This window comes from Rattus rattus, chromosome 3, assembly GCF_011064425.1.
Source record: "Rattus rattus isolate New Zealand chromosome 3, Rrattus_CSIRO_v1, whole genome shotgun sequence".
NCBI classification, from domain to species: Eukaryota; Metazoa; Chordata; class Mammalia; order Rodentia; family Muridae; genus Rattus; species Rattus rattus.
The window spans coordinates 191,925,246-191,997,334 of record NC_046156.1 but is presented as its reverse complement, the minus strand read 5'-3'; positions in this window follow the sequence as shown (position 1 = coordinate 191,997,334).

The window sequence follows — 72,089 nt, the reverse complement described above, 5'->3', positions numbered from 1 at the left end:
TGGAGAGGTTGAAACTTTTATCGAATAATTTGCTGGCAATAAATTAAAAAGACTAATGAACAATGATATATGTATCCTCCAGACGTATTACTAAGCCTGTGCACACGAGGTGGGAGAAAGTCCCACAAGATTCAGGCAGGTTTTATCTATGAGTTTTAGGAGCACAATGCATGGACTCATGAGACATTTCCTCCAAAGCCAAAGCTTTAATGATGTGACTTGTATTTTACTCTATAAAAAGAACCAAAAATGCTTAGTAATGCTCTCTGAAGTAGAACTTCAGAATAGTGCTATGACCATTAATTCTGTGATGACCAATGATATCACAGAACAAGGACCAGTGCTCATTTTGAGTTACATCCAGGGCAAGAAAAAACTGTGGAAATGGTCAGTGTACAGTACAAGTTTTTCTTTTTGGGTTACATGGACTGTGGTATTAGAGATATCCACCATAGTAAAGATATCACTAGACAAGTCTAATAGAAAAGTGTCAGAGAAAAGCCCTAGAATTCTGACACAAGGTTATTCAGCTTCCTTCAAAGAACTATATTCAATTCATAGATGACTCTTCAAATGCCCCCAGGATTAAGGCAGTATTGTAAAGTCTGCAGTAGCTAGCAACAATCCATTATAAGTAGATTATAAAAGCCATTAAAAGATGGAAGTTTGCCCTTGAGAATCTTGAGTCTACAAGGATAATCAAGCAGAATCAAGAGGTTGTCCACACCCCTGTGATCCATACCCCTGTTAACTCGGGTGGCAGTTGCTTACTTCTCAGCTCACATCTATGGCTTATGGTAGTGGTCCCTAAGGCACATAAATGAAGTGGAAACTTGGGTTTCTTTGGAGAGTCAATTGTGTTGGGTGGTGTTTTGCTGGGGCAAACACATGAAGGAACATTTTGATGAAGTGGACATAGGTGAAAGTATGCTTTGCTAAAGCAGACACATGAAAGAACTCTGACAAAGGATTCTTTGCTAACAACACACTTGTATTGGTTTGCCTTGCACTATGTTGCTGAATTCCATAGAGTGAGACACATCAAAAAACAAACAAACAAAAACAAAACAAAACAAAACAAAACTTCTGGTGGCGTTCTGTGGCTTCTTGCTATTTCAGCAGATTCCGGGCCATTGGCAGAGTGATACCAGTTGATACAGACTCATGTGGGGTTTTGGTGAGACAGACTCATGTGCTGAGGCAAGACACGTGGTGAATCAAGACACATGGAGGATAGTATGTTTGGAAGGAGTATAAATAGGATTAGTGAACAATGACAGAGGCTTGCATAGCTAGCTTTACAATGCTTCTTGGTCTCTTGTCTTTCCTGATCTTCACTTTGTTGAGAGAGGCATGGCAAAGAGCTTATCCTGGTGTAATTGCTCCTTCTAACTCATATCAATTTGGCTGAGGCCTGGCTGTTTCTGCTAGGTCGTGCCACCACTGCTGATTTGTGTTTCCTATCCCAACACTACTGAAATGGACTGCAGGTGAATCCATGAAGGGTTTGTGAATGAGTTGTTGCTGGTGACTCCTGTGAACTGTACTTCTAACAATGCAGATGAGATTTGCTCCAAGGACCAATTTCTAAGGTTATTCTAATAACCTTTATTTTCCACTACCTCTGGTGGGCTAGAAGGGAAGATAAAACATTCAAGAACCTATATTAAAAGTAGGCTTTGAAAATTTTAAGACAACATATAGACTGAAGAGGAAATATATAAAATCAGTTTGGTTCATGGATTACATGCAGTAGAATGTACAAAATAGTAAACCACTAAGCTGGTTGGCCAGGGAAACCAAATTAGCTACAAACCAAACCAACTAACCAAGCAACCAAACAAAACAAAGAGAATTCCATGTGAGTGTAGGCATAATACAATAAGGTTTTTATATGCATACCATTAAAGTCTACATAAGTAAGTTTTCAAAAATGAGTCTCTTTTTCTAGTAAAGTAGAGGGAATATACCTGATGTATCTAAGGTATTTGGGTAGTATAATTTTGTGTTAGTATGGTAATGATATAAAGGTTTAGATACAGTAATAAGATATATAGACAACAAAAAGAATATTAGCCTCAGGTTGGGGATTTAGCTCAGTGGTAGAGCTCTTGCCTAGCAAGCGCAAGGCCCTGGGTTTGGTCCCCAGCTCTGAAAAAAAGAAAAAAAAAGAATATTAGCCTCAAATGAAACTAAGAACAAAGTAATGTGAGTTTTGTTGTTTTCTGTACTGTTTGGGGGTATGACTGGAAACTTTTGTAACTTTTCTTGGCTTGCCAACAAAAGATCTTAAGATTTATGAAGTTTTCTAGTTGTCAAGTCCATAGAATTCTTTTTAGTAATGTGTATATAATGTGTGTGTATGTATGCATGTGTGGAGGGGACATATGTCCATATATTTGTGAGGGTGTGCGCATGTGCATGAAATTTCATGTGTATATATGTTCTGATGCCAGAGGCTGACAGTGGTCATCTTCCTTGATCGACGGCCTTCTTATCTTTTGAGATAATTCTCACGGCACCCACAACTCGGTCATTGGCAAAACTGGTGCCTGATGAGCTTCACGATCTTGTCTTTGTTCCACCGCAACTCCCGTGCTGCAATTATATACGCATTGTCATGCTCAGCTTTTATGTGGGTTCTGTGGACCTGAACTTAGGTCCTCATGCTTGTGTGGCCAGCACTTTACCAACTGAGCCAGCTCCTCTGTCACTCACAATATATTTAAATGATACATAATATTTCTTTGTAGTTGAAAGAATGCTTTCCACGATATTTAAAACTCTGTTCATCATGTATTACCCTGAACGATGAAGCTGCTTTTATGCAATGTTGTAGGTAGAGGAATGGCTCATCTGCAAATGTCGATGCCCTCATCATACCAACATATGTCCATGTTGCCTTACATAGTTAAGGAACTATAGAGATGTAGTTAGGGCCAAAGCATTTGAGATGAGCAGAGGCATCCCGATAACACTGGTCTGTAAAAGTAGATAGATTGTCCTGAACTGTGGTTAGAGAGATTAAACAGCAGAGGAGGGATACAAAGTACAAAAGGAGTAAGCCACTGTTACAGGCTTTTAAGATGGAAGAAGGCATCTATGAGCCCAGGAACGTCACTAGCCTCAAGGAGCCAGAAATGACTTGTGACCTACAGAGAGAACACGAGAATCTCCATTTTCTAAGTATCTGAGTTCTGTTGACACTATTGGTATGACAAGGAAATGGAGTTTGCACTTTACCTTAATCCAGAAAGGAACACAAAACTATTAGGAGCTTAATTTTAGCTTGACAACACTGTGTTGGACTTGTGACATGTAATAAATAAATATATTTGGACAGGTGTAATAAATAAATATATGTGGCTTTGACCTCCAACCTGTGGTGATTTGGTATTGAGCCTCACAGATGATGACCACGTGGTGCTTTTTTGGCCTAAGATGAGATGAGCAACTACTGAGAGATCCTGGAAAACAACAGGACATTATTAGGTTTAGTCTCAGAGGTGGTCTTGATATAATTAGCTAATTAAAACTCATTTCCAATGCTTAGAAATGCAGTCAAGTAATGAAAACAAATTATTTCAAATTCTGTTTTAGTACATAGACATTTGACAATATTCAGGCCTAATGAGGCCACGAGAGTAAACACAGAAAGCCCTGCTAATAAAGTTTATATACTTGTCACATCAAGATTAGACTACAGAACATCTGAACTGTTATTTTAATATTACATCTTGGTCTAACAATAAGAAAAGTTAATTAACAAGTGTTACTCAAGAACAAAATACCTGACCCATTGAGGTTTAGTTTGCTCAGTTTGACTTGATTATGCTGATTCACAAGCACTGGTAGCATCTTGGTGTTGTCAATTCTTTGGCCCCAATTTCCAGCTCAGTGGAACAATGCAAAATAGTTACTTCTGTGAGAGGTCAATTATGCTGAATCACTTCTTTGCAAAAGATCGCAGAGTTTATTTAGTTCGGTAGGCCCTAGTCTTGCTTGTACGTAATCGATAATAAAAGATATTAAAAAATTCCAATTTGTTCTCAAGTTTCTTTCATAAGGACAAAGAGAATTAAATGGTTAAGCATCTTAAGGGGATATTTAGGGCAAGGATGCTATTAGACTTATTTCCATTGAGGGGAGATTAATTTTAAGGATTTGACAGCCTCAAGGGCAAAGCCCCTGATCTAAGAAAGCTGGTGACATTAAGGATTGCAATATGAGAGATCAAGACTTTCTCATTCACTTTTTGATGGAAGTTTTTATTTTATCTTGTTTCTAAATGCTTATTTGCCTCCTGCTTTTCATCACAGAAAATCTGTTTGTCATCATGCAAACAATTAAAAATGACTACTTCAAGCCTCCCCCACCGCCCCACCCCCTTTCCCCTTCCACATTAGTATGCCATGTTTTGGGAGTTATACTGATGCGATATTACAGGTTTAGCTTCTGATATTTCTAGCAGACACTATCTCACAGCTACTCTTTGTTCCTCTGGCTTTCACGTTCTTCCTACCTCCTCTTCTGTAATGGTGCCTGAGCCCTTAGGGGCAGGAATTGTGTTATAGATCCACCGTTGGAACTGGGCACCACATATTTGCAATTTGAGTTATTGTAGTTTTCTGGAATGATCTATCTGCTACAGAGGAAGTTTACCTGATGAAAGGATAAAAACTACACTAACCTGTGTGTATAAGATAATATTTAAAATGTAGTTAAAAGGATTATGGTGTTTTAGAAGAGTGGTGATTGTAGGTTCTCCTCCAAGATCCAAGACTTCACTAGCCATGGATAACTGAATAGGTTTCCAGTACCAGGCATGCCTTTTCCCTTAGTTCAAATCTTCATTTCCCCAAAATGTATCTTTTCTAACTTTTAACATTTTCACCAATTTATGAAAATGCTTGTTATCCCAAATCATTGGCAGTAATTATTTTGGTCAGCCCTTCAAAATTCAATCAGTCTAAAAACCATATAGTGGTGTTGAATTTTATTTTAATTTGTATTTCCATTATAAATAGTGAAACTTAATTATTTCTTGTACTTTTGAGTTTATCATATAATTACATCATTTCCACATTTCCTTTCCCCTTAAAACCCTCCGATATACACATCCAGCTCTCTTCCAAACTCATGTGTTCTTTTCATTGTTGTGTGCATACATGTTTATACATATTTTAATTTTTTACTGATTATTAACATTCTTGCACTGAGAAACAATTGTTGCTATAAATTCCCTTCCTAACCACTAAAGAAAGTGTTAACTGTGGAGGCCCAAAGATCAAGAGAGACTCTTAGATAGCTGTATGCTTGACCAAGGATTAATATGGAGAAGATATGAAAAAAGACAAAGAGCAAATAAAACAAATGACCCATTCAAAAATGGGGCTTGGGATCTGCACAGAGAGTCCTCAAATAAATAAAAATGGTTAAGAAATGCTCATCATTATCCCTAGAAACCAGAAATGAAAGTCAAGACAACTTGGAGATTTTATCTTACTCAGAATGGCAAAGGTCAACAAAACAGATATCAAAAATTCTATAAGGGATATAGGGAAAAAGGGACTATCATTCGCTGCCACTCTGGAAAAAAAGCATGGGTAATTCTCATAATACTGGAGTTAGATCTACCATATGATTTACTCCTATCACTCTTAGCATATACCCAAAAGACTTGACATTCCATTCCACAGATAGTTGCTCAGACATGTGTACTAATGCTTGACTCAAAAAGCTAGGCATTGAAGCAATACCAATGTCTTTCAACTAATAAACAGATAATGAAAACACAGTATGCATATATTATGACATGCTATTCAACTGTAAAGAAAATTGTCATTATAAACTTTGCAGATAAATGGATGAATCTAGAGAAGTTCGTAATGAGTGAGGTGATAGAGACCCTGAAAGTCAGAAAGTATGAAAACATACTATTAACTATTTATTTTAAAATACTTTATCTATTTATGTATATTGAATAATTGAATATATACATATGTATATATTGAATTAAATATTCTTATATGGGCTGACAAGGCTTTCCCCAGGAGTCATCTAGTAACAAAAATCTGGTACCACATATGGGAAACCGTTCTTTGACTTTGGTCAAGGTTGTCTGAGAGAGTCCTATAACATTATAGGCTATTGATTTTGCCCTCCGTTGCTCCACAGACATGGAAAGTAAGTCTATATTGCTAAAGTGACCATGGGTTTTGGACACAAGCCCCAGAGCACCAACGTTGAATCTGATCTGAAAGCCTGTTTCTTGGAGACTCACTCCGACAGTGCTAGAAGGCACCAAGCAAGCTTCCCAAAGTGGGAAGTAACCAACAATGACCAACATGGTCAATAACCTTAAGAGCACAATATTCCCTTATTTTGGGAAGGATGGCAGAGCTTGCTTAACTAGGTGGGTTGGTGTGTTCCTTTCTTGGCTTCGAGGCTAATCACCTCTAGAAGATAAATAGAATTCAGGCTTGTTTGTTCTCAGTAACTTGGTAGTGCCTGTCAGCTCTCTAATTGGACTTAACACCAAATTGGACAAAATCCACACCAGCTTCATTCCTGGCACTTCAAACTAGAAGCAGCACAGATACCCATCAATAAGAAAAATAAATTATAGTATATTCATACATCTTGTGTATTTATATTATGCTAGTATGCAGGGCATTCTGACATAGGCCGTATGCAATATGGATGGATCTTAATCCTTTTCACAAAGGAATCCATGTAAGAAAGAATACATACACATTGTATCATCCACCTTATGGTACCTCCCAACAGAACAGAGTTCCATGACAGGAAGGCAAGCAGTACTTTCTCTGAAGACTTAGGAAATGGAAGTTCTCTAGGAAGAGCACAGGGAGCTATTCTGTTTCATGTGCTCCTCTTTCCAAATAGGTTTTCTCTGTAAGGACATTATACACAAATCTTTAAAAAGAAAACAACAAAACTTCCGATAACAGTAACTATTTTGTGTGACTGTCAAGGACATTAAATAGGCTAACATACCTAAAACGCTCACAATAATGACTGAAACATACCGGCTAATGCCAAAACCTGCAAGTTACCATTAAGATAAAGAAAAAATGCCACAGACATACAGTAGGAAACCACTCATGTGTAAGAAAAATGAAACCCCATCACTTAGAACAACATGAGTGGGATCTGGAAGCCATTGTGGTGAACCAGGCACAGAAAGGTAAATACTGCATGATCTTAACGTGTGGAGTCTTAACACAAACAAACAAACATCAAACCAACGAAACAAAACAAGAAGATCTCAGGAAAGTTGAAAGAGAATAGAATAGTGGTTCTTAGAAGCTTCAGAGAGCTGGAGAACTAGAAGCACAGGGAAGGTTGTCAATGGATATGGAATTAGAGCTGGGAGACAGAAGTCCTAGTGTTCTGTCTCATAGGAAAATGGCCTAGATTATGGCAATGCACTGTATATTTCAGACAGAAAGAGGAAAATACCTTGCTGGGCCTGGCACCATACGCCTTTCATCCCAGCACCCAGGAGACAGAGGCAGGCATCTCTCTTATTAGTTCAAGGACAGCCTAGGCTACACAGCAAATCCTCTCTCAGAGAAGGAGTGGGGAGGAGAAGGAAGGGAGGGGAGGGCTGAGGAGACATACATTTTGTCTGCTTTCATCTTATATCCCTGAGCTTGGCAGTACTATAGTGCGTATGTTAATGTTTTTATGGAATAGTCAAACTAGCTTCGATGACAGAGAGATAACTGCTTACAAGCCACGTTGTCCTTTCCAACTCTCTGCTCTTTAATGGACAAGTGTGCTTCCGCACAAGTCTTAAACCACGTGATGTACTTCAGAGCGCAGAAATAATTCTTTACAGCACAGAATGAGACTTTTCTGGTCTCAGCTCTGCTGTTTTTGGTACTGTGGTTGCTTCTGTGCAGGGAACCTCTTGGTACTTCCCACGCTCTCACCTGCAGCTTTCCCAAGAGCTGGCTGCTACAGGACTGCAAGCTCTCTTTTCCATTCAATTATCTAGAATTTTAAATACAGCTAATTAGTCCTTTGATCAAATGGTATAGAATTAGACTTCTCTGATTGTTCCTTCCTGAAAAGGGGCCTTTCAGTTTCCACAGAATATAATATTTACGGCCCTTTTAGAAAGAACGTACGTTGGTTGAGAAAATGATTTTGCGCTAATATCCTCCAAAGCTGTAGCCTCAAGCCTCACTTGATTGAAATCAAACAAACATTATCTTTTATCTGAATCCCGTGGAGAATCGCTTCCTTCACATAATGCGCGAGTGGCCACATTTTAGCTAGATGGCAAAGTGAACTACCAGAGAAGAGTCTCTTTCAACTGATAGTCAGCAGAGTTAGTGCGATGGTGCTGCTGCTGCTGAATACCCGAGATGTTGAAAGGAATTTTGATTGCTAGCCCTTTGAATGGTCAAGAATGCTTTCTGACAGACGACGGAGAGTACGAAGTTGATGGTAAGTCAGCAGAACTGTAGATAACATTTTTCTGACCTACCTTTGAATAAGTCTGTCTCACACTGCCATCCTTTGGGGGAGGGATCTTAAATGCTCATATAAGGATTTCTAAAGCTGAATGCCCCTCACACACTCTTAAAGTGCAGATACAGTTTTGGGGGTAGTTCTTGAAAGCGAGAAGAGCTGTTCAGAAAAAGCCCACAGAAGACCAAAATAATCTACCAAAGGGGCAAAAGGAAAGGCACGTTTTAGCTCTAAATCACTTTGGTACAATTTCACCTTCTTTGAAATTTCCATGTAATAAAACATCTAGCAGTTGGTTGGCAGGAGCCTCATTATCGCAACTCCACATAATTGCTGTGTTTGACCAAGCAGAGCAGAAGAGCAGCTGGCCTGGAGATTGCTCTGCGCTCCCATTTTAGAAGTTTGCAGGGTACATAGGCAATGTTTAATCCCTACTTCATTGAGCACAGGCATTCTATACTCTGTGGTAATATGCAGAACAGAATCATGGCAGAATACTATTCGGTCATAAGGTAAACAAACTCCTTCATGTAGAACACTATGGATGGAAACGGTGGCTGTTTGGTTAAGTGAAATGAAGTCGGGCATCATATCAGATAGGACACTCTGTGAAAAATGTCTGAGTGTGTAAGCTTAGCAAGACTGTTCGGCACCCCTGACTGTTCAGCACGCAGGAGTATTTATCATAAAAAGAAATTCAGTCAAAACCCTGTTATTACTATCTACTATCCATTCTCCTAGTTTCTCTGGGACTACTTTCTGGGTCCAGACTATTAGTAAGAAGGCATGGAAAATTCACTATCAAGAAAACTGGGTTTACCAATTCCAAACAGATAATTACTCTGTTCTGAAAATGAAGAGGGATTCTCAAAAGAAAAAATTAGTCTCTAAAGAAATCTATCTATCTATCTATCTATCTATCTATCTATCTATCTATCTATCTATCTATCTATCTATCTATCTATCTATCATGGAGAGTTCCTACAACTCTCTCTGTGGCCAAAGATGGCTTGATGCTCCTGACACTGTGTCCCAAGTGCTGGGGTTCTAAGCATATATAACCAAGTCTGATGCACATTTTCATAGTAACTAAAATATATTTCATTTTGGACAGTGGCAGGTATATTTTTCCGAGAGCATTTGCTAGAACGTCTCTGTGTATGCTTTGTAGGATTTAAAGCTATTTTAGGCAATGATTTTGTAGAGCTTTTCGTCATTCAATTACAGCAGCTTTAGAAAAATTCCCCTCAAAATGCTACCCCAAATTATCTTATCCAAATATCCCAGTAATCTGAGAGAAGGATTTCAAGGAAAGAAAAATACCCAACCTCCCACCCCTGATCATTCTTCTACTGAACCAGCCAACAAACCGATGTGTATAAATTACAGATCAGCCTTTGCAAATTTTATGAAGCCAGGTATGCTGAAAGCTAAATTGTATAAGAACCCCTAGGTACTGTGACAAACAAACAAATCCCTCTTAAATAGTTCCAAACAGTTTTCTTCCTATCGCTACTTCCAAAATTTGGGTCTAAGTAGGAAGATTGTTTTTTGTTGTTGTTGCTGTTTTGTTTCATTTTTTGTTCTTTTGTTTTTGATTTATAACAAAGTTTTACACAAAAATCTCATATGAATAAAGCCTCTCAGGTCTGAGAACATATCTTCAGTGGTTTACCTATTGTTATAGAAAATCCAGTTTTTTTTTTTTTTTTTTTTTAGGAAGAATTTTTTTTTTTAACTTGGGTATTTCTTATTTACATTTCGAGTGTATATAACCTTTCCTGGTTTCCGGGCAAACATCCCTTCCCTCCCCCCTTCCTTATGGGTGTTCCCTCCCCACCTCCCCCATTGCCGCCCTCCCCCGACAGTCTAGTTCACTGGGGGTTCAGTCTTAGCAGGACCCAGGGCTTCCTTCCACTGGTGCTCTTACTAGGATATTCATTGCTACCTACGAGGTCAGAGTCCAGGGTCAGTCCATGTATAGTCTTTAGGTAGTGGCTTAGTCCCTGGAAGCTCTGGTTGCTTGGCATTGTTGTACATATGGGGTCTCAAGCCCCTTCAAGCTCTTCCAGTTCATTCTCTGATTCCTTCAACGGGGGTCCTGCTTCTCAGTTCAGTGGTTTGCTGCTGGCATTCGCCTCTGTATTTGCTGTATTCTGGCTGTGTCTCTCAGGATCGATCTACATCCGCTCCTGTCGGTCTGCACTTCTTGCTTCATCCATCTTGTCTAATTGGGTGGCTGTATATGTATGGGCCACATGTGGGGCAGGCTCTGAATGGGTGTTCCTTCAGTCTCTGTTTTAATCTTTGCCTCTCTCTTCCCTGCCAAGGGTATTCTTGTTCCCCTTTTAAAGAAGGAGTAAAGCCTTCACATTTTGATCATCCGTCTTGAGTTTCATTTGTTCTAGGCAACTAGGGTAATTCAAGCATTTGGGCTAATAGCCACTTATCAGTGAGTGCATACCATGTATGTCTTTCTGTGATTGGGTTAGCTCACTCAGGATGATATTTTCCAGGTCCAACCATTTGCCTACGAATTTCATAAAGTCGTTGTTTTTGATAGCTGAGTAATATTCCATTGTGTAGATGTACCACATTTTCTGTATCCATTCCTCTGTTGAAGGGCATCTGGGTTCTTTCCAGCTTCTGGCTATTATAAATAAGGCTGCGATGAACATAGTGTAGCACGTGACTTTTTTATATGTTGGGGCATCTTTTGGGTATATGCCCAAGAGAGGTATAGCTGGATCCTCAGGCAGTTCAATGTCCAATTTTCTGAGAAACCTCCTGACTGATTTCCAGAATGGTTGTACCAGTCTGCAACCCCACCAACAATGGAGGAGTGTTCCTCTTTCTCCATCCTCGCCAGCATTTGCTGTCACCTGAGTTTTGATCTTAGCCATTCTCACTGGTGTGAGGTGAAATCTCAGGGTTGTTTTGATTTGCATTTCCTGATGACTAAAGATGTTGAACATTTCTTTAGGTGTTTCTCAGCCATTCGGCATTCCTCAGCTGTGAATTCTTTGTTTAGCTCTGAACCCCATTTTTTAATAGGGTTATTTGTCTCCCTGCAGTCTAACTTTTGAGTTCTTTGTATATTTTGGATATAAGGCCTCTATCTGTTGTAGGATTGGTAAAGATCTTTTCCCAATCTGTTGGTTGCCGTTTGTCCTGACCACAGTGTCCTTTGCCTTACAGAAGCTTTGTAGTTTTATGAGATCCCATTTGTCGATTCTTGATCTTAGAGCATAAGCCATTGGTGTTTTGTTCAGGAAATTTTTTCCAGTGCCCATGTGTTCCAGATGCTTCCCTAGTTTTTCTTCTATTAGTTTGAGTGTGTCTGGTTTGATGTGGAGGTCCTTGATCCACTTGGACTTAAGCTTTGTACAGGGTGATAAGCATGGATCGATCTGCATTCTTCTACATGTTGACCTCCAGTTGAACCAGCACCATTTGCTGAAAATGCTATCTTTTTTTCCATTGGATGGTTTGGGCTCCTTTGTCAAAAATCAAGTGACCATAGGTGTGTGGGTTCATTTCTGGGTCTTCAATTCTATTCCATTGGTCTATCTGTCTGTCTCTGTACCAATACCATGCAGTTTTTATCACTATTGCTCTGTAATACTGCTTGAGTTCAGGGATAGCGATTCCCCCTGAAGTCCTTTTATTGTTGAGGATAGTTTTAGCTATCCTGGGTTTTTTGTTATTCCAGATGAATTTGCAAATTGTTCTAACTCTTTGAAGAATTGGATTGGTATTTTGATGGGGATTGCATTGAATCTGTAGATCGCTTTTGGTAAAATGGCCATTTTTACTATATTAATCCTGCCAATCCATGAGCATGGGAGATCTTTCCATCTTCTGAGGTCTTCTTCAATTTCTTTCTTCAGAGTCTTGAAGTTCTTGTTGTACAAATCTTTTACTTGCTTGGTTAAAGTCACACCGAGGTATTTTATATTATTTGGGTCTATTATGAAGGGTGTCGTTTCCCTAATTTCTTTCTCGGCTTGTTTCTCTTTTGTGTAGAGGAAGGCTACTGATTTATTTGAGTTAATTTTATACCCAGCCACTTTGCTGAAGTTGTTTATCAGCTTTAGTAGTTCTCTGGTGGAACTTTTGGGATCACTTAAATATACTATCATATCATCTGCAAATAGTGATATTTTGACTTCTTCTTTTCCGATCTGTATCCCTTGACCTCCTTTTTTTGTTGTCTGATTGCTCTGGCTAAAACTTCAAGAACTATATTGAATAAGTAGGGAGAGAGTGGGCAGCCTTGTCTAGTCCCTGATTTTAGTGGGATTGCTTCAAGTTTCTCTCCATTTACTTTAATGTTAGCCACTGGTTTGCTGTATATGGCTTTTACTATGTTTAGGTATGGGCCTTGAATTCCTATTCTTTCCAGGACTTTTATCATGAAGGGGTGTTGAATTTTGTCAAATGCTTTCTCAGCATCTAATGAAATGATCATGTGGTTTTGTTCTTTCCGTTTGTTTATATAATGGATCACGTTGATGGTTTTCTCAGATATTAAACCATCCCTGCATGCCTGGGATGAAGCCTACTTGATCATGGTGGATGATTGTTTTGATGTGCTCTTGGATTCGGTTTGCCAGAATTTTGTTGAGTATTTTTAAGGCGATGTTCATAAGGAAATTGGTCTGAAGTTCTCTTTCTTTGTTGGGTCTTTGTGTGGTTTAGGTATAAGAGTAATTGTGGCTTCATAGAAGGAGTTCGGTAGTGCCCATCTGTTTCAATTTTGTGGAATAGTTTGAATAATATTGGTATGAGGTCTTCTATGAAGGTCTGATAGAATTCTGCACTAAACCCGTCTGGACCTGGGCTCTTTTTGGTTGGGAGACCTTTAATGACTGCTTCTATTTCCTTAGGAGTTATGGGGTTGTTTAACTGGTTTGTCTGTTCCTGATTTAACTTCGGTACCTGGTATCTGTCTAGGAAATTGTCCATTTCCTGCAGATTTTCAAGTTTTGTTGAGTATAGGCTTTTATAGTAAGATCTGATGATTTTTTGAATTTCCTCTGAATCTGTAGTTATGTCTCCCTTTTCATTTCTGATTTTGTTAATTTGGACACGCTCTCTGTGTCCTCTCGTTAGTCTGGCTAAGGGTTTATCTATCTTGTTGATTTTCTCAAAGAACCAACTTTTGGTTCTGTTGATTCTTTCTATGGTCCTTTTTGTTTCTACTTGGTTGATTTCAGCTCTGAGTTTGATTATTTCCTGCCTTCTCCTCCTCCTGGGTGTATTTGCTTCTTTTTGTTCTAGAGCTTTTAGGTGTGCTGTCAAGCTGCTGACATATGCTCTTTCCTGTTTCTTTCTGCAGGCACTCAGCGCTATGAGTTTTCCTCTTAGCACAGCTTTCATCGTGTCCCATAAGTTTGGGTATGTTGTACCTTCATTTTCATTAAATTCTAAAAAGTTTTTAATTTCTTTCTTTATTTCTTCCTTGACCAGGTTATCATTGAGTAGAGCATTGTTCAATTTTCCCGTATATGTGGGCATTCTTCCTTATTGTTATTGAAGACCAGCTTTTAGGCCGTGGTGGTCCGATAGCACGATGGGATTATTTCTATCTTTCTGTACCTGTTGAGGCCCGTTTTTTGACCAATTATATGGTCAATTTTGGAGAAAGTACCATGAGGAGCTGAGAAGAAGGTATATCCTTTTGCTTTAGGGTAGAACGTTCTATAAATATCCGTTAAGTCCATTTGGCTCATGACTTCTCTTAGTCTGTCTACGTCTCTGTTTAATTTCTGTTTCCATGATCTGTCCATTGATGAGAGTGGGGTGTTGAAGTCTCCTACTATTATTGTGTGAGGTGCAATATGTGTTTTGAGCTTTAGTAAGGTTTCTTTTACGTATGTAGGTGCCCTTGTATTTGGGGCATAGATATTTAGGATTGAGAGTTCATCTTGGTGGATTTTTCCTTTGATAAATATAAAGTGTCCTTCCTTATCTTTTTTGATGACTTTTAGTTGAAAATTGACTTTATTTGATATTAGAATGGCTACTCCAGCTTGCTTCTTCCGACCATTTGCCTGGAAAGTTGTTTTCCAGCCTTTCACTCTGAGGTAGTGTCTGTCTTTGTCTCTGAGGTGTGTTTCCTGTAGGCAGCAGAATGCAGGGTCCTCGTTGCGTATCCAGTTTGTTAATCTATGTCTTTTTATTGGGGAGTTGAGGCCATTGATGTTGAGAGATATTAAGGAATAGTGATTATTGCTTCCTGTTATATTCATACTTGGATGTGTTATGTTTGTGTGCTTTTCTTCTCTTTGTTTTGTTGCCAAGACGATTAGTTTCTTGCCTCTTCTTGGGTATAGCTTGCCTCCTTATGTTGGGCTTTACCATTTATTATCCTTTGTAGCGCTGGATTTGTAGAAAGATATTGTGTAAATTTGGTTTTGTTATGGAATATCTTGGTTTCTCCATCTATGTTAATTGAGAGTTTTGCAGGATACAGTAGCCTGGGCTGGCATTTGTGTTCTCTTAGGGTCTGAATGACATCAGTCCAGGATCTTCTGGCCTTCATAGTTTCTGGCGAAAAGTCTGGTGTGATTCTGATTGGTCTGCCTTTATATGTTACTTGACCTTTTTCCCTTACTGCTTTTAATATTCTTTCTTTATTTTGTGCGTTTGGTGTTTTGACTATTATGTGACGGGAGGTGTTTCTTTTCTGGTCCAATCTATTTGGAGTTCTGTAGGCTTCTTGTATGCATATGGGTATCTCTTTTTTTAGGTTAGGGAAGTTTTCTTCTATGATTTTGTTGAAGATATGTACTGGTCCTTTGAGCTGGGAGTCTTCACTCTCTTCTATACCTATTATCCTTAGGTTTGATCTTCTCATTGAGTCCTGGATTTCCTGTATGTTTTGGACCAGTAGCTTTTTCCGCTTTACATTATCTTTGACAGTTGAGTCAATGATTTCTATGGAATCTTCTGCTCCTGAGATTCTCTCTTCCATCTCTTGTATTCTGTTGGTAAAGCTTGTATGTACAGCTCCTTGTCTATTCTTTTGGTTTTCTATATCCAGGGTTGTTTCCCTATGTTCTTTCTTGATTGCTTCTATTTCCATTTTTAATTCCTTCCACTGTTTGATTGTGTTTTCCTGGAATTCTTTCAGGGATTTTTGTGTCTCCTCTCTATGGGCTTCTACTTGTTTATTTATGTTTTCCTGGAATTCTTTCAGGCATTTTTGCGATTCCTCTCTGTAGGCTTCTATTTGTTCTCTAAGGTAGTTCATCATGTCTTTCTTGAAGTTCTCCAGCATCATGGTCAAATATGATTTTGAATCTAGATCTTGCTTTTCTGGTGTGTTTGGATATTCCATGTTTGTTTTGATGGGAGAATTGGGTTCCGATGGTGCCATGTAGTCTTGGTTTCTGTTGCTTGGGTTCCTGCGCTTGCCTCTCGCCATCAAATTATCTCTAGTGTTACTTTGTTCTGCTATTTCTGACAGTGGCTAAACTGTCCTATAGGCCTGTGTGTCAGGAGTGCTGTAGACCTGTTTTCCTCTCTTTCAGTCAGTTATGGGGACAGAGTGTTCTGCTTTCATGCCTGTAGTTTTTCCTTTCTACAGGTTTTCAGCTGTTCTTTTGGACCTGTGCCTTGAGTTCACCAGGCAGGTCACTTGCAGCAGATAAGTTAGCCTTACCTGTGGTCCCGAGGCTCAAGTTCGGCTCGCTGGGTTCTGCCCCTGGCTCTCCGTGGCAGCAACCAGGAAGATCTGCGCCGCCTCTTCCGGGGCCTCCGGCACCAGGGTTCCAGATGGCCTCCGTGTTTTCCTCTGAATCAGTAATGTGTGCAGAGAGCAGTCTCTTCTGGTTTCTGCAGGCGTGTCTGCCTCTCTGAAGGTTTAGCTCTCCCTCCCACGGGATTTGGGTGCAGAGAACTGTTTATCCGGTCTGTTTCCTTCAGGTTCCGGCGGTGTCTCAGGCAGGGCTCCTGCTGCTCCTGGGCCCTCCCCCACAGGAACCCAGAGGCCTTGTACAGTTTCCTCTTGGGTCAGGGATGTGGGCAGGGGTGGGCAGTGTTGGTGGTCTCTTCCGCTCTGCAGCCTCAGGAGTGCCCACCTGACCAGGTGGTAAGGTATCTCTCCCACGGGTTCTGGGAGCAGAGAGCTGCTGCGGGCCGGGATCCGCGGGTGTGGGACTTCCGGTAAACACAGGACGTGCCTGGTCCTAGAGGGATTCTGCCTCTGTTGTCCCGATTCCACCAGGCAAGTCACTTGCAGCAGATAAGTTAGTCTTACCTGTGGTCCCAAGGCTCAAGTTCGCTCGCGGGGTTCTGCCCACGGGCTCTCCGCGGTGGCAGCAACCAGGAAGATCTGCGCCGCCTCTTCCGGGGGCCTCAGTGCACCCGAAAACCCAGTTTTTATTGTCAACAAAAACTAGTATATTAAACAAATTTATACATTTGATGTATCTGGGGCTTAGCCCGTAGCTCTGTTTGTAGAGTGCTTGCCTAGCATGCATGAAACCCTGGGAGTCATCCTCAGGCAAGTTTTAAATCATCTTGGGTTCCATAAGACCTTATATTAAATAAAAAAAAGGTATGCCAATATTCCTGTGGGAAAAAATCTGATTCCACAGATTAGAAATGCCAGTGTGATCAGGGTTTTCTCTAAAATGAGTTTAAATTTAAATTGAAAAATTAAATTAGCTCTTCCCCAGAAGTGCACTGTGTTGTGTGAGAGGTAGAAAGGGTCTTTCATTGCATTTCTATGTTTTTTATGTATTTATTATTAATTATAAAAACTATTTCATAAGTTATTTTAAGGATTCTCTCTCTCTCTCTCTCTCTCTCTCTCTCTCTCTCTCTCTCTCACACACACACACACACACACACACACACACACACACAGTTGATCAGTTTAGTTCAGTAAGTGTCACCTGCATCTCCTGAATGGGCGGTGTGGTAACTGTCTTGTGTGCTCACATCATTCCTGCAGATGAGAACAAGCCACATTCTGTCCCTCATCTTTTGTGACATTATCCCCACCTGCTGGCACTTCAGGGGATTGACCCTCTCAAAGCTGCTGATAGCAGGAAGTGCCATGAAGTTTTTGGGGTTCTGTGACACACTCACAGCAGACATTAATGACTCTTCTACTCTTGTCACTGGCTAACATCTTGTGCCTTCTTGTTTATCGCAGAAGACGAAGTGTCTTGCTATAGTGTGCAAACTGGCCCAGAATTCCACCCGGACTCAAGCCGCCCTCCTGTCTCGGCCTTCAGAACAGCTAGGACAGTAGGCGCCAAAGAGCAGGCCTGCATTTTATTTTTCAAAAGAAATTCTTGGGTCTGCCTCTCTTTCACTGTTTCTCCCACTGCAGTCTGATTCTCTTCCTACCATTTCTCTTTCCAAAAGACTAACTGACCAACTTCTTGTTTACGAATCCATCATCATTCAAACCTTATTTCACGTGACTTCCTGGAAATACTCTAGGTGGAAACACCTCGTCGCTGGATTTCATAGAATACCAGTCTCTTGATTTTCCTTTTAGCTCCTAGGCACTGTTTGTGTCTGTCGTGTGTGTGTGTGTGTGTGTGTGTGTGTGTGTGTGTGTGTGTGTGTGTGTTTGTGTGTGTGCGCGTGCTTCTGTGTGGAGCCAGATGAGGCACATTCGAATCTTACTCTCTCCGAGTCTCCTACAGGACATGAAGCTCAGAGTTTCAGCTAGGCTGTCAGGCTAGAGCAATCAGTCTCCACTCTCCCACACTGGGGTTACTGCTACCAGTCATTCCTGGCTTTTGGGTGGTACTGGATAGTTGAGTGCTCAAGTCTTTCACCAGCAGATTTCCCTTGCATTAGTTTCCCAGGCCTCTCACCTCATGTCCAAAGCTAGCACTTTCTGATTCTGTGGAAATTGTACTTCCGTTCATTTATGTGGAGACGGTCTCCAGAGCTGAGGCTCTGACTTAGCTTTCCTTCTCAAACAACAGGTATTTTGACTCACATAGCTCATAGGCAAATCAAATCCTTCACACCCCAAATAGACCATCTCATCGCCTCTGAGATCGGCCTCTGCCCTGCACATCTAAGGAAGCTGTTGTCCTCTCTACCCTGACACCCAGGTCCTAACTCTCAGCGTCATTAGATTCTTCTCACAGTCTCCATTCAGTGAGTGATTAAGTCAGTTCTATTTTCTATCCCTACCTTTATCCACCCAGCATTTGCAGTTCTCAGTTCCACTTGCTTTGTCCAACACTACTGGCTCAGGTTTCTGGTCTCGGGCTCATTCCCTTCTATTTTTCTCCAAAGGAAGATATGTGACTGCTGCTGCCGCGTTGAGATTCTTGGAAGTATTATATCCCCTTAACTCTTTAGCACAGTGTACAATATTCTGCTAGCTTTCCACCATCCACTCACCGTTTCTTCCAGCACTATGCATAGACTGCATGGACAGCAGCGTTGTGACAGACAGGGGTCTCCTGGGATCCTACCAGTAACTGCATGCGGTCATCACAGCAACAGAATATACCTTGTTTCCAGGCATCCCCAACCTACTCACTTCCCTCTTGGATGCTACATTTTGTTATTATTGTTGCTATTTTTAATCTTTTGTGATAAATTCTTTACTACACATCTTAAGCTAGCTTGGAATTGTGATCTTTCTGCCTCCTCCTCCAAAGGGCTGATGTTACTGTTCTGTATTGTCACCATGCCTAGCTCTCCCTTGAGTCTTAGGTCTTTTCTCTGTCTGTCTGTCTGTCTGTCTGTCTTGTCTGTTTTCTTCCCTCCCTCCTTCCCTTTCTTCCTTCTTCCTTCCTCTTCCTCTTCCTCTTCCTCTTCCTTTCCTCCTTCCTCCTCCTCCTCCTCCTCCTCCTCCTCCTCCTCCTCCTCCTCCTCCCTCCTCCTCCTCCTCCTCCTCCTCCTCCTCCTCCTCCTCCTCCTCCTCCTCCTCCTCCTCCTCCTCCTCCTCCTCCTCCTCCTCCTCCTCCTCCTCCTCCTCCTCCTCCTTCTTCTTCTTCTTCTTCTTCTTCTTCTTCTTTTTTTTTTTGAGACTGGGTCTCTACTCCAGGTTGCTATCAAACATCCTACACAGAGTGGAATGACCTTGAACTCTGATCTTTCTGCCTTCACTCCGTGAGCGCTACACCTGTTCTTTGCAGTGCTGGGATGGAACCCAGGGCTTGGTGACTGTCAAGAAAGCACTCTATCAAGTGAGCTTTCATTTCAAGGAGAAAGTGTTCTTGAAAACCTTAACTCCAGCTGTGTCTTTTTCCTCTTCACACAGTCACACGCACTTGACAAACAAACGGGAATTATTCATCCCTGAGAAATGCATCCCTGGGGCACTTTCTCCCCAATGCAGACAATATAAAGGCACTTACAGAAACCTGGAATCTGTGGTTCATACTGCTCAGAGGCTTCAACCCCTCACCCCGTGTTCCTGTACTGGACACTACAGGCCTCTGGAAAGTTATGTAACCTATTTGTAACAAATTGTAGCACCCATGGTATCTGTGTATGTAACAGATACAAACACAGAGTAAGTTTAGGGAAAATACCAGTTAATATGAATAGTTCAATTTCACTTTAATTTATCCTTCATTGATGGAAACTTTGTATACTTAGCTCTGGAGTAGCCATTTTTGTTCTTCACTAAACTCTAAGCTCCATAGGGACAAAAATCCATCTTGCCCAGTGTCCTATCTTAAGCTTCAAGCACAGTGCTGGGTATAGTGAGGTATTAAATAGCAGCCTTCAGTTAGCTATTAAAATTGTCAAGACAATTTTAAATAACGTTTATGATGCTGAAAATATACATCTCACTCAGGAACATGGTGAATTTCAACCTAAGGCACCCTTGCACGTTTCTGCATATTCCATAGGTAGCCTTCCTGTCTACTGATTTTGTCCTGTGTTGGCACAGGCATTTTAGTTTGATGTGGTGCTATTCTTTTCTTGCCTGGGCTTCTGATGGGCACTAAACAAACAAATAATTTCTCAAATCACTTTCATGAATGTCTACTTTCATAAGAATTTTATACATTTATATTTTATGTCCCTAACCTATTTTGAGTTGATTTCTCTAGGTGGAATGAGACAGAGGATAGTTTCATTCTTCCATTTGTGGACACTAGTTTTCTAACGACCATTTCTGCAAAGGTCAATTGATGGTCTATGTGTGAGGTCTATTCTATTGCAAGGGTAAGTTTGTCTGTATACCAGTGGCGTATTGTTCTAAAGGCTGTAGTGTTATAACATATTTGAAAATTAGGATGTGAGACACTTTCAGCTCTATCCTTTCTCAAGACTGTTATGGGGGAAAGTGTTTTGTGATTCTATATGAATTTCACTTCTTTCTTATTTTTTTCTTCTTTTCTTTTTATTTTTTTTAATATTTGTGTTAAAAATTGCTGTTGGGGTTTTGGTAGAGATTATTTCTATAGATTCCTTTGGCTAATTTGGCCTTTTTTTCTGATACACAAAAATAAATACTGTGTTTTGTTTGCATTATTATTTCTTTCATCAGTATTTGTAGTTTTTATTTTCAGAGTCTAACTTTCATAATTAAATTGATTGTTCTCTCTCTCTCTCTCTCTCTCTCTCTCTCTCTCTCTCTTTCTCATCATGCTTCATATTTTCTGCACATAGCCTGTACCATCCACATCCTGGCACAGTCTAGGACTTCCACTGTGATGTCAAAAGAAAATGGTAAAATTGAGCATCCTTGGCTTGTTCTGGATCTTTGGGAGAAACTTTGTTTTTCTTCATTGAGCATCTTGTTACCTGTAGATCATTTTTATGCGGGTTTCATTATGTTAAAGTCTGTTCCTTTTATTCCTAACTTGCTGAGAGTCTTTATTATAGTGAGGTATTGAAGTGCATCAAATGCTTTTCTGCGTCTATTTGCAGGATTTTGCACTTTTTGTTTCATTTGTTGATACACTTTTTTCTCATTACTTGATTTTTTTCTCTGTAGCAGTTCAGGACTAATTCCATTGCATTATGGTACATAGGTCTCTTACTGTGCTATTATTTGGTATGCTGGCATTTTATTGACAATTTTCCAATTGTTTTTTAACAGACATTCTGGACTATAATTTTCTTTCTTTGTAATGGCTTTGGTTTGGGTACAAGGGCAGTACTGGCTTCATAGTGTATCTGCATATGTTCCTTCTTTATTTCTGAAAGAATTTTTAATGGTATCAACTACTCATTATGTTTTGTGAAACCTTTCAACAAAGGCCCCTGACTCTTGGTTTTGTAGGGAGGTTGTGATTAGTAATTAAGTATCATTAGTGATTGTCATTCTGTTCAGACAAGTTTTTCTTCATGACTCATTCTTGACTGGTCATGCGTCTGCTGACTCATTCATTTCTGCTAAGAGGTACAATCTATGGACATTAGCGGAAGGCTTTGTGAGTTTTCTGATTTCTGCGACATCCCTATAATTTCTCCTCTTATATTTCTAATATTAGGTGGTATTGCTTACAATTTGCCATTTTTTTCTACTTGAGTGAGGTAACTCAGATCCAAAAGGACATGCATCCAAAAGGACTCACTAATAAGTGGATATTAGCCAAAAAATAAAGAATACCTGGGATACAACCTACAGACCATAAGTAGTGAGGGAAACAAGCAAAAATGCCCAAGTGGGAAGGGGAAAGGAAATAATCAAGACAGGAGGCAGAAAGAGAGAGGAACCTGGACCGAAGAGGGGAGGGGTAGGGGAAAAGGAAAACAGGATTAGAATGGGGTAGGGTGGGGACAGGAGAGTAGCCCAGATGGCCAAAGGAATAAATGGAAATAGGCAGCCTCAAAGGAGTGGGGAGTGGGGGGCCCCTCTACAGAGTACCAGAGAGCCAGGAGGTGAGACATTTTCGGGACTTATTAGTGGTGACCATAGCCAAAATGCCCAACACTAGGGAAAGGGGACTCAAACAGTCCACCTCCAGTAGATAGACAAGGCCTCAGGTGGAGGGGTGGGGTTACTCACCCACAGTCAAAATTCCTGACCCAGAATTGATCCCATCTAAAAGAAATATTGGGACAGCAATGGAGAAGAGACCGAAGGAAAGGTGGTCCAATGACAGGGCCAATTTGAGACCCATCTTATGGGACACCAAGGCCTGACACTACTATGCTGTGTTATGTACTTATAAACAGGAGCCTGGTGTGGCTGTCCTCAGAGAGGCCCAACCCGTAGCTGACTGAGACGGAAGCAGATACTTACACCCAACCATTGGACTGAAGTTGGAGATCCCTGTGGTTGAATTAGGGGAAGGATTGAAGAAGCTGAAGGGGCGAGTGACCCCACAGGAAGATCAGTAGTTTCAACTAACCCAGAGCCCAAGGAGCTCCCAGATTCTGAGGATCACACGAGCTGGTCCGAGGCTTCTGATAAATTAGTAGCAGAGGTCTACCTGGTCTGGCTTCCGTGGGAGAAGATGCACTTAGTCTTTGAGAGCCTGAAGACCCCAGGGAAGAGGGAGGTCTGGTGAGGGGAGAGCACCCTCTTGGAGGGAAAATGGAAGAGGAATGGGGTGAGGCACTGTGGGACGGGAGACTGAGAGGGGGAAATGGCTGGAATGTGAATAAATACATTTAAATTAAAAAACACCAACTCATTTTTATTTTAAAATTTTTTTATTTCCAACTATTTTTAAATTCCTTTCTTCCAAGTTTGGTATAGATTGCCCATATCCTAATTCCCTGAAGTGTAGAGTGGCATTGTTTACCTAGGGCCCTTTAATTTAATGTGAGTATTTATGCCTCCTCAGTGCCAGTGCCCTCACAGCACTGAGTTTGCTGCATCTACACATTTTGGTATGGTTTTTTTTTCATTTCATTTATGTATTTATATATTTATTTTAGTTTTACTATTGCTTCTCCGATGTGTCTTGTTATCATCATAAGCTCAAAGATGAGGAAACTACTGGAAGGAAACAGAAGAAAGACATCAAAAAGCAATGCAAGTCTTTCACAACACACCAACGTGTGTAGGAGACAGAGTTCAAAACAGACAAATGGTTCTATATTAACGGGAACTTAGGAACTTCTGTGTAGCAGAGGAAAGCTGAACCGAATACAGAAACAGCCTACAGAACTGGGGGGGGGGTGCATTTACAAACCACTTACTCCACAAGGAGGCAATATTCAGAAAATTGATACTAATATATGTTATAGCATAATTAAAAGCACAACAGTTTTTATAAGTAACAGAAATAATAATATTTAATTAAACAAAAAAACTGTTCTCAAATTCCTGATTTTCCAACTTAGCTTCCCAAGTGCTGGTTTACAGATGCTTGCATTCTACTGTTGAGCATCCCTTTGATACACGACTGAAAGTAATTACCTCATAGTTCTGGATTGTGGCTCTGACAAGCTTTGTGCTAATTTCATATTGAAAATCATTCATAACATGAGCACTTGAAGAATCGCATTGACTCCAGTCTTCCATAATGCCCTAAGTTTTCTTGACCTCATTCTCCATTTGACTTGTAAACCAAACATATACATGGATACACAAGCAGCTCCCTAATGTGGGTAGATATGTGGAGATGTTTCTTAGATGAGACACTGGGGCTATGGACCATTTATCTGCTAAAGCTCCCTCCTACACCAGGCTATCCCTACTGAAGTTTTCTCAGTACCATTTAATGATTGTGTTTTTTAGGGTTGTGTCTTCTCTAAAACAGGAGTGCTGTAAGAAAACAAACCATGGCTGCTTTGCACTCAATCATCCTGTACCTAATGCTCTATTCCTCATCAAGTTAAATCTAGTGCTCTCCCCTTTACTATTCCTGTCAGCATCTGAAATGCTTACCATGACACCCAATTCAGGGTGTTCAGCTTCTTTAGGAACTTAAGTAGCTCTCAAAATGAGGCAATCCAAGGATAGGCAAGAAACTTAGTGAGCCCTGATACCACAAAATACAAGCTTTGGTCTCTCTCTCTCTCTCTCTCTCTCTCTCTCTCTCTCTCTCTCTCTCTCTCTCTCTCTGTGTGTGTGTGTGTGTGTGTATGAGAGAGAGGGAGGCATAAATTTGAAGGAAAGCAGGAAAAGTATATAGGAGGACAGGGAGGGGTATATAGTTAGTAGGACTTGGAAAGAGGAAAGGGAAGGGAGAAATGTTGCAATTAAATTGTAGACTCAAAAATAAAAAAGGTTACGTGAACTAAGATACATTACACTGGCACTGCACAGGACAGAGACAGCATTTAAGGGAATGATGTCTTCAAGGACATGTTCCATTTTCAAGAAGTTAAATGTCTTTGTGTTCTCCTGGGTTTCAAGCAGATTGGAAGGGATGGGTTTCATGTATACTCTGTTTGGAAAGAAGAGGGTTTTCTTTAAAATGTGTGTGTGTGTGCGCGCGTGTGTGTATGTATGTGTATGTGTGTGTGTGTGTGTGCGTGTGTGTGTGTGTGTGTGTGTGTGTATGTGCGCCCACACGCGTGCGTGTGTCCTCATGTCCTCACACACAGACACATACATAGTCACTGAAACCTAGTCCACTCTGTTCCTCAGTGTTCATTTACAAGGAGGACATTAGGGAATAATAAGGAGACCCTATAATGCTGAACTTTAAAATAAGATGTGAGCTTTTCACTGAATTTGTATCTAAAATTGATTACCTGTTTGGTAAAGAATGAAGGGTTCCATTCCATAGGCATCAAAACCATGGAGAAAGGCACCCACAGATATCTGATCTGTCTTTCTGGCGGCGAGGTCTCCGCCTTGGTCTTATAAATGCTGCTTATTTTGTTTATCTGTTCTCGGCGGAAATCTTATTCTGGCACAGACTAATTCTGCTTTTTACACACTAACCTCGGTGGAAAGTAGAATATTTGCTACTAATCTCTCCTCCTCATGAGGCTCTCCAGAAAGTCTCCCTCCTGCTGATTTTAATGATGTTAATGTGTGCAGCATCAACACTGATAATTAGGGCTATACATAGAACTCCATAGGAAATGTTTCCTTCACCCAACCCCATGAGCTCCCCGATAATGGGATCCCCTCCAGTGAATCTCTTGTAATTTTAAAATATTATATATGCCCTCCTCCTCCCTCTTCCTCTTCTTTTTTTGAGGGAGAATTCTTCCTTCACCTTTATGAGCAGACACTTGGGAAAGGAAAGGAGACAACATCACACACCTCTCCCACCTCTATATGCAAATCACTGTTCCATTTTCTTGGGACCAGAAGCACAAAGGACAGCAAAGGACATGCTGTTTTGTAGCACTTTCTGCCTAACCAAGTTTTGTCCTTCTCCCTATAAAGGTGCCCAATTTCCCTCAGGCATGCACTTTGAGCTGACCCAGGATGGGAGGGTGGCAGGGAGCCTCCAAATCCGTAGCTTTATCATGAAAAAAGACCCAACACAAATGTCAGCAAAACAAAAACAGGTACCATGTCGCATATTTAGGGGACCACAATTCCTTTTATGGGAAGTAGGCTCTATGGATTCTTCTGGGTTTGTTCTCATTTTATGTTTGGATTTTGCTTATTCCCACCTTTACCCCTCACTCCACTCTATTTCATTCCACTTTTCACTCAACCACATCAAGTGAGAGAAACACTAGCTCTGTGTTTATTATTTCTGCTTGGTTTCTTTCTCATTACCCTTCTTGTGTTTGATGATACTCACTTTGTTTGATGGACATGTACATGCATGTGTATTGTGTGTGGGTAGAGGCATTTGATCCTCCTAGACTTGTTGAATACCGTCCAACCTGGGTACCAGAAACTGAACTCAAGTTCTCTGTAAGAGCAGTATGTGCTTTGAACTGCTAAGCTATCTTTCCAGCCCTAATATTCATTTTCTGCTGAATATCTTAGAATTCCGTTGCATTTGGAATCTTGCCTCTCTCTTCCTCGTTATCTTCCTTCTTTTCTCATCACTGTTTCTCCTCTGCAGTCTTCATCATCTTTTGCCCACAGACCCTGGACTTGCTGTTCAGTGGGGGATAAAGTGATGTTACTCTATGGTAACAGGATGGCACTGCCATTCTCTTCTGAAAACGCAATAGACAAAACTAAGTGTTGCACGGACCTGTGTGAGACTCTTTGGTCTCCTGGGCTTTGTCTCCTAGAAATGTTCCTTTCCAGAGCAGGAAACCAGAAGAGGAGAAATGAGTCTCTCCCATGGTTACCAAGGGTTACAAGAGCCTTAGGTAACTGTCACACATTCTAGGTAATGGGCAGATTCTGGTTTGGCAAATGACTATGAGACTTCACTGCAGAACCCTTCTGGAAGATAATCTTCAAATTACAGTCCTGGCTTAGAATGGCTGATGACATTTCATTGCAGAGGTTTGGACTTTTCAGGAAAAATATTTTTTTCTCGTGGAGAAGACAATAATTAACAGAAGTCAAAATCACAGAGGCTACACTGACAATGTATTGCTGAGGAAGCAGGGGTCTGCAGAGATTGTTCCAGGATTGGTGGGTTCAGCTCTGAGGAGGTAGACATTACCCATTGGTACTGTTTCTTCATTGAGGTTTTCTCAGTAGCCTCAGGGAAACTGAAACACCTTCCTCCAGTTCTACTTGGGGTCATTAGTAACTCCATCAAGGATTTTACATCTCATTTACAGGCATCACCTATTATCTTCTGTCCCCATCAGCCTGTTAGTGCTGCCAATGTCCCATTGTTGTGCGGGACATGGTGGCCTTAGTGTCCTCTCACCTAGCATTCCATCAATTAGGATGGATGTGCTGTGCCTTTTATGAATCTGTTTTGGATTATATTGCAGGAACTAAACAGAACTTTTCTTTTTAATTACCAAGGGATCCTTAATGACTTTCCAATTCATATACACTAAACTCTCTGAATTGCTTGAGACAGCCAGGCTATCATCTTTCTCTTTTGAGGTTCTTCAGATATTGTGGTTGGTAGCTAAATCTCACGTTGTTTTGAGTCATGCTTGGATTTGAGGACACCACTGGACAGACAGGAACAGTATTATGCAATCTGGTAGTGAATCTGTCTAGGGGTACCGTGAGAACACGCTAGAATTATGGCTGTGACATTTACAAGTTGCGTTTCTAGGGCAGACCACGTTAACCTTTTCGTATTATCAGAATAAGTGCAATGGTAATTTTTGGTGAGAGTGCTAGAAGATTTTTTCCCCACAAGACAGGTGAAGGTCTTAACGCACGATTTGTTCTATAAGCAAGCAGTAGTAATATAAGAGGTGTGTTTTAGTAGTTGCAGACTGTAAATTATAAGGCTATATGTGGAAGAAGATCAAGGCGTTGGCAGTTCTTGGCTAAGTTTTCACTTACCATCTCAAAGAATTATGCCTAAAACCACTTCTCAAAGCTCTTTCGTTCTTTGTTAGTTTATTATGGTTCTCTGATTGAGATCTCCAGTATCTCATTCTATGCATGCAAGTGGGTGGTAATACAGTTCCAACACATTACCTAATGTTGACAAATGATAAGGCACAAGGTTGAAAATTCTTATAATTCTTTTCTTAACATACTAGTAAAAATTCACAACATAGAGGAAAATAATTTCTTCCGAGAAAAATCCTTCCACGTTCTTAGTCAATGTCTTAGAAACTTCAGGATGAAAATGAAATCTTCCTTCATTTAATTCTGTGAAGAATTTGACTGATTTCATAGGAAAAGGGGAAATAAAAAGACAAACTCTTTGATACTGTCTGTAAAGGAAATTCCTAGTATTAAAAAGCTAGTTATAAAGGTATAATAGTGATACATCTCAGCGTTGACCAACAGCTGTCTAATTGTATTTAAGGACCACTAGTAGGGGGAAAACATGCCTGCTTCTAGGCATAGCCAGGGCTAGTGAAGTCATGGAACTTTAGAAGAAAACCCACTACCTCCACCTTGCTAGACCAACATAATGTCTAACTACATTCTCAAACTTATTGTTATGAGGAAACTTGTCTTTACTACAAACAGAAACTATTGTAGAAGACCACAGACATGGTCTTAAAGCAGTTAAAACTAGTCATAATGCAGAGATCAATGGACCAGGAGCCCAGCAGCAGTGGATAGATCTACAATACAACAAGTGCACATGCATCTCAGGAAACATTGTAGATGAGGAGACAGAAAGATTACAAGAATCAGAGACATCTTCTGTGAGGTCGCATCTCATAAGACTGACAGGAGAGTCACGGCCGTGAAACCTCAATGATATGGCTGCTTAACTCAACAATGGCAATATTAATAAACAAGATAATGTAAAAGGGTAAAATCTCTAGAGACTACAACCCTAGATAGAGAGCTGTAGGCAAAGGAGGTCAGATGCATTCAGGGAGGTGTGGCCATAGTCAACAGAGCAGGACTAATAATACACATATGAACTCACAGAGTCTGAGAAAGCATGCACAGGGACTGTATCAAGCCTAGACCTGACAGGGGAAGTTGACACATGCCCCCATCCCTAACCCAGAAGCTGTCTCCAAGTGATAACCACTTACAAATGAAAACTGGTTTTCTCTGAGGGAGTCTCACTGGGGAAACAAACTAACTTCAAAGAGAGGCTGCATTCCCAGCAATAGAAGAGACTATGAATTCATTGACATCTTTTGAAGTACCTTGTTTCATTAAGTCATGCCAGGGCTTTTTAATTTTTTTAATTGTACTTTTATTTACATCTCTATTTTTTAAACTCTACACATCTACATGTAATTATGGCTTTTGGTTTGGTGTTTTTATGGAAATCCTCAGTGTGCAATCAGGTATGTCTCTGAATTTATATCTGTTTCTTGTGCCTTTTCTTGGACTCTTTTCCTTCTGTTTTGTTGTTGTTGTTGTTGTTGTTGTGTTTTGTGTTATTCTGGTTTGTTTGTTTTATCTTAGTATATTTTACTTTGTCTAATAGTACCTCTTAGATGCCCATCTCTTTTATAAAGAGAGACAGAAAGGGGATTGGATCCAGATTGGGGGGGTGGGTGGGTAGGAATTGGGATGGGTAGAGGGAGAGGAAATGGTAATCAGAGTATATATGAAAAAGTCTATAGTCAATAATAAAAAAGAAGAGTTACAGGCAACAAATGACTAGTAGAGAGGGATACTAGCCCACCTTGGGGAAGAACCCCCTTATTGGCTGTCTAATACAAAGAGGCAAGCCCTGAAGAGACTGAGCAGCTCGTATTTCTACATTTATGCATGTGCACACACATATGTGGCAATAATCAAAGAAAAAGAGGCCATTAATTTGAGAGGGAGTGAGGGATGAGAGGGGTTAGAAGAAGGGGTATGGAAGGTTTAGAGAAAAAAAGAAAATGGTTGGAGAAGCGTCATTATAGTTTCGTGTTATTAAAATTTTTAACTAACTAATAGAAACTAAATACTAGAAAAGAGTGTGAGGTGGTGATCCTAGCAGCTTTCATTGTTTTCCTTCTACAGGGGGATGGGCATAGCTTTACTTCCCCCATGCACATCTTCGTTATATAACAGAGTGCATTTCTCGGCAGGAAATTAGTTATCCAGGTTCTGGAAGGAAGGCAAGCCTTCAGTGCTACTCTCCTGGGAAAGCAGTACAGTGTTCAGAAGTCACTGTCCCAACTTTACAGACACTTCTGCCCCACCCCATCATTATCTACCTAGGAAATGCTTCAGATTGGCTTCTCTACTCAAATGCCAACCTCTTCAGCAAGAACAGGAGATCTCTGTGCACCTGACACAAAATTGCCCACGACCATCTTTCCTAACCCAGATTTATCTTTCATGATTTTTATATCCCCAAATAAGCTTTTCATTTTTATTTTGCCCTTACCTGCTAATTTCTGCTAATCATCACAAGATATGATATCGACACTAAAATGTGGAGCGATTCCTGGCACATATTGGTATTCAATAAGTAATTTCTTTATTAAATAACAAACATGCCAGCAGACAGAGTTGCATAGCTAAAAAAGCTCAGAGTTGAAATTAAGGCACAGTTTTGACTTCTGGCTATGGTTGTTCCAGAGCTGTGGTTATGGGTGAGCCAAATAAACTTTTAGAAAGTTGAATACTGTGTTACTGAGCTTTCAGAAAATAGAAATGATAAATTGGTGTATGTAAAAACAATTGTTGTCCCCACCTAGAGTAGGATGTACAATTCTTCCTTGACAATATACTGAGAATGGAGATTGACCAGCCTGAGGCCCTTCCAGTAGCCAGTGTACCTGGTGAAATTCAAGAGCCATTGTGCTAGACCATAGGCTATCTGAACTGAAATGCTGACTCCAGTGGCAGACACAACAAGCTAGACTATTGGCACTATTTCCTCTGAACTTTAGATAAGCCAGACAGTAATGACACCGGGAGTGAGGACACATACTATGGCCCAAGCCAGTAGAAGAGGACCATGATGAGCTGGCTGGGAGGTTCATAGGAAAAATTATGGATTATGGAGGATTAGATGGGGTAATCTCTTCCTTGACCATTGCACAGTAGCCAACATTGGTACAATGAATGCGATATTTTCCTTTTGGCATAGCACTGCTAATGTTTATGTTTTAGTGCCCCAAGACCATTGGCACTTGTCTGTAGCATACAGAAATAGGCCTTCAGTGATCCTGCTTACCCTCTGTAAAAGAATGAAAAAGGCTTAATTATATACAACGTCAACCGTTGAATGTCTTTAAGATTTCGATAAAGCATCTCAAGCATCAAAAAAAACCAAAAACCAAAAAACAAAAACCAAAAAAAAACCAAAAAACAAAAACAAAAACAACAAAAAAAACAAAAACAAAAAAAAGCAGTTAAGGAGTTTGAATGAAGGTGCTCTCTGTGGGAAAAGGCACTCTCAGAAGCCATTGATTGTCAAATGAAGATTCTAGCTTCAGAAGTAAGTAACCAAGAGGCACCACAAACCACAAACCTACAGTTACAGCTATTTGTTGAACGTCAGCATTAAATGATTAGCGTATGTTGGTAGAGACACCACACGCTTTGGCTGTAGGACATGAGGAAAGCAGGTCTGGATTGAGGTGAGCATTCCTTCTCAGGCAGTTAGCTCTGAGAGTGCCAGTGGGCACGATGTAGGCTATTAGGGGGAACTGTCACAGCAGCCCTTTCCATCTGTGGACCTGTGTACCACATGCTGACACACCAGGGAAGATGGTAATGCTGAAATGATGGTGTGCTTGTTATGTGTACTATCGGCTGCTATTAAATTGGATTTAAGACCCATTCCACAGAAGGGAACTCATGTTTTATACTGTAAGCCAGGGCAAAGACCTTTGGCTGAGGATGTCAAAGACTCCAGAGGGGAAGATATTTCTATTGCTTTGCTAAACAGATGTGATGTGCCTGTCAAATTTCCTTGTGAACATTTGTATTTTACGTCCTTAGAAACAAAACAGGACATATCCGTTTCAGTGAGAGACCCTGTATCAAGGGAATAAAGCAGGGTGAGACACTCCATGCCTTTATCTGGCCTCAACATGTGCACACCAAGGTGTTCACAACTGTACATATACCACATACCCATACGTTCACATGCCCCCCCCCACAGAAGCGTGCGTGCACACACACACACACACACACACACACACACACACACACACACACACACTAAAAAAAATGAATGAATGAATGTTACTAACTGGTGAACTATTGTTCCAAATGTTTTCATAAGGCATTTGAAAGCTACAGAAAATGACTCTCATGACACAGGAATGACTTCCCAAGCGCTCTAGAGCCCAAGACAAGAATTCATGCTGCTATATTCTTTATTAAAGTTTAGCTTAATTCACAGGCTTTATTAACACTATCTGTACTGTTTATTTTAAATTAAATTCCATCCTTGGCTCACGCTTTCCTCTAACACTGAGATTTCTTGTTATTGTTATCTCTGTCCCCTTGCACTGCTGGAAGGCAACATTGCTAACCGATCAAGGTACTGTCTTATCCTGACAATAGTCATGTGAGCTAACCATGCCAGATTCTTTGGCATTGGCTTGTAAATGAAGCTTATCTAGAGATTGAGAGAGTCTGGCCAGACCTGGAGGAGTTATGAGGCAGTGTTACAGTTTCTACTGACATGGGAAAGCAAAGCTATTATTGGAAGGAAAATTTCCTAAAGTAAGAGACACTTGATTGGAGGGTGGGCTGGCGTCTGTACATAAGTGGCTTTGAATGAAGGGTTGCGTTTCCTAGTCCAGTTTCTCTGTATTCCGGCCCCAGGGAATTGTGGGAAACAAGGCTACATTGCTTACTGTTTAAATGGCATCAATGGTGATGGAAGTGATTTGCCCACTTGACCAAAGGAGCAACCCCCTGCCGTCACATCCAGGAGCTGCAGAAAGGGAATAGAGCCTCCTTCTACTGAGGGGCCAAACATTGATAAGCATCAGTGGAAGGGAGAGGGAATTCCTGAAGCTCCACAAGTGCGCCAGCATCAGAGAGGATACATAGAGCTTTACTATTACTTTAGACCCTGTGGCCCATAAATGCCTGAGGTAATCAAATAGGTGATACAGTGGGGGAGACTATGTGGCCTTCACTTTATAGGTTGAGAAAAGCATGGAAGGTTAACATTACTCACACCGGTGGCATATGCTCTGACACCAAGAATTGACAAATGGGACTTCATAAAATTGCAAAACTTCTGTAAGGCAAAGGACATTGTTAATAGGACAAAATGGCAACCAACAGATTGGGAAAAAAATCTTTATAAACCCTATATCCGACAGAGGGTTAATATCCAAAATATGCAAAAAACTCAAGAAGTTAGACTCCAGAGAATCAAATAACCCTATTAAAAATGGGGTACAGAGCTAAACAAAGAATTCTCAGCTGAGGATTATCGAATGACTGAGAAGCACCTAAAGAAATGTTCAATATCCTTAGTCATTAGGGAAATGCAAATCAAAACAACCCTGAGATTCCACCTCACACCAGTCAGAATGGCTAAGATCAAAAACGCAGGTGACAGCAGATGCTGGCGAGGATATGGAGAAAGAGGAACACTCCTCCATTGTCGGTGGGATTTCAAACTGGTACAACCACTCTGGAAACCAGTCTGGAGGTTTCTTAGAAAATTGGAACTAGTACTACCAGAGGATCCAGCTATACCACTCCTGGGCATATACCCAAAAACATGCTTCAACATATAACAAAGACACATGCTCCACTATGTTCATAGAAGCCCTATTTATAATAGCCAGAAGCTCAAAAGAACTCTGATCTCCTTCAACAGAGGAATGGATACAAAAAATGTGGTACATCTACACAATGGAGTACTACTCAGCTATCAAAAACAATGACTCCGTGAAATTCATAGGCAAATGGATGGAACTGTAAAATATAATTTTGAGTGTGGTAACCAATCACACACACACAAAAACACATGGTATGTGTTCACTGATAAGTGGATATTAGCCCAAAAGCTTGGATTACCCAAGATACAATCCACAGACCACATGAAGCTCAAGAAGAAGGATGAGCAAAGTGTGGATGCTTTAGTCCTTATTAGAAGGGGAAACAAAGATATTTATAGGAGGAGATATGGAGACAAAGTTCAGAGCAGAGACTGACAGAATGGCCATTCAGAGCCATCCCACCTGAGGATCCAGCCCATAGACATACAGCCACCAAACCCAGACAATATTGCTGATGCCAAAAAGTGCATGCTGACAGGAGCCTGATATAGCTGTCCCCTGAGAGGCTTTGCCCGAGTACGACAAATACAGAGGCGAATGCTTGCAGCCAACCATTGAACTGAGAACAGGATCACTAGTGGAGGAGTTAGAGAAAGGATTGAAGGAGCTGAAGGGGTTTGCAACCCCATAAGAACAATACCAATCAACCAGCGCTCCCAGGGACTAAACCATTACCCAGAGTACACATGGACAGACCCGTGGCTCCAGCTGCTTATGTAGCAAAGGATGGCCTTGTTGGGCACCAATGGAAGGAGAAGCCCTTGGTCCTGCCAAAGGCTGGACAGCCCCCCCACCCCCAGGGAGCGGGGCTTTTGCAAAGGGGTATGTGTTTGGGAAAGGGGAACTCTGTCATAGAAGAAGGGGGAAGGTGTGGTATAGGCGGTTTGTGGATGGGTAACTGGGAAAGGGAACAACATTTGAAATGTAAATTAAAAAGATATCCAATAATAAAAAAGGACAGCATTATACTGAAACAAACAGGAAGTTAAATGACATTTTTTTTCTTTCCTGGAAACATATCAAATTACACATCTAAGCATTGGAATTACTGTGGTTAGACTAATGAAGTCCTGGGTAATCATACTTAATACACAAGTCTCATATTCTGCAGGAAAAAAATTGCCCTTGGTGTCTGCATCAGGCTAGTACCAATAAAATTTGAGTTTTATTGTGGCTTAGAGCTTGTATGATCCTAAACCCAAATACCTCTCTCCCCACAGTCAACTGAGTTAAAAAGATCTGTGAAAGAAAGTCTTTCATTTGTAACCTTACCCCCAAGTTAAAAAGTCCAAGCCATTTGCCTAAACCAGTGGTTCTCAACCTTCCTAATGGGGCTGTTGTTTAATACAGCTCCTCTTGTTGTGGTGACTTCCAACCATAAAATTATCTTGTTGCTACTTCATAACTGTGATTTCGCTACTACTAGAATAGTGAAAATAAACATATGTGGTTTTTGATGGTCTTGGGTACCAGTGTGAAAGGATATTTTGAGCCCCTCTGAAGGGGTTACCACCCACAGGTTAGCCTAACACTCAGGTTATGAAATGCAACGCATAGTTGCTCTGCGGTGCGTAAGGAAGAAACAGAACTAAAGAGGATAGCCACTTCCAAGGAGAGAGAGAGAGAGACAGAGAGGGAGGGAGGGAGGGAGGGAGGGAGGGGGAGAGAGAGAGAGAGAGAGAGAGAGAGAGAGAGAGAGAGAGAGAGAGAGAGAGAGAGAGAGAGAAGAAGAGACTAGAAGGGCCCCCCTTGGGGCTGCTAATTCAGACCCGCCCTCAGATAAATGCCCCAGTAGAACCGCCAATCAGGTACTACTTCAGCTTCTGCCATTCCGTGGAGCCCAGGGCCACCCTGCAGGAGTAGCATCTGGTTCCTTGTCCATGTGCTAGGCACAAGCTGCGATGCTGGTTGCTGTCAGTTGGTGGTTAGGGTGATGACGGGGTTTTGGCTTTCATTTTGGAAAATCTGATGCTCCAGTTTCTTTCACGGATGCTCACAAACTGGCAAGTGGCAAAGCTACTGAGCATGCACTGGAACAGAATCTTCAACGTAGAAAACATTCTGCTTGCCTACGGAGTGGGTCAGAGGTACCCCATCTACCTCATGCCACGGAGTGCCAGGACGCTACAGAATGTAGCCACGAAGTGCCAGGTCTTTCCTTAGCTCTTCCCACCCTCCACGCATCCTCCTCTTTTCCCACCTTGGCTAAAGCTTCTCTTGTCTGCCTACGACTCCAAACTCAATTATTTGAACATTTAACTTAACTCTCCTCGAATGATTTTTACCTAGCTATAAAATGAGATAACTGTAGTATTTTGTTGCGTTTGCTTGATTAATTATTGGTTCAATTTATAATTTTCTCTCTACAACATTAAAGCTTAATATTGTGATCTCCTATTACTTTTGCTCTCAAAGGAGAAAATATGATTTGATCGGGTATGGCTGCTTCATCACTGGTTTTAAAGGCCTGGCACCAAGGTCACAGTCCTTTGAGCAGAACTTCTGATATATGTATGCCATGAAACCATCAGAGTGGGCTTTGCGTCTATTCCTTTCTAACCTTACGGAGTCCTTGGCATTGGAAAGGACACTCACTTTAGTTGTTCTTGGCATTTAAGAAAGAATAAGGGTCATTATTTACAGGAGGCCCCACCTTTTTGATAAAGCACAGGCTAGTGTGGAGGCCCTGAAGACCAACCATTATTTTCTTCTTCAGGGGATGAGATAGTGGATTCCTACGGGGGAATCGGGTGAATTAATTTTTCTTCTCACAGAAAAAAAGAACAAAGAGGAAGCATGTGCTATTAAATACACATTATCTTGTACAGGGGCACAACCCATTTACAGAATCCTCCTGTGTTTGTAGATTCAAAGTATGTCCTCTCTTCCCATTAAGATGAAAATAATAAAGCTGGAAAAGTTTAGAAACGCGGTACATACCGTAGCTGCAGGAGTGTTGGCGCTAACATGCTGGGAACCTGCAAGAGATGACTTCCTATGTGCTTCATTAAGATAAATGGCTGAAGGCATTTGGAGAGGAGCATTCCAGCATTGTTCTTTGCTCTCTGGCCAAGGCAGTTTTCTTCTATCATGTCTCGTAAACACTGGCTTCTATCTCTTCAGGTTCACAGGCTGCTGGACAGGAGCCCTCCCTATTTTCAGGTCTGCTGCATCTTTGTTCACTACCAGCGCTGTGAGAACTGAGTGCAGGGTTGGAGCAGAAACACATGCGTTGGTATCTTAGGGCCTGGGTTGTGTCTTGACTCAAGTACTTGCCAGATAAGTGACAATGGCCAAGACAGTTATTGCCTCAGAGCTGCAGATTCCTAACTTTATCAGAAGCATGAAGAAGCAGCTAGTGGTATCTAGGGAACAACATTGCTTAAAACTAAAACAATTGTGTAGCTCAATATTTAAACTGATGTTAGCTGTTATATATATATATACATATATATTATATATATGTATGTATATGTATATGTATATGTATATTGTAGTTGCACTTTTTCTATCACTCTAAAGTGTTCTTTAGAGAGAGGTTCTGCATTTCCCCAGGCTTTTTCTTGACTCTTGGCATATCATTCTTCAGTCTTTTGGCTTAGATCACATGTCATAGTACTTGAACCAAAGTAGGTATTTAAAGAGCAAGGTCCAAGACAGCCAGAGCTAGGAAGAGGAATACTATTCCGAAAGCCAAACATAGCTTAAAGGCTGTTTCCCTATTTGTCTGTGTAACAATTGGAGAGTTCAGAGGATTTTAAATTAAACTTGGGGTTCTTTGATAAAGATGTTTGAGAAGATTTCTTATTAGCATTATATGATTAATCTGGTGCTCCTAGTTTCTTGGACAAGATTTCAGGATTGGGTACTGACGTTGCTTATACATTATCTTGGATATCTCCAATTTTTTAGTGAAGATTCAAAGGTCAATTCAGCAGTAATTTTCTAAGAATTAGGAGGGGGTGGAAATCTCCGAACTCATTGCTCACTTTCGTCTCAAGATTTAGCGTGAGGCAGGGTCTGGGGAGTCCGTGTTCATGTTGAAGTATTGTATTTCTTAGTGCTGCCTCTGGAATCACGTCATTGGCTTCTGGAAACTCATCAAATCTGCAGGTGCTTGGGCTCCACTTCAGACCTCCTCTGTCAGAAGCACGAGTTGAGGAATCTGTGCTTTGATAAACACTCAAGCTCATTCTGAGCTGTGCTGAAATTTGAGAACTCAATTTATGATAGATCACAGATGCTACCACAGAAGAGAGCATTGGGTATACCTTATGTTCTTCATAGTACTTTCCCTAATCTGCTAAACTCAGATACCTCTTTTCTGTAAACTCAGACACCCCCTTCCCCCTATGACCATACTTCCATCTCCTGTAAGCTCAGATACTTTCCCCTCTCTGGTCAGACTCCCCTTACCTTGAAACCAAGATACTCTCACCTCTGTGCATAAATGTGAGGGCTTTCCTTTGTTCTGTGGTTTGCTGTCAAACCTCTTATCTCAGCCTTCTCCTCTTTAAATAGCCATTCTTACAAAGGACCTCTCTCCCGAAATCCATCTTAGCACATCTATCTAGTTAATCTGGAAATTATCTGTTATTTGGGATAGGAATATATTGATTAAGAAGAGAAAACCACAGCAATAGTCACAGAAGAAGAGATCATGAGTTTGAGAGGAGCTGGGTCTGAGAGGGAGAACCAAAGCAATGTATATTGAAAAATATTGATTTGCTTTATGGGTTTTAATAGACTTTGAAATGCTGCAAAAATCTATTATTAAAAAAGAGGTCTTTCTAGGTGGAGAAACCAAGTCACAGAAGAGAATATAGTTTTCACAAAAACTGTATCAGCCTGGGATAACGAAGGTGTTTCCCTCAGTAAACTCAGAGACTATTTTGAAATAGGAAATGTGCCACCTCCCTCAGGCAGTGTGCTGGAGAGAGAGACAGAGTAACTGAAATGGGTCATTCTTATGATGGAGCAGAGAGACTGTGGATCTTTGTGTGGGGCGGGTTCTGGTGAGGCAGAGTGGAACAGGGAAAATTCAGAGAATGTAGGGATGGGAAGAAACCCCTCATTACGATGTCTGGTTGAAGTCTTAGTGAAGAGTCAAGAATTTTAGCATGATCAACACATGATTTTGTTGTTTTTTTTTTATGAAGACTGTCTACATAGAGACAAAATTCTTCTCATAGAGATCTCTCTTAAACACAGATATTGAAATAGCCATTGATCATATATGGCCTTTCTCCTTTCCCACTTGTGAACCTGCCATGTTTCTGGGAATCCCATATATATTGTAAACAAACTTTGTTTACAATAAAAATGTTTGCTCTCCCTTGGCCTAAGATTCCTTTGACTCTTGTAACCTATGGAAACAGATCACACTTACTTAAAAAGTAAAGAAGAAATAAAAGAAAACAAAATCACCCTAGAGAGCCCCTGGGATATGACTTCAGAAGCCACCAAACCTCTACAATGCGTTGTCAACACACTTAGCATGGCTCTCTCTTGAGAAGCTCAGGATCATATGGTGGTTATGTTTAATCCTGTCTCTGAGTGTCTTCCTTTTTTATTGCATAGTTTATTTATTTACATTTCAAATGTTATCTCCTTTCCTGGTTTCCTTTCTGGAAACCCCCTATCCCATCATCCCTCCTCCTGCTTTTTTGTGGGTACTCTCCCACCCACCCACCCACTCCTTCCCATCTCTCTGCCCTGGTATTTCCCTACACTCTGGCATTGAGTTGAGCCTTCAGAGGACCCAGGGCTTCTCCTCCCATTGATGTTCAACAAGGCCATCCTCTGCTACATATGTGGCTGGAGCCATGAGTCTTTCCATGTGTACTCTTTGCTTGGTGGTTTAGGCCCTGGGCGCTGGGAGGTCTGGGGAGTCTGGTTGATGTTGTTCTTTCTATGGGGTTACAAACCCCTTCAGCTCCTTCAGTCTTTTTTAGACCTAGTCCTTTGGGGACCCCATGCTCACTCCAATGGTTGGCTGTGAGCATCTGCCTTTGTATTTGCGATACAGATATCAAACCTAGACATTATTTTGGATACCAAGAAGTGCTTGTTGACACGAGCCTGATATAGCTGACTCCTGAGAGGCTCTGCCAGAGTTGGAGTGTCTTTCTATTAATGTCGTTCTTCATTTTACATTAAAAGAGTTTCTTAATATACTTAAACTTTGCTTTATAATGACTTGTCCTAAAATTATATCCTATACAGCAGGCAAGAATCTTCTTCACCTCACCTGGGCAGAGGTGTCTGAAAGAACTACCGAGGTTGTTCTACTCAGCCACATGAAGGGTGTTTTGAAATTCTCTTTAGTGATATTAGCTCATTGGACCAGTTATAAAATCTACTTGTGTTCTTGGCAATGGGACTGGAGATGGCCCTAGAGCAGAAGGTTTAGCAAAACTCTATCATATATTTTGGATAGTGTTACTGACCAAGGCAACTCTAAGCAAAAAGCTGCAGTGAATACATGCTTTGTTCACTGCCAGGATATGGGGAGGTAAAAATGATAGAAATGAGAGAATTGGGGCTATTTCAGCTCTTAATATCTCAAGTAGGACAGTGGATGAGAAATTATGTGTACCAGAGCAAAAATAAGGTGTCACAGTGTCACTGCAGAGATGAACATTTACCCATCTTTTCTTTTCATGCTTGAGTTCATACTGCCCCAGCTGAACACAAGGACATTTAAACATTGTTTGCCTGCCTCAGACAAACGCACTGCTCTGCATTCCCTGTAATTGTTTCATTGCCTGACTCTCTTTTCCCTGACTAGGAATTTGCTGTTTGTGTTTGGAAAGGAAAGTAGATGCAAGATCATCTAAAAGTATCTGTTTTTTTTTCTCCCCTAGGCACCTTAGAGCAAGGTCCTACGTATGTGGTGTAACTAGATTATTTCTTATACTTTGAGGTAGTGCATTTTGACCTTCCTTGCTTCTATAGAGTTGCCTCCAATAGATTTTGAGTCGTGAATCTTTTTACATTTGTCCTTACATACTTACCCTTTCACTGAAATGTGAACTTAAAGTTTGATTACTGCAAATGCACTTTTCCTCTATCTTGGAAAAAGACTGAAGTTTTCTTTCCAGTATTTTCTCTAACAGAGAACAACTAACTTTATGTTAGATGTCATGCTTACACATTTCTGGGTCTTCCAATATACCATGTGGTGCCTAACATTTAGAACGGATGTAACAGTGAAAGGATTTCCTACTGGCCTAACAACTACTATCATCACATGGGTGAGATTGCTATGGTAACCTACAAATTACTTTGATTTAGTGACCTAGTAATCAGACAGGGGGATAAGTGAAACCACACAGCAATACATAGGTTAATGGTAATGCTAACAGCACTATTACTATTACCATACCATGCTACGGTAATACTAACAGCACTATTAATGTTCTCTCACAGAAGCAAGTGAGGGAGGGTCATAAGACCTGATCTTCCACCACCTGTTCTCTCCTCATGTTAGCTAGCATTCATAGTATGGGAAGATGCTATGTAGACTGTTGAAGGTTTGTTCTCAGTAGTTACTATCAGCAAACCAGGAAGGATATACCTTGCTGGTGTAACAGTGGCCAATAAATGATATGTAACAGCTAACTACTTTCCAACTGTACTGTGTCTCTATGTACAGCAGGGAACTTGTGTTTATACTGCAACCTATGGCAGAAAACTTGGCTAGGAAGTGAAAGACCCTAGGGAGGATCTAGTTCCATTGTTTTACTAAGTAAATGTAATATGGCAATCATGCCTTCTAAAAATTGTGTTTATTTATGCCTATTATTATTGATATCTTCCTTTGTTCAAAGAAACTTTCCTATCTAGTGGATGGATGTACATCAATGATAAAACTACTAAAAGTAAGGGATGATTGCTGTGGCCAAATCTTCAGAATAGAATCGCACATATATCAATCCTCTAAGGTAAAAAAAAAATTATGCAGAAGAGAAGGCAGTTGAAATTTAAGAGTGAGGGAAGGGGGTAAAGTGTTGTAGCAAATTATTTACTTTAGATATAACATGACTATGGTGATTTAAACATGGTGTTTCCACTATAAGGTCACGTATTTGAACACTGGGTCCCAAGTTGGTGGTGCTGTTTTGGAGGATTATAGACCTTGTAGCAGGTAACAGCCTTGCTGAAGAAACTATGTTACTGTGGCAGGCTCTGGGAGTTTATAACACTGCCACTCCCCGAGTGCTTTCTTTGCTCCCTGACTCAAATAAAGACATGATATCTCACCATCCTGCTCCAACCACATACTTCTATTCTGTTATAAATAATCCCAAAATAAACCCCTCCTTCCACAAGTCAGTGTTGATCACAGTGTTTTCAACAACTGGTACAATGACCATCAGCACCATGGGGCACGTTGCTCTTGTGACCCACAGAATGCCTAGGCCCTGTCGTTATGGCAACAAAACAGGCAAAAGTAGGATGTGGACTTTTGGGGGTGAAAGGATGCAGTGTGGAATGTGGAAGATGAGAGAGGGGGTCCGGGATAAAAATGGCTCAAATTCTCTATTTAAATTATGAAAGTGTCACACAATAATCAAAATATTTTATTAAAAAAATAAAATAGATGGGTACCAGAAAAGACAGCAGTAGTTGGGTCTATGGTAATTGTACCATATGGTTAAAATTCTCTATAAAGATGACTGTGGAGAGGGTAATCAATCTGACCTAAGGTTCCAACCATTCACTCTTCTCTACTAACTCCTTTGTCACAGCTGCAAGTGACTTTGAGGGGTGCAATGGTATATTGGGGTGGGAATTAACTGATATCACTTTTGACAGTCTTTACCTATGCTTCCTTTTGTTTTATGGGTGCAGGTGATTTTGAATTACTTATACTCCTAGAGGAAAACTCTCATTCTTGTTTCTGTAAGTAACCCCAATAAGCTCATTGGTCCATCAAGCTGGAATTTGATGGGATTGTTTCTTTGTTCTGCCCCTAGTGTACTTTCTGGGGCAAATAGATATTGTTCAATCTTCCTAGGAAAATTCACACCAGGGATGCACTATGTCAACACTCTACATCCCGGTCTGTCTCTTTTCTAGGACTCAGTGAGGAGATTAGAAAAGTGTTAATAATTACTAGGATGTGTTTCTTGTTGATGATTAAGAGATGGCCAATTGATAGAGTGGACCTAGAGAAGCATAAGAGTTGAATTACTAGAAAAACAGAATAATGAGCATGAAGGTAAGACATAAATCCTACGTGCAAGGCAGGGATTCTGTGTATCTTCAGTCAAGGTGGACCTCATTGACTGACCCATGTCATAAAAACGACACAGGTGAACAACTGCAGGGTGATATTTAGTTTACCAAAATGGTCACATGTAGCAACACATTATATTTTTTAATAACAAAGAGACTGGAACTTTTCCTGGATCTCATAGCTGAGTTAATAATACACCATTGAGCCAGTAAAGAGTCAAGACTTTCATCTTACTTTGGATGGTTCACGGAATCAGCTTTTATAACTGAAGCTAAAGCATAGCTTTATTCCTAGGTTATGTGCTTTTCCACTGCCTTCTCCAGAACAATGCATGTACCTTCTGATATTCATATGCTGGAAACAACCAAAAGAGCAGCTGAAAGCAGTATTACAAGATGAACTGCCCCAATAAATGCTGAATATAACATTTAAATATTGCTTGATAAACAAAGAGGTTGCAGTACTGTTTATTATATGAGTTGTTTGAGGTCAGTTTGAGTCAGTGACATAAGACACTGTTAATGATTTCTAGAAAGCATTGCCTGCTTCTTTGCAGTATAACAATTTCTATGCTATTCAATAAGAGAGAAAAAACAGCTCTTTGTTACAGACAGACACACAGAGAAACATCCACAGATTGGGGGAGAGATTCATAGTTTAGCCTCCAGGCAGGGACAGACTCAGACTCATACAAGTGACAGACAGAGGACAGAAGATACAGGGAGGAAGAGTGAAGCAGAGCAAATCTGGATTTGCTCATGGGTAAATGACACCAAGGAGAAGCATTTTGACTTCCTTCCTTAATGTAACACAAATGATTTATTAGTGACTTGGAATTTGTCATCCATTAATGTGTTAAATCTGCACAATCTTGTAATTGATTTTCCTTTGAGATAAGGAGGAATGAGTTGAAAATAAGCATGGTTATAGTTGGTCAAGAAATGGAAACACCTGTATGTATGTATAGTTGGAGAGGGGAAGATTCTTATAAATTACAATTACTATGTTTGATATTATGGAATAGAATAGTAACCAAGAAAGGTAATGTGGGCAACTCAAGTAAGTGGCCTTAAAACATGGGCCATATGAAATAAACTTCCTTACCTATTGGTATATGTGTCCTCTGTACTTGAGAATAAGTAGGAGGTAATATTAGTCCATGTTAAGAGAACATAAATATTCCAGAGTAGTAGATCATAAATACAGAGCTATAGTGGATGTTCATCAAGAGCACCATCTTAATTCCTTTTACTGTAGCCCTGTCCTGTTGGTGCCTTCTCTGGAAAAGGGTTTTGTGATACCTGATGAGTTACCAAGTTCCCTAATGAAGTCTGTCTGAAGGACAGGACTCCAGAATCAAACATCTTGTCTCTCATCCTTGTTTTTTTTTCTTCTGCAGATCCTCTATTATTTTCATTGAAAAGCAAGTATCAGGTAGATACAGGCTTGGACAATAATTTTAGACACCAAATTCTGCATGGAGTATAGACAGCCATTACTATTGATGCACAATTATTAAGAGGCCAAAGAAGAGCAATGGAGCAAAACTTTACCTTTCCATTGTGAGTTATACAAGTTGCTAATCTTCAGGCAAGACAAGTAATTGCTTCTTGGGAATTTCTAGGGGAAACAATTATTCTTACTTGTCCTTTGGAATGAAACATTGCAGTCTCAATTGTCATATTCTCCCCCCTCCTCCTCCTTCTCCTCCTCCTCCTCCTTTTCTTATTTTCGCCTCCATCATCGTTGTTGAGGATTTGGTCCAGGGCTTCTTATATGTCAAGCATTCACTTTAGCCCTGAGCAACACTGCTAAAACTTTCCTCCATATTTTTTTCAAATTTTTGGTCATAATAACAGGATAACCCAAGCAAGCAAAACATGCTCATAGGGCCAGGTCCCCCTAAAGCACAAGAGACTAAACCCACTTTTGTTCTTAAGATATATTCTAAGTTCAGAGTCAGAGCTTCTCCTGACTTCTCACAATGTTGGGTAAGCTAATTCTTAGGAACCTTGTTTCCAGATCTGAGAATGGTGGCCGGAACAAGCTGCTCCCAGCATGGAAGGAGACAGGGAGGCATAGGTACATCCAGAAAGGGTAGAAGTCTTACATCCTCATAAATGAAATAGGTCTCTTACTCAAATTGTAAAGAATGGACTCTTTCCTTTACAGGACAAAAGAGCTTAGAGGATAAGGCACCCACTACATTTTGTTTTGCAAATTTATCTTTGATTCTGACCATGGTTGCATCGAAAATTTACTTTCTTTCCAGATCAGATATTTATATAATACTCTGTTCAATCTAGTTTTATTTCTAGCTTTTGGATCTTTCTTTTCTGGAATTTCTCTCAGTATACTTAAAAAAGCAACATTTTAACATTTACCTTATAGTCTATGAGCTTCATAATTTAGACTTTATTCTTGCTGATCACCCTTTAATGAAGTTGTTAAATAAGATTGCAGTGTTAGCACATTAAAACCCTGTTTGTAACTCAGTGTATTTTCATTTCAGAACCCTTCTCCCTAGTGCTTGAGGCAGTCTTTTATATTCAAAATCCTGCTCACATCTGAACTAATTGGAATTAATTTGACCATTCAGTTATAATAAGCTTGTGATATGGAAACTTAATTCTTCCATCTCATAAAGTGAGAATGTTTGAGGATGTGTTATCTAAGGGGACCAAAACTGCCTATGGAGTTTAGTAGCTGCAAAATTCTCCTCTTAAAATCGAACAGCTGGGTCAGACTGCCCTAAATTAGCTTGAAGGGTCTAAACAAAATAAAATTTTTATTATCAAAGAGACATGTTTGAACACTCCCATGTTCAATGCAGCACTGTTGACAGTAGTCAAGAAATGAGAAGCTGATGAATGGATAAAGAAAATGTAGTCATTATAACTATGTAACACTTTGGTAATAAATGGAATATTACTCACTTATACAAAATAATTAAATGGCAATATGTACCATCATGGACATTAGAGAGCTTCATTCTAAATAAAGTAAGACAGATACTAGAAACCAAAGTTGTTGCAGGATATTTGATTACACTATAAACCCTGACATTGTGTTATTTACTGGAAAAACTTGTTTCTTGTTGTGGTGTGGTTCAGCCCTAGCCCACAACTTTAATCCTAGAGTTTGTTATTTCTGTAAACAGGATTAAATAAAGTGAACTGTAGATCAAGAACAATTAAGTACTTGTCAGGGAGTGAACACAGGGAAAATCTTTTGAGAGTGAGAGAAAGTCAGGAGGATGAGTAAAGAGATGCTTCGGAAGTAGAAGGGAGGGACATCCAGCTGAGACAGCATGAAGAAGGAAAACGTCTGTTTGGGACATCAGCAGTGGAGGAAGGTTGGCTTGGTGTTTTCTCTACCTCTCTGAGCTAGTGTGCTTTCACTCCCCAGCATCTGGCTCCTGGGTCTTCATTGGTAAAATTGAACAATTGAGATTTTCTTAAAATCTCTCTCACACTCTCTCTCTCTCACACACACACTCTCTCTCACAGAGAGAGAGAGAGAGAGAGAGAGAGAGAGAGAGAGAGAGAGAGAGAGAGACTACTACATTATTTCACATATCTGTGGAATCTACGAGTGTTATTTCATGGAAGTTGAGGCTAGCAGAGTATTTACCAGAGCTGGGGCAATAGAGGGAGCAGAATGATGGAGAAATATTACTCAGTATACAGTTACAGTCAGACAGGAGTAAGAGATTTGGTTGTGTGGTTGGCCTATGGTAGATCAGGGCTGATGATAATGTATTGAAATATTAAAGGAGACAGGTATGCTGAACCTAATTTAAATTTTATATAATGTATTTATGTACCAATATTATTTGGTACCCTATTTTATGTATAATTTATGTTGTTTGTGTGACAGTCAAATACATTTAATTAATAAGAAAAAAATAAATCCAAACAAAGAGGTGGGTTGGACAGGTGGGAAGTCATTTGTCCTTATGTGGGTGGTAACTGCATAACAGACTGGATAAAGGCTTTGATAAAGGAGTCGTTCACAGTAGACGTGAATTCAAACCATTGTCCATCTTCCTCTCTTCCCTGCAGTGAATTTCATGATTGCCCTAAGACAACACTGAAGCCACCACTCAGAAACACTTCCTTGGGAACCAATCTTTACCAAACAGGTGGAAAGTAGGATTCTATGGTGGTTTGAATATGCTTAGCCCTGGGAATGGCACTATTAGGAGGTGTCACCTTGTTGGAGGAAGTGTGTCACTGTTGGGTGGTCTTTGAGTCCCTCCTCCTAGCTCCTAGCTGGAAGTCAGTCTTCTCTTGTTTGTTTTTGAAACTCAGCTCTTTCTCCAGCTCCATATCTGCCTGGATGATGCCATGCTTCCTGACATGATGATAATGGACTGAACTGCAGAAACTGTAAGCCAGTCCCAATTAAATGTTTTCCTTTATAAAAGTTGTCTTGGTCATAGTGTCTCTTCATTGCAATGGAGACACTAACTAAGACAGCCAGCCAGCAGACAGACCCTAACCAACACAGTGAGAAAGCACAGTAAAGACATTGGATGTTTCTAAAGTAGTGGCGGTAAAAATGGTGTGTGTGTGTGTGTGTGTGTGTGTGCGTGTGTGTGTGTGTGTGTGTGTATGAGAGAGAGAGTGTAGAGAGAGAGAGAGAGAGAGAGAGAGAGAGAGAGAGAGAGAGAGAGAATTGACTGATGCAAGAAGACAGATGATCATCATGACACACCTTTTCTTTTTGCCAAACACTACAAGAAAACTTCTTTTCTTTTTGTGGGCTTATACAATCTAGTCTGAAAGACTGAATACAATACAGTCAGAGGAATTGATGATGGTGAGACAGACAAGGAAAGGCATCATTTCATGGGAAAACTTGATGTTAATCAAAAATGACAAAACATGAAAAGCCTGAGGTGCCAATTGCGTTGACTGTCTCAAAGACTAGGACAATTTACATACAAGCGAATGTACCATAAATAACTGCCTGTCCCCAAGCCAGCCGAATGGATTTGCATTAAACCTCTGAGAGGTGGTCAGAATCTGGGAAAACGGAACCTCTATGATGAAATCTGCAGTTTTGTTGTTGAGAAACAGGATGCACTTTAGCATGGAGAACATTGACAGAAACGGTCTGTCTACTTGGTCCCTCACAGAGCAAGGCAGGACAATGGACTTAAGTTTCTAAAATTCTGCCTGTTGAATCTCTATCCATACACCAAGAGAGCTCTCTAGCTCCTACTGTTTCCTCTGGAACTTCAGCTCCTCTTACTTCCTAGTCTGAGGTATAACTGGAGATGATATATCGAGTGAGTTACTGTCTCTTATTTCCTTCTTGCATTCCTAATATAGAGACCTCATCAAAGTTGAACTCTCTGGAGACTCACAGGTCCATGATAATCATGGACTAATATACCTCCACCATCAATTTGATGTCATTTATATCCCTAGGGACAGAGCTCTGGCCATGTTTGTGATGACATTTCCAGCGAGATTAAACTGAAGAGGAAGAACCAGCCTGGATGTGGATGGCCCCATTCCATGAGCTTGGCCTGAAAACATGTATGAAAGTGGGTGGAGAACCACTGCTTATTTCTCTGTTTTCCCAGTGGGTGTGCAACAGAGCCAGCTGCCTTACACTCCCAGCACAACATCTTCCCTGCCATGGTGGATGATGTCACAGACTAGAAGCCAAAAGAAACCCTTTCTTCTGTAGATAGCTTTTGTCAAGGCCTTTTGGCACAGCAACAAGAAACAGAACCAGATACAGAGGCATTTTCTTAGCTGCTTACCTTATTATGTCTTTGATTCTGCTGAAAAATGCCCAGACAGGGTAAAGCTCTGTCCTAGGAATAGGAAATAGAACACAGTACCTGTGTTGCTATTGATGGAACATCTCAACAGGTATGTTTGTCGTATAAGGGGATTGGGAACAAGACAGGGTGGTAGATTTTGGAATTGACATGAGAATGAATCTTAGTTTGAAGATGGATGAAGGGAGCCAGCTGCTTGGAAGAATAGGAGGTAGCATCCTGTCAAAGAGAAAGAGGAAAACTTGTTTCCATGCATGCTTTGAGACCCACTCATCCTTTCCTTCTTCCCATGGAGCTCTGTTTGCTATTTTACCTTGGAAAATAGCTGATATCATGAAAGCTTGCCTTGTCTTAGCCTGTTATCTCTTCTGGTTGATAAATGGCATTTACTACTCATAGACTCCTAGAAACTTGCCACCACACACTGGACTCGTGACCAGTCTCTGCTCAGATCTTCCATTGCCCTTCACTGCCCAACAAGTTGCTTATGCAATTACTACCCACCGGCTATAGATTGGAGGCTGAATTTCAGTCTTTGTCTTAAGATTTCCTCATGTCTCAACCCCCTTTTCAGGGTCCAAATAGCCTATTGGGTATAGAGTGCAAATCCACCCTGGTATTTCTCCTTAAGAAGAGTTCACGTGTCCTTATGTGTTAGGGCCTGTGTGACTTCCTGTCTCATTTGCTCTCAAACCCTACTCATCCTCTCCTGTGGTTTAGTCCAGATTGTATAACTCTAGTTGTCTTTTCCTAGCTTTGTTAGTTGTTCCCTTATATCAAAGAGAGTGGCAACTATTTAGCTTCCTGCCCCACCTTCCTTTATATTTTTAGTAGCCATCACTTCCTTGATGTATTTCTTACCTGCTGACTGGTTAGTATTGCTCAGTACTTTTGTATATTTTGAATTTGGGGCCTATGGGGCCAGCCCTTAGTAACAAATACATCTTTACATGGCCAATACGTTTCTTACAGACTTAGTCAGTTACATCCATGCTGACAGAGGGTTCCACTTTGTATTCCTACATTTAAACGTCTTTTTCCTTATGTTGGTTGATGTGGTCGTAGCCTGATATAGATTCTTGAAACCGGCTCGATCCTTTCAGTGCTCTGGCTCATTAGCATGCTATGCTCACATCAGACAGAGATTCTCTGTGCTCTGCAAGGACAGTGGAAACTCAGGAAACACCAACCAACTGAACATGGAGCCAGGCCTTAAAACTTGAAAGTGGGAAATAATGAGCCACCACCTCTCTCTTATTGTAGCCAGGGTGGTTTCTCAGTTTTACCTGTGTTCATCGTTCTTCATACTGTCTTCCTTTATGAGTCTATTCTCCCCTTCATCACTTTGATCTTCCATATATCGGCCTATGGTTGGTTCCTAGTGGATGAAGTATCTATCTGTGTTCCATGCAAATATACACAAGGAAAGTACTTGTAGTAAACAAATACTTTTGCCCCTTGCCTGAGCAGATGCCACTAGTGAGGATATGTCCAAAGGAAACTGCAGGACTGTGCATTCTCCAGTCATATCTAATAAAATGTATTCAAAGAATTTGACTAAAAATTGATCAACCTAATGGCCCTGCATGGATAGGTCAATAATATTAGCAGAAGCAAACCACAGCAATGTGACAGAGGTTATGTTACCTATTCAAAGGTAAGTGTTTGAACCATGTCAGGGGTGTGGGTTTGGCTAAGAAATGTATGCTAAAAAGAGTTAACACATTAATGAAATTTAAAAAGACTGGAAAATGTCAGTAAATTTGATTTGATGACTCAATTAATACTAAAAAATCTCCTGCAGGGACAGCTGAGGCCAGGCAATAGATTTTGAATTTATTTCGAAAAAAAAAAAAAACAAAAACGCTTCTAAGTATTGGAAGGTATGCCCAGGGTGTTATGTAGTTCTATTAAAACATCATTAAGAAACTAATTAGAGAATTATAATTAGCATCGATTAACTCTCCTTTGTCGGAAGCGCAGAAAGCATATCAGATATGATTATGTGGAGAAGATTAATAGAAGCAGAAGAAGGCAAACAAACCTGGAAAAGGGCACCCTCACTAAGACATCATTTTCCCCAGTGCTCTGTGCCCAAGGACAAACTCTCTTTCCTGAATGCTTGTCTGGGAGAAGGTGAGCACTTGGTGAGGATGCCAAGACTGGTGTGGCACAGGGAAAGTAAAGGATGCTCAGTCGGAGGCTAACGTCTCATGTTTGTTTTGTATCCTGATGATTGCTAGGGTAGACTTAGGTATACTGCCTTAGATTTTTTTTTTCGGAGCTGGGGACCGAACCCAGGGCCTTGTGCTTCCTAGGCAAGTGCTCTACAACTGAGCTAAATCCTCAACCCCCTGCCTTAGATTTTTATTCCTCAGTTTCCTCAGCTCTGAGCTGCGAGACAGTAATTCCATTGGGAAGTTGGAATAATCTTAAGGTAGACTTTACGTAAGATAGCTAAGCACCATGCCTGACATGATTTATAACAAGTGGTGCTACGTTGGTAAGACATTCCACAAAGTAAAGATGCAGGCGGAATAGAGGATATGTGGTGGGATGAAACACACTTTGGCGTATCTGAAAGTAGTTATATTCCTCCTGTTATATGCTGACAAAACCTGTGGGTAATTTTTTACAAATCAAAGAATAAGTGTTTGAGCTAGAGTTTATTGTAATAAGAAGAAAGTGAGGATCTCTTTCCCTCTCCCCGTCCTCTTCCCCATCCTCCTCTTTCCTTCCTTACCCCTACCTCCTCCCCCTCTCTTTCTTCTCTCTCCTCTTCCCCTTCTCCCTTCTTCCTTCCTCCCTGTCCCTCCCATCTCTCTCCCTCCCTTTCCTTCTCCCTCCCTCCTCCTCTGTCTTCTTAGTTGGCAAATATTGCTGCACTGTCCAAGTCTTCATTTCAGACGTACTTTATTGTCAGGGTTAACAAGTTCTTAGGGACCCTCTAAGGTATCCTCATTTTGTCTCAAACATAAGGGTCAACAAACTTTGCCCCTCCTTCTTCCCTGGGTGTGCCACTTAGATTATCCACGATCCAAGTTCACTGCAGAGTTTAAGGATCTCATAGACTCTATTACAACTCTCTCAGGATCTCTTCCTCTCCACTTTTTTTTTACCCTCTGTCTGAAAGCCCAAAAATATTACTCAGAGGCTTCCCTGCTTTAAAGTTTAGTTAAAACATTTTATTCAAATTCCTGTGCTTATGTTCTCTTACTATTGGCCTCTGACTCCAATTTCTTTTAAAGGATTATGATGAGCTTCAAGGAATATCTATATTGCAAAAGAAATCATAAGCAAAACTGTTTGAATGTAAAATGCAAATGACATTACCATTTAATGAACTCTCAACATCTAATGGTATATCATGTGAGAATATTTTCCTGTATTTATATCATAGCATTTTCATACTCTAAGAATTTCATATGTATACAGTCATTTCCAACACACAGTCTACATATACCCATAAAATATCTCTATAGTATATTAATATGCCATATTAAATCTAGGATCACTAATTGCATTTGCTTGCTATGGCAAAGGTACATTTATTTTTTTTAATTTTTGTTTTGTTGATAACTTTATTTTAGTCTTTTATTTATTCCTCTTTCCTGCTCCCCCAGGACTCCCTCCACCAGCCTGGGCCAACTCCTCCTCCTGTTTTTCTCCCTTCCCCCTTAATACCAGCTATCACCCACTCTCCAGAGAGTCTTCCCCACCCCTCCTGCTGCAGTCCCTTTCCACTTTCCTGATTCCCATGGTTACTCCAAGTTATATACTCACATTTAAAAATTAATAACTAAGAAACACAACTTAGAGAAAGCACGTGGCATTTGTCTTTCTGGGTCTTGGTTATCTTTTTCACGACAATCATTTTTAGTTTCAACCCATTGACCTGACAATTTCATGATTTTGTTTTTCCTTACAGATGAATAGAATCCCATTGTCTGTACATGTCCCATTTTGTTATTCATTTGTCAGTGGAGTGGTATTTAGACTGTTCCCATTCCTTAGTGAGTAGAGCAGTGAGAAACATGCTGGCCAAGCACTGTGCAAAGGATATGAAGTCCTGTGAGAGTATGCCATGAGGTGGCTTAAAGCTGGGTCCTATGTGTAGCAGATCATTTCTTTGTCTTTTAGATTTTTGAGAATTCTTTATTTCTAGAGTAGCTAGATTGTGATCTCATAGAGGGTGAATGAGAGGTCCTCTTCCCCACATAGTTTCCATCATTGTCATCATTAGTTTTCTTCATCTTAGCTATTTTCATTGTGGTAAGACCAAATCTCAAAGTAATTTTAATTTGCACTTCCCTAGTTGCTAAAGATGTTGAGCACTTTTTGATAGATTTCTTCTTTTGAGGACTCTCCAGGTACATAGCTTCCCCTCCCCTTTCAATTGTTTTATTTTCCCTTGACTCTTTGGTTATTTGAGATCTTTATATATTCTGGATATCGATCCTCGATCAGATGTGTACCTGGCAGGAGCAGTAGAAGTATCTTATTTTTATGACCTCTGCAAGGGTACTTTTAAAACTCTTTACATGATTAGATGAGCCTTCTTTCTCCTGCTTTTCTGTTGAGAACCAGCAAGGCAAGAAGATTGCTTTTCTCACACTCAAGTGTGATCTTTAGAGCTGCAGTTATAGTGTGCAAGAATGTAGTAAGAAATAGCATTAAATACGTTTTATTTTTTATTCAGTGGTATCCAGAAGGCTTTGGTTATCTGTGACTGTAAGATAAAGATTCCTTGGGGGTAAATGTTTTTAAATTAGTAGATCCTTTACGGACATTCCAAATAGTCTGGGAAAATGACAAGAAGGGCTCTGGCTTCACAGGGCCTCAATCTTTTCTCAGGAGTCTTTTCTTCCTCTGGGTGACAAAAATTGTGATAAATTCAGCCAAATGTCATACAACGGTCAGGTAGATCTCTACAAGGAACTAATATTTTCTGTCAATCATGACAGCCTGATGAATGAAAATAACACAAACATATTAGTATTCACCCAAAGTATAAATTAGGCATGATAATTTATACTATGAAAAAAGTTAATTAACTATGGTTTATGATGTTCCCAGGAATGTCGAATCTTTACATTTCTCTTTGATGTTACCAAGTGTGCTACCCTCATTTCTATTGTTTCGCAACTGTATGTTGTAATGAGATCTTCTCTCATTCTGGATGAAGGGCTCTGAGGGAAATGCTGGGCATTCAAATGTACTCAGAAGCATCCCCGATGAGGTCAGCCCTACACAGTCGAAATGCTACTTAAACTATTATTTAACTACCCTGTCAGAAGAGATTTTGTTGATTGGCAGATAATTTCTAAAGTGAGGTAGTTCTGAGAGCAGTTCTAGGAATTTCGGATTCTCTGCAGCAATCTCTGATATAAAATGTAGAAAGCTGAAGTGTTATTGCCTTTTGCTTTTCTTTTGTCTTGACATGACCCTCCCCTTCTGTATACTGCAGGTTTTATCTCAGTTGCTTTTAGCCCCAGCGTCTCCTCAGAATGAAGAGAAAGACGAAGTCACTCTGATTTGGCTTGATACAGGCGGTGATCTTTGAGCTTTTTGATTGTTAATGTCAGATTTCATAGAAATCAATGGTACCTTGTTCTTTTTCTTCTGCCTCTGGCTGGTAGAGACTATAACAAATGAAGCACAGGTGACATTCTTTCCCTTGGACTTTGGGTTAATAGTACACAGCAGGCCATGGTGGCCATGTGGCCAATCTTACAAGACGTAGCTCTAATTTTATTGTGTAGCCTGGTTCACAGTTCTCGACCCACTTTCTGCTTTCTTCCAACCTCTCTCTCACCAACATTTACCTGATGTTTAAGTAATTTTTCTGGGTAGTACCTGTGGCAAGATGTAATATAAAAAGCACAGGATGAGTTTCTCTACGGAGATGATGTTCATCCTACTTGAAGTTGGTAAGTTTAAATTAGTAACATTAAAATATTATTTAATCTTATAGAAAATAAGAATACATTAATAGAATATAAATTTTACATGATTTTGAAAGATAAGTTTTAGTGAACACGTTTTCTTTAAAATTGAACTATTCTGTGCTATTTAGCAGTTCAATCATAAGAAAAAACAGCACAGCAATAGATGTATTGGGGTAAATCTAGATAAAATCCAACGTTTTGCTAAATTTTTGTTCTTTTTTTTCTGGGTTGTTTTGTTTTTGTTTTTTTATTTGTTTTTTGTTAACATTAATATAGCTTATCAATTACAATCAGGTAAAACAAGCCTTCTCAATTCCTATGCTACAGTGTGTGTTCCCCAGAAAGTAGATTGTAAAATGAAGAGCATGGCTAGATATGTTCTTAATTTAATTCCCAGCACAGTTTTCCATTTAAGGTCTTTAGAGCCAGCGGCCTATGTAATACCTCACAGCAAACAGGGCTGTGCTCCCCAGGCTGTAGATTACACGGGTGCTCAGAGAAGGCTGGTGAATGGGGAAGAAGAAATGACTGACAGTCTAAGGAGGATTGTGGGTTAGCATAGCATGTCTCAAAATTACTGCTTTGGAGAAGATAAAAAAGAATCTCTTAAATAAAAAATTCTTTTATGATTTTTTAGAAATAAAACTTTGCAAATTAAAGTTCCCTTCGCCCTGCAAAGAAAGTGGAGCTGAAGTACTGTATTTTATTATTATTATTATTTTTGAAAGCAAGAAGAAATTTCTTTCCAGTTTGAACTTCCGAGTGGCGTCCTACTGACTTAACTCTGGTAAGGGCACACTTCCATTATGTTATAATGGTTTTCTTGTTCAGCGTTTGGAAGGCACCGAGTTATGCTTCATTACACACTGTGGGTTTGAAATGTTCTTTTCCATCCTAAATAGCCGAGCAGCATCCAAAGAGACTCAAAAGTTAGCATAAACCACGAGGCCTAATGTTTTAAATTCCAGTATGTGATTATAGAACGAAGGTTTCCTTTTACTTACCACTAGAGAACAATAGAACATAAAAGTCTAAGATGCTCCTGGATGCACAAGTAGGCCTTGTTTCGCTAAACGTGAGACCGTCCTGGCCCAGCCTCATCTCATTTGCCTGTGTGGAGAGCACTAAGTTAGCTGTACATCCCCACCACCAACCCTCCCCCCCTTTTTTTTTGGAAAGAGGAAGAAGCCACCTTTTGTGTACTTTTATTTCCTGCTCCCACACTCCTTTCACAGCTCTCTGGGCAACACTCCCATATGTCCTTGAGTTGATGCTGGTCCAGCCACACATCACAGGCTGGCTCTGGCTTTCCAGTTCATCGTTGAGCTCTCTCCAGCAGTATGCAGCCTGCTTGCCAGGTTCATTGCATTCATCTCCTATCCTGAGTAGCAGGCTAGCGCCTGCTCTCTTTTTATGATCAGACAAACTCCCTTGGACATCCTGTCCCTCCCAGGATGCTCCCCCTGTTCCCCTTGCCAGAGAGAAGTCACCATGCCTCACAGCTCCCATCTTAGGCTGTTCCATTTCATTTTCTGTTTCCCCAGAGAGGGAGTTAGTTGATCTGCCATAATCCCTCTTTTAATTTCTCCCTATTTGTCAATCACTCTTGAGGAAAATACTCTGCTCCTTTTTGTTCTCCAATCCACGTGCTTAGGCTAGCCTCCCTTTCACGTTGAGGCTGGAAAAAGCCCTGGCTACTCGATGCTATGTTTACTTCACTGTGGAAATTGAAGTTGTTCCCTAGTGTCACTTAACAGTAATTAGGGGCTGGAGTACAGTATATTCAAACAGCACTGTGATTCTTACTTTGGGTCATGCTTTACATTGAGATCCTCAGTAAAACAGTCAAAGTATCATTCCACTGTCTTTCCTCCTATCAACAGGGAAGACTGAAGACAGGTTAGGTCTTGGATAGTTAAATTAAGAACCTGGAATCTGAAAGTAAGTTAACTAGATAAAGATTCTAGAGAATTCATGTACTGCTAGATCTCAGGTATTTTCATTTTCCTTCTCTCCCTACTAAAGAAGAGCCAGGAAAGAAACAGAACATCCTTCCGGTCTCTGAAAGAGCTAATGGCACCCTCATAATGAGAGATTACCAACATTAACACATTTATTAATATATGCTTCTAAGTATTAGCATCACTTATCTATCTTTCTATCATTTATCTATCTTTTCCTATTTAAAAATACATATATTTGTATGTGTGTGAATGTGGCAAACGTGGGTACGTGACCACATTTGCATACTTATACAATGTGTATGGAAGGTAAATGTCAGCCTGCCAAGGTTTCCACAGAGAGGTTGTTCATCATATTGCTCACTGTGATTTAGGGACCCCAGATCCAGCAAGGCTCTTTGGCCAGTGAGCCTTGGGTATCAGCTGGAAAACCCCTGTCCCCTCCCCTTCCCTCTGCTTCTATGAGGGTGCTCCCCCACCCACCCAGCCACGCCTTCCCATCCACCTACTGCCTTCCACCTCCCTGGCCTGATATTCCCCTACACTGGAGCATCAAACCTTCACAGGATCAAGGGCCTCTCCTTCCTTTGATGCCTGACAAGGCCATCCTCTACTTCTTATGCATCTGGAGTCATGGGTCCCTCCATGTATACTCTTTTTTTTTTATTCTTTTTTTCTGAGCTGGGGACCGAACCCAGGGCCTTGCGTTTGCTAGGCAAGTGCTCTACCACTGAGCTAAATATCCAACCCCCCATGTATACTCTTAGGTTGGTGGTTTAGTCCCTGGAAACTCTGGGGTGTCTGGTTGGTTGATATTGTTCTTCCTAAGGGGTTTCAAACCCTTCCAGAGAATTCAGTCCTTTCTCTAACTACGGAGACCAAGAAAGGAGCAGAGACTGAAGGAAACACCATCCAGAGACTGCCACACCTGGGGTTCCATTCCACATACAGTCACCAGACCTGGACACTAATTTATGCTTTTCAAACAGTAACAGCAATTGTTAACTCACTGTATTGACTTGTCTGATCCAGTGCTAAGAGGAAACAAGAAGGTTAACATTATTGGTACCTTCTACATGAAGAATTAGCATCACTTTGTTTCCTTTTAACTTTCTTTTTTTCTTGCTTTTATTCCTTGCTTTCTCTTTCTTCCCTTTTCAAACAAAGTTGAGCTTTACTAGTGAAAGGTGTGTTTTTTATGATTCTTTATATTCATTTGTACAAATGTTTTGTCTAGATGAATGTAAATCACAACAGGTGCCCATGGAGGAAAAAAAGGATCTCCTGGCCCTGGACTCACAGATGTTTGTGAACTGCTGAATCATCTCTCTGACCCTAAGGAAAGGTACTGATGTAAGATAAAAATTTAAAAGAAACAAAGGACAAAGTGGCAGCCTACAGATTGGGAAAGATCTTTACCAGTCCTACATCTGACAGAGAGCTAGTATTCAATCTATACAAAGAACTCAAGAAGTTAGACTCCAGAAAACCAAATAACCCAATTACAAAATGGGATACAGTGCTAAACAGAGAATTCTCAACTGAGGAATCTTGAATAGCCAAGAAGCACCTAAAGAAATATTCAACATCCTTAGTCATCAGGGAAATTCAAATTAAAAATGGCCCTGAGATTCTACCTTACATCAATCTGAATGGCTAAGATCAAAAACTCAGGTGACAGCAGACACTGGTGAGGATGTAGAGAAAGAGGAACACTCCTCCATTTTTTGGTGAGATTGCAAGCTGGTACAACCACTGTGAAAATCAGTCTGGTGAGTCCTCAGAAAATTGGACATAGTACTATCTGAGGACCCAGCTATACCACTCCTGGGCATATACCCAAAAGATGCTCCAACAAATAACAAGGACACATGCTCTACTATGTTCATAGCAGACTTATTTATAATAGCCAGAAGCTGAAAACAACACAGATATCCCTCAAAAGAAGAATGCGTTCAGAAAATGTGATATATTTACATGATGGAATATTACTCATCTATTAAAATGGATGACTTCATGAATTTTGCAGACAAATGGATGGGACTAGAAAATATCATCTTGAGTGAGGTAACTCAGACCCAAAAGGATGTACTCACTTATAAATAGATACTACTGCAAAAGTTCAGAACATCCATGATACAACTCACAGACCATATTAAGCTTAACAAGAAGGAAGGCCAAAGTGTGGATGCTTTAATCCCACTTTGAAGGTGGAACCAAATAATCATGGGAGGCAGAGGGTAGAGGAGCCTAGGTAGGGGAGGAGAGGAGGACAGAAAAGGGTAAGGGTAAGGGTAGGGGTAGGGGCAGGGGCAGGGGCAGGATAAGGTATTGAAAGAGACAGGAGAGAAGTCCAGAGGGCCAGGAGAATGGATAGAAATATGTAGGGGGGGATGTAGACCACTAGAAAGTCCCAGACATCAGGGATGTGAGAGGTTTCCATGACCCAACGGGGATAACATTAGCAGAAATGCTCAATAGCAGGGAGATAAAAACTGAAGAGATCACCTCTAGTAGATAGAGGTGGCCCCCAGTTGAGAGATGGAGCCATCCACCCATTTAAAAACCTTTAATCCAGAATTGTTTCTATCTAAAGGATATTCAGGGAGAAAAGAATGGAGCAGAGACTGAAGGAAAGGCCATCCAGAGATGACCCCAGCATGGGATCTATCCCATCTACAGACACCAAACCCTGACACTGTTGCTGATGCCAAGAAGTACTTGCAAATGGGAGCCTGGAATAGCTGTCTTCTGAGAGGCTCTACCTGCATCTGACTGACACAGATGCAGATACTCACAGACAATTATGGGACTCATCCTGGGGACCCCAATGGAAGAGTTAGGGGAAGGGCTGAAGGAGCTAAAGGGAATTGAAGATTACAACTGCATAAGAAGAACAATATTATAAACTAACCACACCCCTCAGAGCTCCTAGGGCCTAAACCACCAACCAGAGAGTACACATGAATAAGTCCATGCATCTTCTATATATGTAACAGAGGGCTGCCTTGCCTGGTATCAGTGGGAGAGGAAGCGCTTGGGCCTGTGGAAGCTTGTCCCAGTGAACGGGATGCTCTAGGGATGAGGTAGGAGTGGGTGGGTAGGTAGAGTAACACTTTCTTTGAGGCAAAGGGGATGGGGAGATGATGTGGGGGGTTTGTAGAGGGGAAACCAGAAAGGGAGACAATATTTGAAATTTAAATAAGTAAAATAATTAATAATAATAATAATAAAGAAACAAATAGGAGTTATGGACTGTATGCTGGACTATACCCCACAGTTGTGTCCAAAGTTGCCTGTTGGTATAGGTAGTATGTCTATGGCTCACCTGAAACTTTCTTGTTAAAGTTCTCCTCTAGGAAGCTCATGCTAGACCAGGTTGCACAGAACACCTTCAGCTATAGTATTTTTTTCCTGTATGTGAGACGCGTTCTGGTGAGTCTTAGTTGCTGTCACATAGCAGCAGTGTCTTATCATTTTCCATGATAGAGCAGAGCTTGCTGTGCGGCTTCCCCAGGTTGATTTCTAACCACCAGCTTCTCCCATCTAAAGCAGCTGCACGGAAGTCAGCAGGACATCTGGAGGTGTTTTGGGGGAATCTCTTTGCAAAAAAAAAAGTAAGTAGATTAACAGATCAAGTAAGACAGTAACTAGATACATATTCTTGTTTTTACTTAAACTAACCTGATCATCAAAAGAAGGAATATAAGGTTTTATTGTCTCCCTTCTGAATTGTAGGCTCGAATTAACTCTCATATATATTTCCTTGTGTTTCATTGTTCTTTGTTTACATTATAAATGCCTCTCTAAGCCCTTCCTCAAGTCTCCCCCTAGAAGTAGCTAGCTGGGATTGTCTGGCTTATTTTCATACGACTTTTCTGGTTTTCAATCCGTGACAGTAGGTTCAATTACTGGGAAATTGTGAGTGGAACAGATATGCTGGTGTTTAATACCAGATCTCGACTTTCCTTTATGTGATACCCATCCTGTTCTCAGCTCTTCTTGCTTGTATAATTAAAGACTGCTAACCACTCCACTGGCCCCCTTCCACTCCTGTTTGCTTCTTTTCTTCCTCTAAATCTAACGTGCTTATATTCTGCTAATTTTAAAATAAATTGCTTTGATTCATTCTATGTCAGAATCTCCCTTGGATCAATATGTTTTACTCAAAAGATATTAGCTTCAAAGCTCATTTTCCTGGTTTATGTCAGAGAAGAAGTTTATCACCGAAAGACTCTCTTGTGTGACAACTTACGTGCAACATAGGGTGTTTCAGTATATGCACCTATATTAATCCAAGTGTCTGATTCTTACAAACTAAGAACAGCACAGTGCTGCTTGGTGGCTGGGTAAAAACAGAAACCTCTGCTTAGTAATAGAGTGAAAATGTCCAGGACAGAGCCAGGCATGCCTGAGTCCATCAGAAATGATTCTGCATTTATAAACTGACATAAACTTATCACTGCTGCTGGGTTTAACTTCCCAGAAAGACCCTGGAGAGAAGATGTGCTGCATTATCGATCCCATAGATCTACTTTAGAACCATAGACCCAAGCAGTCTTACAGGTGGAGAGCTACTCAGAGAGCATCTATTTCAACCTCTCATTTCATTGCTTGGGGAAACCGAAATTAGAGAGATGAGGTGGCTTTTAGAAGTCTACACATTACAGTTCAGATGGGCGTTTCCTGAGTACCTGATTCATAGTTACACATCTTACCCTACCTCAGCTTCATCCATAGGGTCCATTTCAAAACTATTTTTATGGCTTCCAAAGACTTAGGCATTTAAGTCTTTAGAGCTGCATGTACCAGACATACGGTCTAGATCAAGATCCTTTTCACCAAACTCGACACCCTAGAAAGTAAAGCTACGCACTGTACCTTAAGAGATGAACTGTAGCATCCAAACTTTAATGGATTCACGGAAGTGTGTGTTAGCATTGGGTTCTCCATAAGCAGATTCTAAGACAAAATCTTAAGTGGGAATAATTTCTTTTACAAGTAATCCAAGAGTGCACTGGCTGAAGAGTGGGACAGTGGGCTGAGGAAAAGTGCTGTATCTCTAAAAGTTCTCAGGATTCAGCACTAGATATAGACCCCACCCATAGGCTGTGTGGGATAGGTCTGAGTTATGCATGAGGGATACACCTCTAATGTAAAGATGCCTGCTCAATGCACATGACCAGAAAAGCACTCAGGCCGAGACAGGAGCATGATTTGAGGAGGAAAGCATTGGCTCTAATTTATATTGTAAATGTTGAGGGAACACGTGTTAGGTACGGTATTGTCTTCTATTGCAGGAACAGGTAGGGGAATAACACATCCAAACTCGGTAGGGCTGTGGTCAGCCTTCACAGTTCTGAGACCTTTTCATACAGCTATGTTGTGGTGACCCAACATAACAATAAAATGCTTTTATTGTTACTTCACCACTGTAGTTTTGCTAGTGTTATGAATCATAATATAAATATCTATATCTTCTGATGGTCTTGAGCAACCCCTAGTGAAAGGGTCATTTGATGCCGGAAAGAGTCTGGACTCAACACAGGTTAAAGACCACTGGCTTGTTCTAAATGTAGAGATTGTATGGTTTTTCCTTGGAATATATTGCCTGATATGGAAGCTTCCAGTTACCTTCTGCAGAACTTCTTTTGGTTCTACCTAAATATTCATAACAAAATTTAGGCAAGAATTTTTGATCAAGGCTTCTTCTTTATTTAGAAACACATTAGATCTGAGGACTAAAGGACCTGAAAATGTATGGTTAAGAGCTGTGCTATTTGGCTTTTCATTACTGTGATAAAATACCTCAGCAAAACAACTTAAGGAAGAAATATATCTTTGGCTAGTGATTGGGATAGATGTTTCAGCCGATCATGGTAGGGAGGGCATGGAATAATAGAGAAGCTACCTTGTGGGCCCAGGAAAGGAATGATAGTGATGGAAAAATCCTGCCTTTTCTGGCTTTTCTTTTCCTCTTTTATTTCATTGTGACCCACATCTAGAGAATCATGCTGCCCAGCTCACAGTGAGAGATGTCTCTCCCCTTCAATTACTCTTCTCCGCCAGCCCCCGTAGGCACCCCTAGAGTATGTTTTACTGATATCCTGAGGATTCTATAGTCCATCACATTGGCAGTCGAGATTAATCATCGTAGGAGACCACCGGGGATATCTACAGAGAGTGAGACCGATCTTTGTGTATCTCAGCAATGTCCTCATAGCTTTCTTACCAAAAAAAAAAGGTGGGTTATTTATTACCAGTTTGGGTTCTGTGTACCCTAGTGGGAGTTAACAATAAAATATTAAAATCCTACAAAATATCATAGAAATGAATATTTAAAGGGACATTTGTCAGGGCTATATTTTAAAACCTTATTTTTTTCTGTAGTGTGGAGATTTAAAGGAATCATGAGTGTAAAAAATAGCGAATATGGAGGATCCTTTTAAGTCTTAAGGTCCTAATACATCCTCTGAAAGCTACATAAAAATCAACAAATATCCTAATTCAAGCTATTCAAACCCTATTGTTTTCATGACTGTAGGTTAGAATACAATACACATAATTCAATTTTCTATAGGCAGAAAATAAATATACATTTTCGGTGGAATTATTTTTTAATTTCTTATCCCAGAATTTCTAGGGACCAAAGTATAAAAATTGAAGAAAAGAGAATAGGAAGAACTTTAGGGACACATCTATGGAGAGGCAAGAGAAAAATGAAAGGAAATCTTTGAACAATGTAAGGTACATAACAGTAGTAATAAAGATAAAACAAAAATCTTTTCTGTCGGGTGCGGTGACTCACAACTTTAATTCCAGTACTCAGGAGGCCGAGGCAGGGGAATCCCTGAGTTGGAGTCCAGCTTGTTCTACAAAGTAAGGTCCAAGGAAGCCAAAGCTACACAGAAAAACCTGTCTCAAAAAACAAAACAAAACAAAACAAAACAACAACAAAAAATTTTCCCTTATTGTCCTAACACTAAAAAGCCACTCTTCTTTGATTGTCATGGAACAGTTATCCAGGACACTGTTATACGCAGGTACTCAATGTAAATGTGTAAGCAGACATCATTTGCACTGATAAGAAAACAGAATTCGATAGAATCATTATATCCAATGAAAAGTATTTCCAATACAACGGAAAACATATAAGCCTCCATAGTAAATTAGAGATACTCAAATAAATATTTGACAGTAAGGAAAAGATAACATGAGTTACTTTGGTAAGAGTAGTGCATATTAATAATGGGAAGAATGTAGCATTCTCGTCTCTCAGGTGTGGGAAAGTACTCTCTGGCTACCAAAAAAGAGAGGTGGGCACCAACCAAGTCACAAAAGCCTTGACTTACAATTGCTTCTGCTTGCAAAATATGCTAGGGAAATGGTGGCACAGAATTTGTGGGAGTAACCAACCAGTGTTTTGACGTAAGGCCCATTCCACAAGAGAAAACCCATACCTGACTTGGGCAACCAAGAACCAGAGACTACATAACACAAAAATCTACACTAAAACCAAACACAACTTGCCTAAAATAGAATCAAGAAAATAATTTCTAGTGATATTCTGCTATACTCGTAGATTAGTGGCTTACTCAGTCATCATCAGAGAGCAGATGCAAAGGTCCCCAGGCAGGCAATGTGTGGAGAAAGAGACGAAATTAGATGTCTCCATCAAATTCCTCCTCCCAGCACTCAGGAAGTCCTATGGAAGAGGAGGCCCCAAAAATGTAGGAGACAGAGAGTATGGAGGACACCAGGAAACAAGGCCGTATGAACCAACTAAGCAAGGTGCATATGAGCTCACAGAGACTGAAGCAGAAAGGACTGCGTCTGCACCAGGTCCTGAGTATATATTATAGCAAGTGACCAGCTTAGCATTTTTATGGGACTCCTGACTATGAGGAGTGGGTCTCTGACTTTATTGCTCTTGGACTTGTCTTGCTCTTGTTGGGTTGTTGTGTCCAACTTTAATGTAAATCTCTTCTCTTCATCTTGCTGTGCTTTATTTTGTAATGTGTAGTTACTGCTTAGAGGCATGTCCTTTTCTAAGGAGAGACAGAAAGAGAGTGCATCTGGATGGAAGGGAAGGCGAGGGGAAGCTGGGAGGAGTAGAGGGATGGTAAACTATAACCAGGATCTATTGTATGAGAAACGAATCTATTTTCAATTAAAACTTAAGGAAAAGAAGTGAAATAGGTATTGCTTATTCTGTTAAGGAACGAAACATGAGACTAAACTATAAATGACTCAATGCTTAAATGAATAAAAATCTTAAAGGGTTGGAAGAAGAGCAGAGGAACAGCCCCCACACCCACTCAAAAACAACAAAAACACAACAACAACAACAACAGCAACAACAAACAAACAAACAAACAAAAAACCCACCCAGAAATGCAGTAGCGAAAGAAATTGCAAGAAGCACCAGAAGAAAGTGCTTGGAATAGAACAGAGGCAAATAGCCAACATTTGGATAGCTGATTTTCAAAGGGAAAACATAAAATGATAATTGAGAACAAATATTTGAAATAGACCATGACGGTCTTAGAGAAGTGAAGATAAAACTCGCCTCTGGATTTTGGAATCCCACAGGGGACTTGGGAAAGTTGACAGAGAACGAGCAAATCTGAGCTTTGTCTCTGTTAAATCTTTTCATTTTAAAGTCAGAAAACTTCCAAGTGCCCACCAACAGCATAGTGACTTCCAAAAAGCAACAGTGAGGCAGTAGCTCCTAAACTCAAGCAAAGGATGTAAAAAAACCCACAAATTTTATATACAGCCAAGATCTCCTTGAATTACCAAGACTAAAAGTAAAATAACAACAAAAAACGAACACATCTGAGACTGGGCATGAACGTGAGGAAATCTGAGCAAATGGTGACAGAGAATCACGATAGTCTGATAGGGAACACTCATTCCATAAAACGGCCCCTGATAGCCAACCTCAGCCATGCTAGTGTGTGTGACTATTCAGCCATTACTACAAGGAAGGAACTGTGTTTGAGTAGAGAGCAAGATCTGAGTATGTACTTTATAAAATACACACATCCAAACCAAACTGACCCTAAATACTGAAAAAGAAGATCAACAAAACTTAACAGAAGAGTCAATCAAGGTGAAGCTTGGGGAGAGACGCTGAGATTTCTACCTACCGGAGATACACACTGTCCACGTTTCCCAAGGAAATAGAAGACGCATTCAATATTTTACCAACTAATTTATCTGTTTTCTTCTCAAATTTTTATGACACCAAGGTAATAAGCATAAACAAATTTGGAAACATTCCAGGATGAAGGAGACTACAGCAGTTTGACAACTGAATCAAGTACAAGATTCAAATTCGACTGCATGCCAGATACTGGTGTAATAAAATTAGCAAGACGTTGTCGATGATAATATTGCAGTTTTCCCAATATTTCGGAATATCAGTGCATATTATTAGGATAATATTATTATTAGGAATAATATTCATACCAAGGGTGTTACTTTGATTGCATAAATTAATGTCCTTGTTCTTAGGATATGCACACTGAAGTAGGTAGCACCAGAAAGGTATCATCCTACTAATCCTTACTGCCTAGTGGTTATGAAAAATTTTATGTGTGTTTTCACGTAGGTAAAATGTCTAGGGGGTCTTTGTATTGCTCTTTCAACTGCACATACATGTGAAATCGTTTTGAAATCCGATAAAAAGATAACATTCTGTGAGAAATGCAGAATAACGAATTAGTCATTTGTAGCCGTTGGGAAGAGCTGAGGGTATTTTCTCAGGGTATTGTTAGACTATAAACTTGCTTATTCTTGGAGGAGTCCAACTTCAATGGTTTACTCTGCCTTCACTTTTAGAATATAATAGGCTTTTGCTATTTTTTAAAATGATTTTCACAGGTTTGACTATTTGGCTTGTGTTGTGTGTGTGTGTGTGTGTGTGTGTGTGTGTGTGTGTGTGTGTGTGCGCGCGCACACGCGAGTGCAGTTGCCACGGCCAATGTAGAGGAGTCCTGGAGATCTGAACTGGGCTGTCAGGCTTTGTGGTAGGCACCTTACCTAGTGAGCCATCTCGCTGGACCCAAGTACTATTATCCTTAGTGAGAAAAATATATCTTCAAATTTCATTAACCTCACTTAGACTTTTCTAGAAAGAATCTCTAAAAGTGAAACCAGGGCAAAAGTGCTCCTTGGAGATAGTTGATTTACAGGGTTTCCAAGAGGCTATTATTTCCATGCTCATGAGCTAAATATGAGCTTTAAATATGAGGAGATGCCCCAGGATTTCTAAAATTAGTAACTACATTTGCAATGCATTATAAATCCCTTAACGATAAAGTATTGTGGTAAATATTAAAAAAAAAAAAACAAAATAAAACTGCCTAAACCTTTTTATACCATGTTAGCACCAGCACTTGCGGCACTCTGGGATACTTTTATCTCAGTGGTTGCACGCTACCCCCAAGTCCTCTCTGACCCAGGTGGGCTGTTCAAACGTGGCATCTTGCCATGTTGCTTTCACCCACAGTTCCCTGCGGGTTGTTACCACGCCAGGCATACACATCCCATTCTGTGGCAGGCTTGGTGCATCCTGGCACTGTACCTTTTCTTGAACTCAGTTAAGCCGCCATATGAAAGAACACACCACACAATAACCTCTGATCCAATCGATAAGATATAATTTGCCCATCTAGACAGCACGAAATCCTGTACACACCTATCCCTTAAAAATATTTATAATAACCTGTATCTATGGGCAGAAGAATCTTAACACCCGCCGCCATGTTCTCCCAGCTCCTTTCCCTCTCTCCGGCTCCTTCTCCTCTTTCTAAAACTTTGCTCCCACCCAGCCTTCCTTCTCGTCCAATGACAGGCCTGCTTCTATCCTGTGCCTGTCATCCTGCTTAGAGACATCAACCTACAATAAAATAGAGTCAGTGAGTTAGTAACGGCTCTGGGATGTAATTGTGGGGCTGTGGCTTACAGGCGGCTAGCTCACATCGCGAGCAAGGATTTCTTTTAACCTGCACTAGTGCCAGCTCCATAAGGCCACTTGGCAACTGTGTGATATTTTCATCTTAGTCAATAAAGCGTCTCACCAGCTAGGCTCCATCCCATATCACACTGCCGATGGCTACTGTCTGAGTCCGACAACAATCTCTCTATCTATCTAGTTCCCAGGGCTGCCATCATGCCAGATATACACATCCTAATTCCATGGAGGGCCTAGTGTCCTGTCACCATATACTCTCTTGAACTCAATTAAATCACCACATGAAAGAACACACAACACAATAACCTCTGATCCAACTGATAAGATATAATTGACCACCTAAATAAGATATATTTTGTTCATTTAGACACACAAAATCCTGTACACATCCATCCCTTAAGGATATTCTTAACAACCTGCAATTGTGCAGAGAGAAATCTTAACATCTGCTGCCATGTTCTCTTCCACCTCTAGTCTCCTCCTCCTTTAAAACTTTTCTCCCACCCATCCCTCCTTCTTGTCCAATGACAAGGCTCATTCTATTCTATACCTGCCTTCACCTGCATAATGATATCAACCTACATATGTTTATTACATAAATAGTATAGGTATATACAGTTTGATATGTATTTTCCTCTAATTACTATTCTGAATTTGGTAATCTTCTGGTCTACAGTTGTTGCCCATTTGGCTGTAAATAACTCATATATGCACATATATATGATTAATACTTGTGTTCAAAAATGTATTGTGTCTCTAAATATTGTTTTGAGCATTCAGAAAGACTATTTTTATTATAATTGCTTCATTTTAATAGCTGCATAGTACTATAGTTTTTAAACTACAATTCACCACTGTTCACATGGACAGAGAACAATTATCCTATTGAAGCCTATTATAATCAATATTGTAATTAACACTTTGTACACTTTAAGACTAGATGTATAAAGTTTTTCTTTTCCAGTATCTTTAAAAGTAGAATCGACAACTGACTGGATATTGTTTCTTTTCAAGCTTTCACAGTCCTAGAAGTTGCTGTGCCCACTACTGGGGTTGAAATATAATCAGTAGTCTGAACAAGCTGTGATCTGTGTGAACTACAATAACCACAGTACTAACAAGCTGTTGCTGTAGTAGACGATATGTTATAGGAGTCGGTTACTCACTTTCTTATTGGACTAAAGAATTACTGCTAAAACAAAACCTCATGCCTAGTACTGTGAAATGGGCTCAAAACACCATGTTGGGTAGTTGGAAGTCCTAGGGGAGAACCTAACACCCATTTTTTTTTTCTAAATTGTCACAGTATTAGACCTTTCTCCCCAAGTACTTATCTTTATGGTCATGTAAAATATATACACCTTTCAGTCCTCATCAGTTTAACTTTTGCCATAAATGCCCATTAACATATAGACCAATAGATGATCAACATAAAGAGAATGAGAAGCTGTGAACTGCTCAGTCCTAAATGGATATCTACATCACACTCTGTCCTCCAAAGCCTGGGCAATCATTGCAGAGGAAAGGGCAGAAGGATTCTAAAGGCAAGAAAGCAGTGTTTGTTGGACTCTTATTAAGTAACGACCGTTGTGGCAGCATGCACAGACTTGCTTAAGTTAAGAAAAAAAGGAAGTAGAGGAAGAGGAGAAGAGAAAGAAAGAAAGAAAGGAAGGAAGGAAGGAAGGAAGAAAGGAAGGAAGGAAGGAAGGAAGGAAGGAAGAAAGAAAGAAAGAAAGGAAAGAAGGAAGGAAGGAAGAAAGGAAGAAAGAGAGAAAGAAAGAGAGAAAGAAAGAGAGAAAGAAAGAAAGTCTCAGCATGGAGAAGACAGGTGGTCCCAAAGTCTCCATTCTAGGTGACTTGCTCTTGGCAAGGAGGAGGGGAAGGTCAATTTTCTTTCAGCATAAATGGGCCTGTTCCAGCAGGTGACCCTACACTCATGCATATACTACCAGAACTAAATGGATTAAGTGACTTTTAAAAATAGAGAGTGCATAAAGTTGACAGGGGAAAGTAGAAGGAGGATTTGATTAAGACATATTGTAGGAAATTATGAAATTCTCCAATAATATCCCCCCAACATTTAAAGATGCACTTGCTTTTGTCATTTTTTTGGGGCGGGGTCCTCCTAGCTGGTGAACTCCAGCTTTGTTTTCCCTAGGAAACAAATATCCCACCACTTAGCTACACTCCGAGTCCTGGACATTACTAAGTACATCGTGTATTTGCTGCTACTATAAAATTTTTCCAATTTTTAAAATTGTTGCTGGTACATATGGATGGTCTTATCATAGCGTAACAAGGCACATGGATAACTCTTTTGGTAAGTCTTACTAATTCTGATGATAATTGATAATTAATTTTTAAGTTCCTGTATTGAAGTTTTCTGCTAATAATGTCATCGCTACATTTAGTTTTTACTTTTATTCCATTTCCTTGTTTTCTTTCTTTTCCTATAGTTTGTTTTATTTTAGTTTATGTGCATTGGTGTCTTGCCTGCATGTATATTGGTGTGAGGGTGTCCTACCTTGGAGATACAGACAGTTGTGAGCTGCCATGTGGGTGTTGGGAAGTGAACCTGGAGTCCCCTGGAAGAACAGTGAGTGTCTGTCACTGCTGAGCTATCTCTCCAGCTTCCTGTTTTTCTCTTATCAGCCTGCTTAATGTTTTTAGTGTAGTATTGATCTATAAATTCTCCCAAAGTTTCAATGAAAGGAATTGATTTATTTATAAATGGGTTATTATTATAGATTTGGCTAAGCTTACTTTATTAGCCAAAGGACATGATTTCCGTCACTGCATTCTGAAGAATTTGTTTTACCATCAGTCAGTGTTGGGTTTGATCACAAGCTTGTTTCAATAGATGGACTGAGGAAATTGTATGGTTGTCCTTCCAAAGGTGAGTATATCACAGAGGCTGGCTTACTGTTCCTCAAGAAAGACTTTGGTCTGAACTTGATGAAGTGTTGGTTAGTATATATTTTTGTTTTAAACGGATTATTATTATCATCACTAGATATGGAAAAATAGTTTCCTCCTGTCTACAAGAAGTAATTCTGAACAAAAAATGAGTACAAGAGGACTCAAGTGTGAACTGAGAATTAAATAGTGGTTGTTAATTCCTAAGGTCCTGATTCTGAGGCCCACCCACACTAGCTCTCATTAGTTCTTCGTTTTCAGTCTAGTTTTAGGTTAAATCGTGACTGTAAAATTTAAAAGGATTACAGTTAAGAAGCCTCACGACGATGGCTTGAAACATTTAGAAAACAAATATACCAACATTTATCAAAAATATCCATAAAAATAAGAGGTATGATTCCAAAGATTTAGACTCTCATAGTGGAAATCTGTAAATACAAAAGAAAGCAAACAAAAAAAAACTGCTTGTCTTTCTTTCTCGATAAAGAAACAATGATATTTTTCTTCATCTGAGACACCATGCCATTGAAGTCACTTAATTATGAAATGGTGGATGGGGATTCTTTTATACTGCCCTGACTGGCGAAGGCATACACTCCAGAATAGCTACTTGTGTGATGTCGAAGTAGGAATTTGACATCTTTAACCTCAGTCTTCTCACTTAATCAACAAAATAATATGCAAAAGTTGCTTAGCTGTGCTGGCCATGGGACACTGGTTCAACAGGCGTTAGTCATCGGGTTATTATTGAAAAGAAAAGAGTATTTTTGTTAGCTTTTCAGATGGAGAAGCTTGAAATATAATGTACTCCTGTCATAGCTACTGACCAATTTTCATTTAAGAGGAGTTAAATTTTATTTAGTACTGAGACCTTTCTGAAGTTTGGAAAATCTTTAATAACTCCATTATGTGAGTACGACATAAAAAATGTCAGCTTGAGGTAAAGAAAGCAAGGGTTGCAAATGGCTCTATTTAAAAATAAAGGCACGAATTTGAGAGCAATTTGACACTGTTCCTTGCTGTGACAAGCTAGCTGTAACTGCCCAACAATGGCAAAAGACATTGAAATTATGCTCAGGGTCAAACCATTTCAGTTGAGGTAAGGACCATGACTCGGTGCTTGTGTGCTGATCAATAAATGCATCAGTGAATTCTCCTCTTAGAGCCTGCACCTCAGAAAGCTAAAAAAGTACTACTAGGAGGGGAAGGCAAATATATTGTAAGGCTGCTAAGAACAAAGAATATTGACAAAGTGAATAGATGCAGAAGTGTTGTTACAGGGTCTGCTAGAAGTACAATTAAGATTTGCTTCTGGAAAGTATAATAAGTATAATTCCTAAGCAGGCAGATCTTTCTTTCCATGAAAGAATATTAATGATTGAGACAGCAGTCCAGATCACAGCTTGTGCAGTCTGGTGTGTAGGGCCACAAGTCCTTGATAGTTTGCTTATTAGGAAACGGGACCTTGGCAAGTAACATGACGAATGTTCCAATTTCTTCCTCTTTACAGCAGGAACTAAAACATTTTAACCAATAAAGTTGTTGAAACTAGAAAAGGGATTAAAGTATGCATGTCTGTTAGGGCTTCTATTCCTGCGATAAAGGACCATGACCAAAAACAACTTGAGGAGGA